Source organism: Pelecanus crispus, chromosome 7 (genome assembly GCF_030463565.1).
Source record: "Pelecanus crispus isolate bPelCri1 chromosome 7, bPelCri1.pri, whole genome shotgun sequence".
NCBI classification, from domain to species: domain Eukaryota; kingdom Metazoa; phylum Chordata; class Aves; order Pelecaniformes; family Pelecanidae; genus Pelecanus; species Pelecanus crispus.
In genome coordinates this window covers 28735083-28796091 of record NC_134649.1, presented here as the reverse complement: position 1 = coordinate 28796091, position 61009 = coordinate 28735083, and the positions used below count along the sequence as shown (strand labels likewise).

General features: G+C 35.5%; 1 protein-coding gene across 1 annotated transcript; it reads left to right on the top strand.

Annotated features, from left to right (window-relative positions):
• Nucleotides 1-27792: 27792 nt before the first annotated feature.
• PPARG (peroxisome proliferator activated receptor gamma) lies at nucleotides 27793-59494 on the top strand. The gene is made up of 7 exons (XM_075713748.1): nucleotides 27793-27811; nucleotides 36440-36667; nucleotides 38508-38677; nucleotides 40510-40648; nucleotides 47479-47678; nucleotides 51545-51995; nucleotides 59247-59494. The coding sequence occupies exons 1-7, from the start codon at nucleotides 27793-27795 to the stop codon at nucleotides 59492-59494; spliced, it is 1455 nt and encodes a 484-aa protein (XP_075569863.1).
• Nucleotides 59495-61009: the final 1515 nt, after the last annotated feature.

The window sequence follows — 61009 nt, the reverse complement described above, 5'->3', positions numbered from 1 at the left end:
TTAAACTAAATGGGTATTTTCTCCAGCAGCTTGCACAGAGAACAGCATTGTTTCTGTTCTCAGCAGAGCTAAATCTGAACTCTGTGGAGGTGTCCAGCTAAGATCCTTCTTCTTTTAACTTTCTATTGAAACTTTACCTGAGATATTGCTGTAAAATGGTTAGAAATATTAATAATGTAGGTATTTAAGCCTCTGTTATTGTTAGACTATTTTACCCACATTTGCCTGTTTATTCATCCATGGCATCTTGAGCTAATTCTAAGGTTTTGTTTTACTTGTTTTCAGCACCTGGCTCCTAATTCTGAGTCAGGGTATTACTGAATAGATATTGCTGCAATATGTTAAAAAAACCCCCATGTTAAAAAACCAGAAGAAAACAAAACAAAAAAAAAAACCACCTTACAAACAGAAGATTTCCACATTTCTAGGGCTAAAAGATTCAGATGGAGGGAAAAGCATGAATTGAAAAAAATTCCTTGATATGTCAAGGCAGAAGTAACACTTACTCAAGCCTACACAAATAGACAATTCTCATAAAAATTAACACAAGGCTTCAAGCCTCTACAGACAGAAAGATTGTTCTCATAAACAAAAAGCTGTAGGCGATGTTAGTATCTATAAGTAGACCAGGTATTTTGACGTGTTCAGCCCTAATCTATAAATTGCCTTCAGTATACAAATAATAAAGCAAATGTGGGCTCTCTTTCAAAATGCTTGATGACTAAGAACCATAATGAGGCAAATTTAGGATCCTCTGAATCTTCTAACGATGTCCAAGAGAGCAACAGTTTTTAAAGATAAACTGTTGTATCCTGGGGCATCTTGACTTACAAGATGACTCTCTGAAGTCTGTTGATCTTACGACTTTTTTTTCCACATCTACCTTCTTTTTAAAAGAATCAGAGGGTGAAATAGAAGGAGGTGACATGCTTGTTTGAACTTGCTCTCTCTAGACTTACCGAACATAGCCTATACCATTTCCCTCTGCATTCCTGGGAGGGGGGGGGGGGTATAGGGAGAGATAATCCGTAGCTAAAAAAAAGTGAGGGGAAAAAAGAAGTTCATTTACCTCTGTTACTGCTAAGAATCTTTTCAGAAAAAGCCTTTACTCCTGTCACAGTAGGACACAAACTGACGTGAGGTGACCAAACCAAACTACACGCAGCACAGAGAGGAGTTAGCTGGAGAACGGGAATACAAAAGAGAAAGCAGTTAGCAGCCGGAAAAACTGAATTTCCAGTTACAGGAGATTACAGAGAGCAGAGATCAAATTCCAGATCCACTCCAGGGCCCGCGGTCTGCCCTCAGGTACGCGCTTGTGACTTGGCTCAGCGGGCACGGACCCGGAGGGAACTGGCTCGGGTGACCGGCCGGGCTCTAAAGGGGAAGGGAAGGAGGCGCAGCGCCTCCTCCTCGCTGCCCCGTTCCCTCTCCGCGGCCAACTCTTCCCCCGTCCCTCTCGGTGCGCTACCCCGCGGCCGCCGCCGCCGCCCCCCGTACCTTGGGCCCGGGCCCGGGTCCGGCCGCTGCGCCCCCGCCCCGCCCCGCCCCCACCGCCCGCCAGCGGCCGCGGCGCGAGCCCCGCCGCGCGCGGCGCCCCCAGCCCCGCTGCCGCCGCCGGCGGCTCGCCCCTCAGCGCCCGGCCGTGTGGGCCGGCGGGGAGGCGGCGCCCGGCCGGGGGAGGCGGTGCCTGGCCGGTAGGACGGGCCGAGCGGGGGAGTTTATCCCACTAGAAGGGAACAGTTTCTCCCGCTGCGACTTGACAGCGGCAGGTCAGTGCGGGCTGCGGGGGACCTTCCCCCGAGGTGAGGGGGCCGGCGGAGGCGTGAGGAGAGCTGCGGGCGGAGGGGGGCGTGGGTGTGGGGCTCGTGAGGGACGCCTCAGTCGGCGGAGCGGCCAGCGAGGGCTCGGGGCGAGGAGGGGCTGGCGGGGGCGAGGGCAAGCGTAAGCGTGCGCGGCCGGGAGCTGCGCCCCGGGGTGGGCAGAGGGCTGAGCCCCGGGCCGGGGCGGGGGGAGGCCGTGGGGCCGGGGATGCTTGGGGTGGCGGGGAGGGAAGGTGGCTCGGCGGGAGCGGGGGGGTGGGGTTAGAGGGCTTTTCCTGGAGCGGAGGGGAGAAGCGGAGTGTGCCGGGCGCGCGAGGCACGGCCCTGAGGGGAGAAGGTCTGCCGGGACAGGCTGCCGGTGCCCGTGGCGGCTGAGTGGGCGGGGAGAGGGGATGAGGCTGCTCGGCGGCGGGCGGGGAGGAGAGGCGGGAGGGAGCGGGGTGGCGGGGAGGACCCCCTCGGTGAGGGCTCCAGGTGCGCGGCGCGCCCCGCGGCGCTGCCGGGCCGGCGGCAGGCGGAGAGCGTGGGCGCTGTGTCCATGGTGCTGTACTCGGGGCAGGGGTGGGGAGGAGGGCTGGGGAGCTGTGGCTCGCGGGGGGCTACCGGCAGCCCTTCCGAGGGGAGGTTGCTGAGGAGAGCGTAACGTGCGTGGAGGGACGACCTCCTCCCCTGCAGAGGCGGAGGTGATGGGGACGTGTAGCCCGTGGTTGCGAGGGGTAGACCGCACGGTGCCCGTTCGTTCTACGTTAGGGGAAAGGAGCGGACCGGGAAGTGTTAGTGCTCACCTGGCTGATTCACTTAATGAATGAACAGACTCTTTTTTTTTTTTTTTTTTCTTCCTTTCAAATTTCTCAACCGCAGAAAGTCAGGGAGCCTTTCTGAGCCTGCAACAACTGAGATGCTATGTTGAAATATATTATGTCTTGATGGCATGCCTCAGGTTTGCAGGAGCATTTTGTAATCTTCCCGGTGTCATTTCTCTCCAGGGTATTCTACAACTGGAGAGCGCAAGTTCCTGTGGTGTTGTAACTTTGTGGCACTGTGTACACACGACAATACAATGCTGACTTCACAGTGATGTATTTATTAATATCAGTGATGTAAGACTGGTATTTATTCTCATGAAAAGCTCAGGAAATTATCAATTCCTTCATGTACTGTGGAGTCTAGGTTCCTTTAAATCAGAAGGATCAATTGTACTTATCCTTGAAATAACTTGGGTTGTGGGCTAGCTTGTATTTGTGACTTGCTGCCCCATCTCTGAACAAGCTTTTGCTGTGGAACATGATTGTACTGTTCCGTTTAAAAATAAGTATTCAAAACAACAACAAAAACTACTTTTCTGGTGCCAATTAGTCCGTAATTTAATCAGTAATTTACCTTTTAAAAGGTTACTATGATTTGTTACTAGTTAACTAAAAATTCCCAGTGTACACCAAATAACTGACATATGATACCCAGTGCTCTCCTTTGAAAAGAAGTTTCATATGTTGTGCTCCCATTAATATCAGAATTTGATGCATGAAGTCATGTGTCTGACATCATTATTCTCTTTGCTGTCACAAAAAAATTGCTGCAAAAATTGCTTAGAGATTTAATTATGAGATTATAAGAAATCACTCTTAGCAGTGTGTTAAGGCATGTGGTACAATATAAGCATGGACTTGTCAAGTGGAGAGAGAGTTGAAAAAACCGTTGGCATAGACTTTGAATGATAACCAATCAGAAATATAGTTTAAAGGTATTTTTTACACAGGCAGCTTTTGAATTTGAATGTTCTTAGGCATCAGTTTTGTAAAATATCTCATTAACTGTTAGTGGTTCAGAGATTATATATCTGTAAACAGCCTTAAGACAGTATGTATTTCTTAGAAATGCCTCAGTGTCAAAGTCCTGGATAATACAATTTATTAGCATTCAGTGAAACTTCCATTATAATATAGAATATACAAATAATTCTTTTCCTGCTTTATATATTTCATGTAATAAATTATCACAAAAAATGGAGGTGGCAAAACATTAGAATTTAATTGAAGAATATTGAAGCTATGCACTTTAACCTTCATTATGATACTGATAAAAACACCCACTATTAACACTGCTTCTAAATCTGACTCTTCTGTGAACTTTTTTAAATAACCATAAGTCCATTTCTAAGTCAATAAAATAAACTTAGGCCCAGCTTCAATTACTGTCAGTATAATTTTCTACTTATAGCAATGGCTAATAAAATTAATTTTGCAAAAAGTTATATTGTAAAACCAAGGAAAACTATAAAAGTAGAACAAAATCTCTGTCTTGTACAAAGCTGGACTAAATAATGAAAAGTATAGGTAATGATTTTCTTCACCTTGATTGCTGAGGCCCTCTTTTGGTTTTGTTTGTTTGGGTTGTTTTTTTTTTTAACATATATTCAACACCATTCTGAACAGATTATATTTACTAGCCATTTTTTGTAGCCTAATTATGAATCGCTAGTTGTGCATATTTGATATTCAGATTTTGAGTTTCTTTTACTAGCTTTTGTCGCAAGGATTATTCCTGTATTCTCCTCTGGCACGCAGTAAAACAGTTTTCAGTGCAGTTACTCAAGAGAAATTAAAATACAATTATAAATTCTCCATGCTATGTTCTTTTGAAGTCATGGATACAATACTTTCCACTAGTTCTTGCTACTAGTTTCATTTTTTAATCACGGACAGAATTCTTGAATTTAGTATGATATTACATGATGAGTGGTAATTATTCCATGCTGTATTTCCACAATGCTGTATATTTTTTTTTAACAGCAGGAATCTATTTTTCAGGTACTTCATACCAAATGTTCTTTGTGTGTCAGTTAACTTTTTGTGAACTAACAAAAGAAAAAGTTAGAAATAATCCAACGCAAGAGAATACTGTTATACTCAAGTCCTACATATCCATGCCACAAACAGAAGTTGGGGTTTCCCATTAACAGATCAGTTCTTAAGGATTTCGTTTAACTATTACAAACTACTTGGAAAAAATCTCCCCCTCACTCCTCTTTTTTTTTGCCTGTGGAGGCCTTTCCAAGGCAGAATGAAAAATGAGAGCGCCATATGATTTGTCTTCAGATATTTAGATTCCCAGGAATATGAAATGTAAATTGATTCCTACATTAAATGATAAACCTCTTACATTTCTTTTGTCTGTGCCTGCCTCCCTCCTCCCCCCCAGCTTTTTTTATATGAAAGATAGCCTGTCTTTTTTCAGTTGTGCTTTCTTTCAGGTTCCAGTGACAAAGTATGTAGAAAATGCAGGTGCTAAGCAAATTGTCAGCCTAGTACTAGCACCTGTGGTGAGTGGGGCTTGGGATACTTTCAGATCTTGCAGGTATAAGGAGATACGAAGGAGAAAATACATGTGGCAACCATAGGAAAGACTAAGTTTCTACTTCAGCATCAGGTCTTCTACTGAAACATGGATGTCTCTTTTTGCCTGTTGCTGCAAAGATGTCAGCTCTTCTCACACCACAAGGCAAATATACAACTAAATCTGTTGTAGGCTTTTATTCTTTTAATTTAGGGAAGAAGGAAAAAAAAAAAGCAAGGCCTAGTTTGCAGTCTTCATATCTGAAAACTTTCACAGAACTTAAGTCAATTTGATGAGGTTCACATTTTGCTCCCACTCCACCCACACCTTCCATTATATCATTTGGCCTGTTTGTCCTCTCCTAAACCACTCTATAGAATTGAACTAAACAATTACGTCATTCTCCAATTAAAATTTATGATACGTGAACTATATAGATATTTTTAATCACCTGGGTTGCAGTAGTACCTAGCAGTCTAGTCAAGATTGGGGCCATCTTGGTACTCACTCAAATGCAAAGACTGTCCCTATCCTTAATACTATATGATCTATGACATGAGAATGCAAATAGTTACAAATTTACAATGGAGACATAATGTAGTAGTGAAGATTGATGCAAAAATTTTAATTTAAAATTTTAGTGTGTTGTTTTATGCTTACAATAGTAATAGATTCTTACAACAGTAATAGATTCTAATCTGCATCATGACAAATACAAAAAACTTAGGTATATGTGTGATAACAAATCCCCAGATTTACAGCAAAAAACCCCTCAACTTCTAAGTAGCACCCTGTTTTCTAAATACAGTTGGTTTTACTTTGCAGTTTTATCAGATTTCATTGCAAATAGAAAAAATACCCTGCTTAGAAAGGGGAAGATAAGTAACTACCTCAAAAGCCAGGTTGTGAATTTCTGGAATCAACTAGTAGATGATGCTTTGTGGACTTGCATAAGCCACCCCCTTCCTTCATGACTAAGCAGATCGCCTCCATGCCATGCAGTCTGCACATTCAGGACAAAGTCTATGAATTCAAGTCTATGAAACCCAAAGTCTACTCTGCTGGTTGATAATTAGCAATTTAAAAAACACAAAGCTTACGTAGCTCTGTGTATGTATATTCAGGCACAAGTACGCTTGATGATTGGTAAGATGAACATATATGTATAGTTACGCACGTGTGTGTAGGTAATGTATTAACCCTATGTTATAGAATGACTTCCTACTTGTCTCAGTAATGTTGAAAGGCTATATATAACATCTGATAACACAGTATAATGAATATTGGGTAATATCCTAACAGAGAAATTCCATGACATCAAAAAGAGATGATGTTTGGTTTTACTGGAAGGTAGAGTCTAGAAAAAAAACATCCCAACTTCATTCAGGTCAGTGGCAGTTATGCTGGTTCAGTAGGGTCAGGTTGGCAATCTACATGCAGTGTTAGAAATTTTGTCCTATATACAGCTTGCTTCCATGCAATTACTATTGAAGTCAGTCTGTGGTTTTAGTGTACTGAAAATATAGGGTCCAACTCTAAATTAATTGCTGTTTGCTCAGTGAGACTTAATGCCTGAAATTAAATAACCATGAATATATATTATAGCAAAAGTCCTACATATTTTTCCTTAAATTATTTAAGAAATGCCAGTGTAAGAGGAGTAGTATATTCATCTGCCTTTTGTTCTGGAATTTATGTGATCAGTTTCTTAACGTATTTTAACTCTAATTTAAATACTAACATTCTGACAGACGTTGCATTTGGTATTAGTTTATTCTGCAGTTGGTATTAGTTTATTCTAGACCTTCAAATTAGACATGAGTTCTAGTTTTGGTCTAGTAACAGCTATTATGGGAGGAAAATATTATACTTTGTGTCGTTTTATGGGTTATTGGAATTTCATGTGCTCCATGGGGGTCCCTCATGTCTTTACTCTTTATCACAGATCTGATTGTGGCATATTTTAGATTCCCTTTTGCCAGAATCCTATACTTTTCTTATAGGAGGCGTCCAGCTGTGATTCCTCTAACTTACCTGTATGTATGTATAAAATTCTAAGTATGTTATTTTCACACAAACAATTTTAGCTGTCATGGATTAGGCACATAGAATAAGTGAGAGTGATGGAAGCTTTCTTATAGTCTTGTGTTTTTCCGCTGAGTTTAAGCAAATTACTTTTCAGAGAATTTCATATTTGCACAAAGTAGCCCTGCCCAGAATTATGATCTTGTCTTAAACTTTTTACAGAGTATGTGATTACACTGCATTGCATAAAATAGGATTTTATGTTATAATATTGCATTATAAGTCCGTAGTACTTGTGTGTTTGTTTAGATTTATTGAACAGAGATGTTGTGTAACTGCTGTAACTATTCATGGTTGTGTAGCAGCAATTTTGAAGTTTGAGAGGCTTTGAACTTAGGTTGCTATCTATATACAAATAGAATTATGTATGTTTTCAATATTTATGCTAGGGGAATATTTTAATATTGTTCTGAAATAAGTTCTCAACCATGGTGAAACATATGTTAGACTACCAAAAGAGTTGCTCTTACACCAAAAAAAGGAACTATGAAAAGAAAAATGTTAATTACAGGCTCTAGCACTCACACCAAGATCTTCTAGTAGGGATGGTCAGAAAAACAGGTTTTACTACGTAGACCTGGTGCTTTGTGGTGCTATCTAATATGGGGGCTTGTGGAAAAATGCAGCCACTTATGTTTACTGCCTTTCATAATGTACATATTTCCTCATGATAGGTTTAGGTGCTGACTTTTTATGTCTACAGTAAATAAAACTGAAAAGTTTATTCTTTCATCTTGAATATGTTTTACTTGCAGTTACTGTTCACTGTTCCCTACAGTGGTATTTCAGCTACAAAATTTTATGCTGAACCTCAGTTTTTAAGCTTAGTAGAAGCATGTTATAATGTGGTATATTGCTAAATTGATTTTAATCCTACCCAAGAATGTAAAAAAAAAACATAAAGCCAAATTTTATCTTCAGTTACACCCAGAGAAATCTATAGATAAGCAAGAACAGAAGTACATGAGGGCAAAAGGTGGTTTTATTTACACAGAATTTTATCTGTATTCTCTAACCTTATTCTGGACTATATTTAATTGAATCATGAGAATTTTGAAGAGGCCACAGGCCTCTTCTCATTCCCTCCAGGACGATGAAAAATTATTTTATATGCTGTTTGCTTTCTAGCTTGTAGTATGTCTGAAACAAAGTTCTTGCACTGACCTAGTGATGTAGCTATTCCTCCAATTCTGCTAAAGTTAACAGCTGATAGTGGATGGATTTACTTTGTTGAGTACTGAAGTTCTTTGAGGTTTTTACTGTATTTCTTCTGTCATCACCCCTGGATGCCATCATGTGCACTTAAACTGTGTATCTGAGATGCCTTATTTGTACATCAAGGCATGTAAGTGTATTTGATTTTTAAAATTATTAGAAATATTAAGAAAAGCAGGCTAGTGTTTTATTTATTTTAAAAATCCCATAGTAATTGTCAACATCAGAAGAGTTTGACAAATGACTGTATATTGCAAGACACTCATATAAAGGTGTAGATTTTCTGAGTTTTGCCTAGAACATGATTAAAGAGTGTGGAAACAAAAGTTCTGCAAATATGCTTTCACTTTCAGAATTTCCAGCTGTTGCTAAAGATGGTTTAAGATGATAAACAAGATGAAACTTTAAGCTTTATTTAGAACAAAAGGATTTCACATTAAATCAGTTCTCTGAATTAAATAAGCACCATTAAAAAGGTTTATTTCCCTGTATTTTTTTTTACACTTACACTAGAACTATTGCCAGAATTGCTGAATTGGCCTGGAGTAGGTTATTTAGTAAAAATCTCAGCTAAGTATGAGTTGTTACAATTAACTACGGAATAAGTTTCAAAATCAGTCTTGCAAAAGTTTATTATGACAGGTCCTGAATTTAAAATAGGAAGAACTACTTTGAAAGGTTCAGGTTTTTAACAATGGTTTTAAAGTATTTTTCATTATCAAGGCAGTGCAAAATTGCAAATCAAGGCAAATCAAAAAATCCTATGGAAGCTTAATTAGTAGTTCCTAGCTGGCTCCCCACCTTCTTCCCCCCCCCCCCCCCCCCCCCCCCCCAGTTATTTGGATGTTAGCACTTAAATGCTATTGCAAGCAAGTTCCACACTTGCTTTCCATGATTAGCTTGCCAATTGATCTTGGTTCTGTTTTGCAATCTGCTTGGAATATTAGTTATGATGTGAGCTTGCCAGTTGTCCTGAACTGGTTAATTGTTTTTGTGATGCAGAGAAGAACATTATGGCATGATGAATAAGAGACCCAAGAGGGTTCCTTACACAGTTTCCTTTGGGCACTGCCCAAAGACTTGTTCTTTGGGTCTGCCTCATGTGATCAGGCTGGCTGACTTTACCCAGTTAAATTGGGTGCGGCGGATATTTATTATGTTCACAATATCTTGTTTAGTTTGGGTGTTTTTACAGTAATCCAATACCCCAATACCTTGTATAAAATATACACTTGAAATCATCACACTGGTTTTGGTTTTACTTGGGCTAGATAGGATAAAATATCAGGTTACGCAAGTTACTTTCTGACATAGGTAATGACATTTGAGGAATTATTTTCTTAGACCAGGATTATTAATTTATTAAGAAATAGTTATTACAGCACACTTGGCATAGGCAGGAATTCTTGACAGTGCTTGAAGAAGTAGTGGAAAACCCTTCAGTATCAAGAACCCATTTTTCCTCCAACAAAGATATTTTCTTGTAGACAAGTCGTCTTGAAAATTTTTGGCAATGAGAATCTTAATCCAAAAAAGAATATTAAAAATGTATTTTTCCCACAAACATACCTTCATGTTTTAATTTATACAAAAAAACCACTTTTCATGCTAATGTCATAGTTCACAGTAACTGATCCCGTTATGAAATGAGTCTGTCTCTAACGGTCTATCATTGTGTTTGTTGTTCTATGCATTGGATATAGTATCTGTCAAATTTTTAATGAGTCACAGTTTTGTTAAGAAAGGCATTTTTTTATGCAAGAAAAGAGTTACGTACTGCGGCCCTCTGAGTTGTACATAATATGCTGGTTCATTCTTCATGATGTAATACTGAGGATGTGGAAGTCATGTGCATTTCTTTCAATTCTTTTTTGGGTCACCAGGGTGACAATTTTGAGTAGGTGAAAGATCAAAACAAAACTGCTTTCTGTATATTTTATCAATTCTGGTTTTAAAAGATAAAAATGTTATCAACAGTGTTCTGCTTCTTTACAAATGAAAATATCCGTAAAACAAAATTTGTGCAGCATAGGTGGAGTAATGTGCATCATTAAGATAGGCTCTGGCTTTAAAATATTGTGAAATAGCTAGAATTTCTTTAATCTTAATAGAGGCTACTGGTGTTCAATATGATTAAATTAATCGCAGTGGTGGATTAAGACAGGGATCTAAGGCCAATGTGGGACTTCGGAGGCCCAACAGAGAAGAGAGGTAGGAAAAAGTGAAAAAGCTATCCATAATGAGTATCAGGAAAGGAAAATAATTAATTAATTAACTGAAGGAAGGCAGTGGGAAGGTTGGCTAAGACTCTGTTGTTCTTTATTTAGCCCTTTTTATGTTTGCCAAAGAAGATATTAAAAAGCAGGGAAATTCTTTAAAAATACAGATGTTTGAATTTCTTTCTCAAAGTTTATTGTTGGAACCTTCTTGATTTTGAATTCTTCTCCCTGGTCTCTTATGAGATTTTCAGCTTTTCTTGGTTTAAGATATGCTGACAATGCCATAATGTGGTCTTTCACTGTATTTTGGCATTCCTACTCATTGTTCTTTTTCTGCCCAAGTTTGTTCTGTTTTTTAAATCTAGCCTTATTTATTACTCCTTTGAGAACAGGAACTGTCTGATATGCTAACAACAAGTGACAGCTTTCCTGTCACTAAGGACAGGAGAACAGGCAGTGAATATTGCTGAAGTCTGAGGTAAGTTCAGAATAACAATAACTTGTACATACACTAAATTTGATATACTGTAGAGTGACTACATTCTCTGACGCAGGCTGTGCAACAGATTTGTGTCTCCTCCCCCATCCACTAACAGGAAGGTGCAGCGCAATGTTATACAGCATGTGGCAATTTTAAATTTCTGCTGAAACTTGACCTTAGACAGGAGGGTAACTCTTTTGCTGTCCCTGATGAAATAACTGTACCATGAATCTCCTTATAATGTCAGAATGAATGGATTTAAATTAAAAAACAAAACCAAACAAAACCGCAACAAATTGGTAGGCATGAAAACAGTGAGAGACAGTAGGACTCTCTCTCCCTTTCCTCCCCAAATCTGCGTTTTGAAGGGAAGAATAAAGGGTGGAAAAGTTTTGAGGTGAATAAGGTGAGAGACCCAGTGTAAGGGGGAGAGACAAAGTAGAGAGATTCTCTAATTGTCCTGGAAAGAAAGTAGGAAGAAAGCAAGGAGGAAGAAGAAACTGATGCAGGTCTGGTTGTCATTTTCCTGAAAATTACTCCAGGACAGGCTAATGAATGTAGTAATTATACCTGGCAGTTACTCTGTGGGAGAAAGGAATTCTTTGGAGTGCAAAACGGTAAGAGTGATAGAGTGCTCATTTAGCTATGAATATGAAAATTAAATAAAGACAATGTAAGCTAAATACTAAAAGCACTGTTTTCCGATTCCAGTATGTCATATAAACTGTTGTGTAGCTCCTCAAAGAAAGCATCTTCTGAATAAGAATTTCTGAAATTAAATGGGAGAAAAAAATTGGAAAATCTACTGCAGAGATGAATGTTCCGTTGGGAAGAGATACTGACAGACCACATAGGGTTTCCTTCCTTCATCTTCTATGAGCCATTATTTATAGCTGGTTCCCTTATGCCCACTGATGCTGTACAGTCCATCTGAAGAATAGTCAGTTTCCTTCTACAACCATAGGGCATGTGGGTTATTTTAGCTCATAGAAGCTAGGGGTGATTTTGAGGTGCCTATTGTATCCAGTATGTTGTTAGCTATTCTTAGAGCAGGAGATGAGATAAATGTAAGCAGTTTACAGTTTGCTATGGTATTGTGGATTTTTTTACTGTGGACTTTTGAAGCAGCAAAATATTTCTTCTGTTTTCATGTGACACAAAGATAGATAGGTAAATGCTTCTGTTAGATGTCAGTTACAGGAATTTAATAATTTTACTTGCTTTGTCTGTCTGAGTATCAAGAATGTAACTTGTATCTTAGTGTTTTCCATCTCTGCAGTTTCTTTTTGCACAGATATAATATTTCACTTAAATAAAGGGTGAGTTTGGGAAAAATAGGTCAGCATGTTTTATGTTAGTGCTTAGTAAAACAGTGTACAAAGGAAATGCATGTTCGGTGAGATTTATCAGAGTGCTAGAGTCTTATTCACATTCACACTGCTGCTGAATGTCTTCAGAGTTGCATGCTTCCCCTTCCTGAAAACTAAGAGTACCTACTACATGTATTGCCAGCTTGCAGGCAGAAAATGGGACCACATTTAGGGAAAAAAGCTGATACAAAATTAAATAACTCTTGTGAACTTGAGGAAAAACAAAACAAAAACCCAATGTAATTATATTCCCTAGTTTCAGAGAAGTTTAATTGAACTCAAAGGCTAGATCCATACTAGTAAATTAAAAAGTGCTGTAACCTGGGCACAGGCTCAGGAGCTGGATTGTTAAATGGTTAAATTCTTAGAATTGTCCCTGATCCAGTTTTAGCTCAGGCAACTAACAACCATTCAAACAATTTCTAGAAATACTTTGGGAGTTAGCATGGGCCATGGGCCATTTGCAACAGGCCATTTAGGTATTGCCACCCAGTTTTGACCACTAAGAGAGTTTGATAATGTGAGTAGAACAAATATGGCCAGAGTAAGAAGCCCGGTACTCTATAATTTATTAGTATAGCTGAAACTGAATTAGTTTAAATGTCTCTCAGATTTGTTATAATTTCCTTTTAAGTTTCTTCCTGCCTACGGACCAAGATGAGCTGTGCTTAATGTTCCATTCATAGATTTTTAGTTCAAAAAATTTAATAATTTATAACTTGGAGATCTTTGTAAATTTGAAAGCTTATGGCACACAAGAAAGAAATGGAAGTTGTATGTCTGGCAAAGTAGAGGCTGTAGATGGTTAGCATTTTATGAAAAGAAAAATCTATAGTCATTTTAGTCTATGTTGTCTGTCCATTTGGCTATCATATAAAGTAATAAAAGGACATACAACATAAAGCCCCAAATCTTTAAAAATACTCCTAAAATTTTTTTCTAACCCCTGGTGAAGGATTTATTGGAGCTTCTGTTGCGTGATGGCAAAATTCTCTCTCTATTATACATCTGTCCTGAGGAGATGTTAGTAACATACTTGTATACGACATAGTCAGTACTCTGAAAAAATATGAAAAATATTTTGACCTTTTTATTCTCCTACTGCCTGTTCCAAGAACTATAGATAACTAACATTGTAACTCACCTTTAAAGAATACATTACAACTTGTTTGCTCTGAAAATTCCTTTTGGCTCAAGTGAAAGTACACAGTGCAAACACAGTTATGAAATGTGTACACAAGGTGTGAGGGTAGATGGTTATACTTGCGTGTAACTTTATTGTTCTGATGCTTCAGGGTAGTCAATGCAATCTGACCCTTATGCTGACCATCTCATTGATCTGAATGGGATTACAGAATATTAGAGCTGAATCAGACTGATTTTCCCCAACTAATGTCAACAAATAAGTCATGGATTTTTTTTTTAATGAAATAGCACAGAAATGTAAAATATAAACAGATGAACATGTATTTTAAGACTTGAAGATTTGAGAGCTAAAATATTTGAAAACGTGGCCACTATTTTAAACCTAATTTCCGTTGTAAAACTGATAAATATTTTGACTGTTAAAATCCTTTCAGCTGTGTCACTATCAATTCAATTAAAGGAGCAGAAAATACCATGTTTTGTTAAGACTTAACACAGATATGGCAATGTACTATAGGTAATTAAACTGTTGAAGCATTCAAGAAGAAATAATAGAGTAAGTTACAACATTTTTCAGGAGGCACTAACTAATAAAAATAGGACAAATCTGAGACAAAAAGCACAATGTGAGATGAAAACTTTAATACTTTAACTTCAAATAACTGACTGGCAATCTCAGAAACAGCATGTAGAGAAGGAAGTTCTGCTTACCTTTGGAAGAAGGACGTTGTCTTGAATATGGGAAACTAGGGATGGGAGAAAGCACTGCATAAAAATTATTTATACAGGAAAAATACCCCAGGGTTCCTCAATCTTTTGTGTTATTCTTAATTAAAGAGTAATTTTTAAAGTATTTTTTTAAAAACAAACCAGTGTCATTTTTAACCCATGTCAAACTGGATTAAGGTCACCCCCTTGTTACATGCGGTGTACGCAGCAACATGACCACAGTCAATCTAAACTGGATCAGGAAGAGTAATCCAGAAATGAAAAGTTCCGTAAGATCATTTCCTGTTTTCTGAATCTTGAAGGCATATTTTTTTCAAATTGCTCCACCTTGGAAAATCAGTAGATATCTGGTCTGTTTATGTCAAATAAAATTTTTCAAACTTAAATGATTTATGATAAAGGTAAGAGTAGGACAGAAGGACAAATAAAGGAAATAGTGTGTATTATTCTGGCTGTTAAAAAGTATTATTCTGTCCTTATACAAATTGCTCTTTGAACAGTGGAACCAATTAAGTTAGTTTCCTGTGGATATATCTTTTAAGAATTTTTCATTTGGATTTTCTGGTATTTATTACAAGGTGAGCTCAAACTCTTGCTCTTTCAGTGGTGACACTAACAACAGTTTAGTCATATTTTTGTTAAAACTCCTCTACATTGTAGTCAGTTCTGGCTAAAACAAGCCAATATTTTCCAAAGGTATTGGGAGCGAAGAGAAAGAGACCAACAAAGACACACAATTAGAAACAGCAAATGTTATAAGCCTTGGTACTTTAGGATTACATTTATCAAATGAAAAATTAGTCTTTTAATGGTCATTATTTGAATCAATCTGTTAAATATTAATGTTTTTTATAATATGGCTCAAATTGTACTTGAGTCTAAATTTTAAAGTATTCTGCATACCTCTGGGATGTGCTGGCCATCTTCAGGAGCCACTGAAATATGGAACTTCTTAGAAAGACCTTTCAGAATGAGGCTGTATCTTAGTTAATATTACTACAAGGAAACGGAAGCACCAGAATTCCCACAGGCAAATATGTTCCCCTTTGGTAAATTAAACATGGCTTCCAGAGCAGAAGGCACAGAAAAGCATCTAAACATTTTCAGTTCATTCTTAATTACTTTGTCAATCTTCTGAAATTTCCTTTCTTCTGTGTTGGAACTACCAACTGTTTTTCAAAATTGTTCCAAATCCTAAATTCATATAGCTTGAAACTTTTTCAAGAGAATAAAAAAGCAGTTTGTGGCCTCTGGAAGAGTAAATTCCAGGGTTAATTTATAACTAAAGCAAATGTATCTATAAAAAGAAGAAAAGCTCCATAAGAAGTATGTTAACAAATGACAAGAAAAAAGAAGCTTGATAAAAGATATCAGAACTTGTTTGGCATCAGTGATTTTATGACTGAGGAATTCAATTATAGGTGTGTTGGGAGTACCAAATCACAATTCTTTAAATTACTAATGGGAGACAAAGCTCTTTATCATGATCTGAATGTGTTCACATGAAATGTTCAGTCCTGCCCTCTGTAAATAAACTTTTAGTGCTCACACTATACATCTGGATTGAGAGTCTGTGTCACCAGAGTAGAAAAAGAGACACAATTTCTGTTGAATCACTTTTCAAACATGCCTGCTGATACATTCTTCTATTAGAAATTATGTTAGCCAACAGATTTCTTCCTGTAAGTTTGTAGTATTCAGCTTGTAATTTTTTCCTTCTATATTACTAGCATTTTTCTAGAATCTTGGTAATTTGTTTGCAGAAAAGTTAAGTATATATGACATCAGTGTGCTCTACTGCAGTATTCAGTAAATCCATATCAGTTTGGATTTGTTTACTCCCTTGTTAGATACATAAGTTTCATAGAGGTCTTTAACTGGTGATGTAGATAATGACTTAGTACTTACCCAAGAGAGACAGATTAGCCTCAGATCAATTGCAAATTAACTCCTGCAGTCTGCATATAATCTAAATTGGTTTTAAGGCTGTCTGCTACTTGCTTGTTAGAGTAGTAAACCCATATCTCTTGTCAGTCATTGAAAGAGGAAGGGCTGTTTCTGGAAATGCAAATTTAACTAATGGAGACATCCCCCTGTTAACAGCTGTTGCAGGAAAATTTAAAGGACAACATTTTGTTTGCATGGCCAAATTACAGCAGACAATGTGCATCACTACTATGAGAAGAACTGCAGACCAATGAAACTTGTAAAGTTGGCTGAAGTTGTTTTAGGAATTATTTGAATCTTTGTATTGTTTTGTTGGATGTGTTATTGCTATGACATTCAAATACGATTGTGATTAATTTATGTTATACTGCATTACTTTGTATTATAATGTGGCATCATTATAAGTGCATTATATCCACAACACCTACCCAAAGTACTAAGTCAACAGACTGCTTATATGAGAAGTTTAAAAAAAAAAAAAAAAGGCAATTTATTTTATTTCATCATCAGTTTCTTTTCTTCTTTTGGTATCTGTAATTGAGTAAAAATGTTGTTTGTATAGCAAAGGCTTAATGCGTAAAACTTTTACCCTGAATATCCAAAAAGCAAAATATTTAATTCTTTTTAGCCATCTCTTTATTGACCCACTGATTTTACTTTCAGTGAGAAAATTATTCTCTCCTGAACAAAAACGTATTAACAGTTGTTAGTTTTTGCCATCTTGACCATTTGAAAATATAAGAGGCATCATTCAGCTTCTAATTGTTTAATTATCTCTGTGGGCTTCATCAACACAGAGAGATAAGGGCTGAGAAATGTTGAATATACCTGTCTTAAACTATTAAAAAATATTTACTATATGTGAGTATTTAAACAATGTTATTGGTAGTTGGTAATTGGCCCATATCACAAAGAGAGAGATCCCTCTACAGAATAATTTAGAGCAAGAGACTACTATAGCTGTTCTGAATCAGCCTCTAGAGGAACCTCTCTCAATGACCACCAAGGAACTTGACATATTATTCTTGTTGGCCATTTTGAATACCTGCCACATAGGAAAATTTTGAGAACTGATTTTTCAGCCTCCTGCTTTTAGATCAGCTTCACAAGATCCCAGGAAAAGTTATGGTGATATAATAAGCATGGAAATGCTGAAGTGTGTGAATTTGTGAGACAAGATCTGTATCATGAAGAAAAAAAGAGTGCTGTAGAGGTAGTAATTGCTCACCCAAAGGAATATGAATGTGTTCCAGAAACAAGCCGTTATCTCACAGCCAGTGCTACCCTGATCCTCTGAATGCAAGGAGTCCATAGGCCTTAAAATTCCTCAAAGCTTAATCTCAAATGACATTTAAAAAAAAAAAAGAAAATGGGTGAAAGATTCAGGGAAATACCTTTGTTATGTTCCTGGGTTTTTTTTTTTAGTTAACGTACTGCATGACTTTCCTCTCAACCTCTAGGAATGCATTGGATGTCTGTCAAGACCACAAAGTTGTCTGTACTGTAGAAATGTATGAAAGTTGTCTCTATACGGAGTTGCCATTGCTCTTTTCCTTATCTGTGAAGGAAACACAGCAACTCCCACTGGGGAAATTTCATGTTAACTTGATCTTAAAATAAAAAAAATCAAGGGAAAGGTCATATCCTAATAAGCTGTGCAAATCTAAATTCCCAGGGAGCTTCAAAATGACATTGTATGACTAGAGCATTAACAATTTTCCAACAATGTATTTTTGGACTGCTTCCAATAGTGTTTTTAACATCCGAGAACAAATAGTAAAATAAAGATACAACTGGCAAGATACAAGATCCAATTGAGCTCTGAGATTCACAGTACTTAGCCCACTGATAATCTGGGGGCTTTGTGTCCGACAAACATAATGGAATTGGCAACTTCTGCTTTCATTGCGACGTAAATCTTGTGAGGAAACTATTATTGATCAGTTTATGCATTATTGTGATCTCAGTATCAATAGTTTCTACTCTTTTCCCTAACCTAAGATTATAGACCAATGATTTCCTCAGAAAGTCTGAGGAAGGAGGAGGTTCACGTTTAGAGCCTGCTTAGTATATAGTATGTATGTTTGTGTTAGCAGGGATTTTTGAATATGTTATGTTCAGATATTGACCAAAAGGTGCAGAATTGCTGTTCAAAAACACGTCATCATCCCACAAAAGGTAAATTAAGTAAACTGATAGAAATTTTACAGCCAGTTTTAAAGGAGCCAGTATTTGACCCCAAATTATCGTCTGACTGGGTGAGCATATTATGTAGAGTTGTACAAAATATTCCATAGTTCCAAACAATGAACCAAGTCCAGTACCAGTTTACATCTGAAATGGTTTAGGAATTCTCAAAATACAGGGGAGACCGTGGTCTAATTGTGTTACTTTTACGTGGTATGTCACCCACATTTTACAAGCCCATCCTTTGCATTGGAAAGGTGTGCCTGTATAAAGCTATGAGGTGAATGCTGTCTTCTTGTAACTCAATGAAAAACAGTTGCTTGCAAATACTTTGGTGTTTAATCTATTTTGTGATGATATAGTGATAGTAGAAAGTGAAGGTGAGAGATCAAAACTGATTCTAAATTCCCAAGCTCTCCCAGTTTAGATGGGTGTAGTGGAATTAGATTATAGTTGTCCTTATTTTCATCCTTGTCATATCTCTCTAAACCAAGTATACCACTGTTGGTGAAGGGTTACCTAAGCTGCTGCAAAATAATTTCTTATTTTGTACAGTGTAGAGTAATAAGGTTTAAAACAGATGTTTACACCTTGTTACACAAAGGACAGAAAGTGTAGGGTGTGGGAAGCAGTCTGCTATTGAAGACCCCTTCTGATCTTTTGGATTAGAGATGGTTCAAAAACTTTCAGTGGGAGTTTTGCATGCACCATGAATGCAAGAAGTGTCTTATCCTGATGTTCATTTCTATGTTACAGTACATTGCACTGGATGTAATCGAGATGTCCCTTAAGAATTTATTTTTTGTAATAATCTCAATAGTATTTTAATATGATTCCTTTTAAATACAACTGAATCTTTGAAGAGATTGACCATCTGTCTTGTGATCATGCTTCAAATTCAGCATATAGAAATTTGCAAACTATTGGTTTCTGTTTAGCAATTTAAAAAAAAAAATTAGAACAGGAAAAAGTCACAGTAACTTATCCTCAGTATATATCAGAGCCACATGATATTTAGTTGTTCACAAGCCTGCTTGAGGGGTTACAAAAAGTCACAGTAATAACTTTTAGTTCCTCACACTAAACTTGCTTGCCTAGAAAATTAATCTCCTTAAAGAATGATGGGCTATGACAATATAATTTATTGCAAGGTTAACTATTGGTATGCTGTCCAAATTAAAGATGAATAGCTGATTTAAAAGTAAAACAATTAAGTTATCAAGTATCCCAGAGTATATGGGCAAAATTCCAGTGTATAATTTGTGGTTTGTATGTGAAAATGACATGCATATTTAGATTAAAGAAATACAGTTGCATGTAATTATTCAAAATAACACTTTCCAGAAAGTTAATTAATATGATTTTTTTCAGTATACTAACTTACCCGATCTCAATAAATGTTCTAGAAAAATATGCAAGAAGTTAGCTATAAATATAATTATTTAAGTAAACATTTTTGTCTTGAATTGTGGTGTATACATCTATTTATCATGACGTGAAACTGAAAGATTTGCTGTTAGCTGTCCTCTTAGATTACTTGCAGAAGAAATTCTTAAAGTATTTTAAATATAGAAAAAACAAGATGATGGCAAGAACACATGACAGAGAAGGGAACTGAAATTTTCTCAATCTCTTTCTTCCCCTCTTTTTAATGCTATTAAAATTTAACATAGCTGCTTTGCCTGTACCACTATTGTTACTGTTGCATAACCCTATAATTATTAATCTTACTGCCACAGAGTTAGAACTTGATTATGCACTTTTCTCCTCAGTTGAAACGAGCAAATGCTGTCAAAGATAGAAATGGAATGGCAGTTCATCTTTTTAAAGAAAGCAGGCAGGTTTACATGAACTGGGATCTCTACAGTCAGTCTTATATACAGAGCTTCATAGAGCCTGAAATCCATGTGAACGTAGATGACTGGGGCACACAGAGATTTTCTAGCTTAGCGCTAATAGACACCTCATGCTCTCCACAATATTTATGTGTAAAATACAAAGTGCAATCAGAGTATTTACTGATTCAGTCAAGCATTGGTAGATTCTTTATAGCTGAAAACAAAGAAATTCACAAAAAAATCACTGTTTAGCATTAGTTGTTAAAGCATTTGTTTAGCATTAGTTGTTAAAAATAACAAAATTCTGGAAGTATACATTAATAACTTTTTCCTAACAGTAAATTGTTCTTAGCTGTGGATACTTTACTTTCTGTTTGGTGTCCTAAAATGATGTCATTTTAACTCTTGAAAATTTCTTGTCAAAAATAGCAACACCCATTTCCATCTTCCTTTAATAGAATGATTTGTACAGTTATACAGTCACTATGCAGATCAAAACTCTTCTGATTTTGAGTGTCGAAGTGTGTGACAAGAGTGAGACTTGCTATGTGTGGACACTGTGGGTAAAAGATCACCAATATCAATAACTGAAGAATAACCTCAAACACAGTTTTTAAAAATGTTAGTTTATTGCAGAAGCAAAGAACAGTAGCAAAAGCCATGGAACTGCTAAACGAGTGCTGTTTATTGCCAGGCATATGTGTTTGCTTAAAAATTGATATAAATATACCCTGCTTTCTGGATGAATGACACTTCCAGGAAATGCAGGAGTGACATACCGTTCACATGAAGGAAAAAGTGAGTTATGTGAAATAGTTTTCCATACCTTGGCAGGTAAAAATATTTATTCCTTCATGGGGAAAGCAAGGCAATTTCAATGGACAAATCAGAAAAAAACCGTCTTCAAAACAGAAAGGTTGACAAAAGTAGGGCGAAGTCATAGTAGACATATTCTTAGGATATTAATAACATAGAGGAAGAATAACCCAACAGAAAATAAGATCAAAGAAATTATTTCCTTTTAGTTTTCATGCACACTGTAAAATCCAAACCTTGCCCAATATCTTATTAGAAAATACAGTAAGTTTATGCATTAGTAACAAAGTCAGGACTTCGTGGAATTTTGCATTAATGTATCATTATCCAGGTTATATTTAAGTTCTTTTCGAAGTGCATTAATGATTTTGAAATTAAATGAAAGATAAAATCGTGTTCTTTCCCCACAAATATTTTGTCTACTTTTTCTTATCAAAGGGCTGCAGGGAGAGTATTAATCTTTTCATTAAGGTTCAAACAGCACTTACTGTGCTTTTAATAAGTTACTTCTATATCCTTACGAGAAAGGCATCTTGGTTTGGGGTTTTTTTTTTTTTTTTTCCCCTTGAAGAGTACATTTGGAAAAGAGTTAAATATCTCTGTCAAATTCTGTGCCACTCCCAAAGACTCATGTCAAATTCTCACAAAAATTTGTGACAGGGGGGCCTTTCTCAGAAAACTACTGAGGGATGGGTGACAGAAGGCTTAACTAACCTTGTATAACAACTGAGCACGTACCCTTTTTTGAATTATCATATAACGTTGCCCTGATAATCCATTACTTGAATGCATGTATTGTGATTTTCTTTTTGAGTGGTAAAGGGAGTTTTGTTTATTAGTATTAGATGGTAGGAACAAAAATGACATAATTGAAAATAGTTTGATTTGTCCGATGTATAGACTGACATCCGGAACTACTTAAAGTTTGCTAGGGAAATTGTTCACCCATAAACTTATAATTTTAACCCATTTTATTTAGTTTAGAACTCAAGATAATACAGTTCTCTTCTAGCGCTTCTCGGTATCATCTGTTTCACAATAACTCTGATCCTGGGCTCTGTTTGTTTGGGTTGTGGTTTGTTTTTTTTTTTCTTTCTCTGTTCAGTAGTTACTATAGTTTTTAAATTCCAGTCTGCAAGAAATCTTTCTGGAGTATATCAAACAGAAAATTCCTAACGAAATTCCTGTAATTTCTGTTGAAAGTAAGAAATACAATAACATGAAAAGAGGTAAGTTGATGATAACTTAATGCTGAATTTTTATAGTTGATACTTTAGTATTAGTATTTTTCTCAGATTGCTATTACCTAGTCATAGGCAGGCTTTAAAATTAGTATTTTATATCTAGCTTTTATGACAGTCTGTTTCCAGTGCTGACTGAAATTTCCTTCAGAAAGTTTCCACCTATTTTTCTTCGGGAATAAAATAGAGTACAATGTTCTATTATGTTGTACTTTATCCTGACCCCCAAAAAAACAAGAATGGGGAAGATTCTTTTGATGCTCTTGTCCTGTAGTCCAATAAAAGATTCAGAAACATTCAAGGTAACTTAAATTTAGAATACAATTCATAATTAATTTACTGGTGTTCATTAAATACTTCTCACAGTGTTGCACAATGTTGCAATTTCAGTTACAAAAGCAAGCTTACCTTACTTATGACCTGATTCTACACCCCTTGTGTAGGCAGCCTGAAGTCACCTTGATGGGACAGTTTTAAAGCTATCTGGAAAAATTAATATTTAGAAAGATGGAGTACCTGAGATGCAAAGAACATTGATCTAAATACGTGATAAGTATCCTACACTATTGAGAACAATAATTATTGAATCACATGTAAAAACATGTCAACATATTTTAGTTGGGAATATTTTTGAGGGTCAAAAGTACAGTAGTCAGATGACAAGAGATTGCTCTATTGCTGAAAAGTGGCTGAGCAGGTTATATGCTCCTTAGTTCGTACCGTTGAGAAGGTTACTTTTTTTTTTTGCTAATTTAAAAGACGAAAGAGATACATTTGTGCAACAGATCATAGGTGTACAAAAGTTCATGTGTCTTTATTATTAAATTATTTTAGTTCAGTACTCTTACTGTAGGCTGCTACAAAGCCTGCTGTTATATATAATCAAAGTGGGGTACCCATTTTTCTCTTGCTTGGTGTTTATCTTGTCAGAGTAATGGCAACAGTTACGATGGAGTAAAGAGTTGGGTCCTTCAGCTCTGTGTTGGGCAATGTTGCACTTTGAAGTGGTATGTGTATCACTGGTAGTACCCTTCCAAGTTTAGAAATGTCCGATAGAAGAGTTACAGCAGCTAATGCAAATACAATTCAATAACATTGTGTAAGTGACTGTATTCCACACAAAATCTGAACGTATTTTTGTGCTAGATTAATTTGGGGGGCGTCTAGAAGAGGAGAATGCTGAATGTTAAGCCCTCTTTGGTACTATTTATGTACTTTCTCAAGCTTTGATGTGCTTGAATTAGCTTGACACACAGAGTTTAGTGTCTGTACACACACATGTACAGAGAATATTATCTTATACTTGGCATGTATCAGAAACTATGTATAGGAAAGTGTGTTCCCTGTCATGCTGAGATATTTTCTGTATTTAATGCACAAGTAGTGCTAAGCATGTTTACATTAATGAATGAGTTTTGCAACATGGTGCTTTTCAGCTTTTAGGACTTAGTGATTGTCCAAGAGGTTAAAATATTTTAGATGTTACTAAATAAAAAATAGTGCTTGATCAAATTATATGGGCCCTACCTATAGTCTTACCATATTAAAATATGTTTTACATTTTTAGTATTTTAGAAGATGACAGCTTTGTGATGAAAACAGCTCATCCTGATATGAGAGAAGCATTTTTATGGATAATTTGCAATGTATTTGACTGCCAGGAAAAACTTTAAAAGTGGGATTTAATTCAAGGAATGAGTTTAAACTCATGTTGCATTTGTTCCTCCTCCTCCTCTTCCTGTGGGAGTATTCGGTACTCTGCCATGGCAGGGAACTGCATTTAGGATATTAATGAGTATATTTTACCCTATTACAGTTGTATGCCTTATTAGCTCATCTCTTGGAAACAATACTTAAGTTTACTGTCTTGTGAACATTAAAAAGCACTGACATGACAGAGTCTGAGGACAGAAAAAGATCCCAGGCTTCTTACCAACAGTATTGTGCATCCGTAAAAAGATCTCAATAAATTCTCCACTACTACTAAGTGGATGGAGAAAGCTTTATGTGGTTATTTAGGTATTAATATTATAAAACTTCTTCAGTGTTAGTATAAAATTTATTGCACCTAAGATGTCTTAGAGGAAAAAAATTAACTGGATATTGTGCACATAATATACAACAGTTACTATGAAAGTTATTAACATATGAAAAATACAAACTTTGTATTCAGATTTGTATCCCATAATGGGGGTACATCTATTCTAAAATTTCTCGCTAAATTGGTACCTTAGTTGCTAATTATTGACTAAGCACCATTTTAAAAGAGTCCATGATTAGTTTATTGAAATACATTAAAAGACACAGTCATAATGACCTAAAGAAATCAAATAAACAATGGATCATAAGATTGTCTTGTAAATATCTGCAGTGCTTACACATCTCTTCTTGTATATTTTGCCATACGACATGCTTCAATCTTTGATAATCTCACAAAGGCTTATGAATACACAGAGGAATTTGCAAATTTTCATATAATGAATCATGTGTGAGCACAGTATAAATTTACTAGATAGCATTTCTACTATACTTGAATATTTTGGAACAGTGCTGTTTCCTATTTAAACAGACAGTAGGCATCTGGCTAAACATTGCAACTAGTGTTTCATGGTAGCTGTGAGTTTATTTTATTAACTCTGCCCAGTGTGTTGTCACTGTGGTTAGTGAGAAACAGTAATTTTATGTAGAAAATATGGCATTTTGAGAACCTAATTTCTTATGGATCTGTATTACAACATACACTGATTTATTTGTATGTATACATGTGTATGATATTTAATTTAATAATATACTCTAGCTAAAAAAGTCCTTTCTTAGCCAGAAACTGAGTTTTAAAAGTGCTTAACTTTTAAGTTAAGCAGGTGTTTAAATACCATTAGCAATAATACAGTAGTCAAAATAAAACATTAGTATTCTACTTAACTGTGGCCTAAACACTGAATTTCTATTGAAGCTATAAAACTTTCTATTGACTTCAAAACAAGTTTGACATCTGAAAGCACAATCACAGGTTATGCATAAGTCTGCATGTGAAACTTCTGAATGCGGAATTTTCTCTTAAAATGCTTTTAATGGCATGCACTGAACTTATGAATCTGACTGAATCCTTAGAGAATTAAAAGGTTTCTTAACTCCTTGGTAATTTCTTTTTTTGTTACTCAATAAAAGAGCTTATATCCATTATATGATATGACATTTTATTTTTAAATTAAGTAAAAATTATATTATCTTATTGTACATCTTTGGGATATATGGAAAGATTTCTGGAACACTGTCTTAGTCACCTTATTTAGCACAGGCAGAATCCAGTTTCAAAGAATCTGGAAGCAGATTGCTCTCTCATACCGGCTCAGTGGCGAGAAAAAAAAAAAAAAATTAAGTGTAGGTTAAGCTGCACAAATATGAAGTTTTTGAATTATATTGATTTCCTGTAGTTAATAAAACTGTCACGAGACCTGAGTAATATGAAGTCTGCCCAGTATAAATAAATGCCAGTTATAAAAGGTGCATTGAGTCTCTGAGCCAAGTACAATTCTGAGAATATTAACGTTCTTGTTAATTGAATTGTGTTGTGACTTTCTAGTTGATAAAGCTTTGCTATCTTGTATACAACACAGCATGTTTTTGTATATTTTAAAATCAATTACTTCCTTCAGTATTATGAGGCCACTTACATGACAAGAGAAGGCCTACTCCTTAGTAGCTTGGCACATTTAGTTATTATGCTTTGCCAAAGAGGGCAAAGGTCTCTCTTAAGAAGCCAGCTTTTTCTGATTACAAAATTGAATGTGATTCATTGCCTATCTATCAGTATCCTTTTTTAAATCACAATGATTCATAGAGAGTAACGCCTACATTTTATGTCATGGGATAGTTTTACAATATTGCCAGTGCAAGTTAGAGACATGTTGTTTGTTTCTGGTTTCCTCAAATCCCTCAAAACCAAAATGATCCAGATTTGAGCTCTACTAATGCAAGTAGGCATATTGTAAATACTGATATATGATCTTTGCCCATTAGAATTCTGTAGATGTTTATTCTGATTTTTATATTAGCAACATGAAGATATCTTATTTTTCAGATTTTTATGTTTCTGTTTTTTTTTTTTGTTCAACGGAACGAAATAACAATCATTTCTATTTTGAAGAGTGGGAGGTATTTTTAAGACAATTTTGAACAAAAAGCATTGGAAGATAAGTCTTTCATCAGGATTAATTTTACTTTCAATACATGGCACCTCACAAAGCACAGATTACAGCTGCCTGTAACTAGAAAACTGCACTTTTTTCTGCTCAAATATTTCTAAGAACAATTTGAGGGTCCTTTTCCACAAACTTTGAATCTGTGTTAACAGGGCAGAAATTATCTCTACAGCTCAGTGTTCTGTCAGTCTTATGACAGTAGTAGAACACTTTCATTTCTATGGTAGTCAGTCTTTTACCACCAAGAGCCCAACACCGTGTCATTTCCAGAATTTTGTAGTTATGTTCTCCATTATTTTGAAGTGCTGTTTCTGTTAAATCTGAGCTGTCTACAAATATTTTTCAGATATATAAATCAGTATTTCTTATACAGCTATCTTCCATTGTCCAATATTCTCAATTTCTATTTAAGCTGTTATTTGAGCACAACCTTGCAATCGATTTCTTTTATATCCTGAAATAATTTAAAGTTTCATTGATATCTATCCAGTATCAGGATGCAACAAACCCTACATGAAATAATTAAAACAGGGTGGTAGAATTTGTAGCGTGTCCGAGTAGCCTGTGGCATTTTTGAGCTTGTTTCTCATTTGGATTTATATTTACAATGGTTTATGTTGCTGCAAGGGTATAAAGTGTTGCGATTTCAAACAAGAACCCAAGCCATTTACCTTCTTGTGTGAATTCCATACGCACAGAATAGAAAATATATTTTAAACTAAACAGCTCTGTCATTGCCTGAATGGGCTCTTTTTTTTTTTTTTTTTTTTTTTTCTCTGTATTAGCAGCTACCTCCTAACCATTGTAGTAAATTTTATGGACTGTGCTTTTAGTGATCGCAGCTTGTAGTTATAATTCAGTTGTAGGAATAAAATACATTTCCTACTGATTTATGAGTTGCTTGCTTTTGGCCTTTTCAAGTGTTTGGATTTACACCATTTCTCAAGTTTCTTCTGATGTTTTACTGTGCAGCCTTGCTGAGAGGATGAATGGGTTGACTTTTTATTTGGCTTTTTGAAGGATCTCCGTGTCACTGTTCTCTGCAGCCCTTGCACAGTGCATCACTTGGATTTCTCAGCTTGGTTCTTAAGTCTTCAACACTCCATGGTTTGCATTGTGGAGATGTGACACAAACTTGCATCTGGTGGCAGTGTTTCAAGATGTTCCTGGGAGTATCTGGTTTGTTGTCACACCCTTAACATTCCACTCGACCACAGCTTACTTTTTTTTTTTTTTTGTTGGGGGGGAAGGCGGGGGTTGTGCTATCAGAATTTTGGTCCTGTGCTGGTTCTGCAGGTTAGTACAGCAGACTGTAAAAGGAGACTTTCATAAGCTCATACCCCTCCCACTCAATGATTAACCCTTGAGGTGTGCTTGTTGGCTGCACCTTGCCACGGTGGTGATATATTCCTCCTCCTCTGCTTAAAGATGTAACAAACCCATTTTGTCTAGAACCACTAGGTTTGTTTTTATATGGAATGTTTATTCCCTTTCTTTCAAAAGTATATTGTCTAGTTGCATCTTTTTGGTATTGTCAGGTATCTTTCCTAATGGTCATGCTCATTTTTGGGCCATGTTTAGATGGCTTGAGTGTTGGATCTGAGGGTCAGAGAAGAAAATGTCATCCATTGTCTTGATATTGTGCTTGGAGTCAGGGCTGACATGAAAAGCAGTGCACCAAATTATCTATGAACTTAATTCTTCACTAAGTCGCTTGTTATTATGGAGCTGATTTTGACACTCAACATTTGCTAGAGGACACTAGGTATTTCTTTGTTTTTACAGGTAAATTAAGGGGGAGAGGGAGCTTTAATTTAGAGTTCTCTAACTGAAAGAAATCCATAAACGTTTTGTTCTTTTATTCTGCAGTGAGCTCAATTTTCATTCTTGTCAGTATTTTTGATACATTCATACTTGAAAAGAAAAATAGCAGGTCTGCTGAGACAGTGGTACAAGCAGGAGTGTGCTTGACTCCAAGGTGCATGCCGAAGTACTTTTGTGCTTGCTGCAGTACATAGTTCTGGGGTAGGAATGCTGAAAGGCAATACTGAGTTTTCAAAAAATGTTTGAATTTACAATACAAAAATTTGTCAATACTGATTCTATCAGTTGCCTAAGTAAGCCTGGGTTCTTTTCCCACAATCATAGTGGTTTCTAATGTGTAATTTGCTTGGAAAAAGACTGCTTTGGATAACTATTTTAAGTCCTACCAATATATTGCTGTTCAATGCATGCGTCATCACATCAATGAAACAATTTCTGCCCTGAATTGTACCAGTGTTTTGAATATGTGCATGGATAAAAAGAAACAATCCTTTTTATCTCTGCTTCTTGGTAATGCAAACATAACTTCACAAAATTCTGCAATGGAATTTTAAAAGCAAGTCTTTATAGCTTTTTGCTGTTACTTTGTTTTTCTTGATGCGGTTTGAAGCTTACTGATTCTGTCAAACACTGAATTGGGGGTATCAGCCAGCAAGGCTCTTTTTATGTACTTTTTTGCTTGTTTATTTGTGTAAGAGCATCACTGATTGTGTCAGCAGAGTTCTTGGAAAGAGGTCTTTTTTAGTTATGTTGTGCTCCCTCTGCTGACTCTGCAGCAACAGAACACAAAGTAGTACAGGCCCTACATTATGAGTGGTTGTTAGATTTAAGAACCTGCAGACCATACAGTAGTTGTTTTAATGCATTAAACAGACTATGTCCAAGAGCTTTGAGTCATTGTTTGAAATACAGAAAAAATTCACATACCTTGGTTTATCCAAAACCAAATTACCTTTATTTTATGCAAATGTTGTCTATTAGTCTAAAGTCTGTTATAATGACAGATACTATGAATGAAAAATACATCCTTTTCATGATTGAATAAGGTATCTCCTAAAGGCTTAAACTAAGCTTAAAGCTTCATTGTACTCAGACATAATCAGGAATACTAAAAATTTGTAGAGTAATACCATCCCTGCTGAAGGAGGTTGCTGTTTTAATAACACAGAGAAGGGGAGGGGGGAAAGATAATATTCTTTCACTGGAGAAGTGGAGAACTGAGACAAAAGTCTAAATAGTAGCATCTTTCTTCTTTTTTCTTTTTTTGTTTTTCTACAGGAAAAAGTAAATGTAGTAAGATGAGGTAATTTTGTCTAAATAACCAGAAGAACAATGCATAGGACAAAGTGATACCATTTTTCCAAGTCTTACTAGAATTCATGACCAACTCCACCTTCCAGAGACATCAGTTAATCACTTTCTGAACACAGCGTATCACCATACCCTATGCCTCACATTTAGGACCTGAAAACAGCACCGATGAAAATGTTGGCTTGAACTACTTGTCCATTGCCACATAGAATTTCTGTGTCAGAGGCAATGAAAGAACTGAGTTATTGAAAGGGGAATGCAAGTTTTTTATCACAAGACTGTCCTTTCTCTTCTTGCAGTCCTTTTGCAGCATTCTCTTCTAAAAGATCAATGAAGGTCTTTAATTCAGTGGATATGGTGCCATCATTTAGGATAGATGTGTTTTTGCAAGGCACACATAAAACATTTCATTGTTCCTCTTAAGTAGATAAATACATTAAATGGGGATATCAAGCTGACCCTTTACCACCTCTAAATTTTTCTTAAAAGCTAGGAATGGTTGTGTGATCTTAATCAACTTACATATGACATTATTTCAGAGATGGTCTGAGCCTGCTTTAATTAAATTAATTGGCAAAAGTCCCACTAAGTTCTGCAGCACTTGCATATGAGTTTACTTGACGAACTGTGACACATTTATACATGAGGTCAAATTCAAACTATTCCATGAAATATGTTTTAACTTAAACAAAAAACAAACAAACAAAACCCCCAGTATTTATATCATGTATATATTTGTCCATATTTATACCTGTCCATGTAGTATAATTATACCATTGCCTTGATTTTAGTAATGTTTCAAAGCTGAGAGGCTTTAACTTTTGTTTTTTCTTTTTTTTTTTTTTCTTCCCCTTCTGATTTTTTGTAACTCATATGAGGTTAGGATGTTCTGGTTGCTTCATTAAATACCTCTAGGGTCATATTTTGGTAGTTTTGTCTGGAAAGAGCGTGTCTAGAATGTAGTGCAACAGGCCTTTCAGGTTAACTGAGCACAGGTAGTGTTTATGGTAAAAAGTAGCTTGTGATCCAAGATGTTTTTCATACCATGGTAATCTCTTATGTTATTTTATGTTTTCCTAATATAAAAAATGCACTGAATAACTTTCTTAGGAAATGGAAATCGATTCAATTTGCAAGTAGCAATTACTGAATGAACTAGCTTAATGGTACGATAGTTCTCACAATCAGCACCAGATTAACTAACTCTAAGCTGTCACTATGGCTGATAGTCAATACAGATGTGTATGAGATGAGTTCATGTGCCTTCTTTTACTTCCTTGTAGATAATAGTTAGCAGTTGGCTACGTGAGATTAAATGCAAGTAAAGGGAGTTATAACAACTAGTTTCATATCTCAGTGTTTAATGTTATCTCAACAGCATTCTCGCTTTCACTTCTGGTCTTTTTGATGATTAAATGTTAAAGCGTATTCATCTGACTTTATGTTAATAACATCTCTGCTACTATTCTGCGTATTCTTTTGCTGCCTAGAATGATTTTTGCACATGAAAATCTTTTTAACCAATGTTAGTTATGTTTTTATTAACTGGATCTCACATGAGCATGTGTGAGTTTTATAGAATTCTGGAGTAGTCTGTTGATTGGACTTATGCTTTGGATGTTTTGGTGGATTTGTTTTTTGTTGGTTTTTTTTTTTTTTTTAAAGCCATGAGAAGATTACTTTTTTTTTTTTGGTGCAGAGGGAAATGTTGGCATTCATCTTTTATGGCGAGGGAAAAAGACAAAATACACAGCAGAAATCAAGTAAAGTTACATGCAAAATAGAAATATTTGTAAACTAACTATTAAACATGGGAACAGTTTTCACATTTTAGTTTTCAGTAATGCAAGAATAGCACATAAAAGGTTTCCTTCATTCTAGTATTTATAATATAAATTAGTCTGAACAGTAAAATTAATTTTGTTTCCAGTGAAATAGAAAACTTTATTAAATTGAACAGGATATCCGTAATTTGACTAAGACTTAGCAGTCATATGTGAAGATTTGAACTTTAAAACTGTAAGGAAATGCTTTGATTTTTTTATATCCAAAACCTGACCAAACCTGGAAATTCTGATAATTCAGAAATGTTTATGAATAATATTAATCTGGGATCATTGACGACTAGCTGATTTGTTGTATACAGAAATGCTATAATATGCATCTTGTTATCCAGACACAGAGAAATAAGCATAAAATAGCTGTCTTGTGATTAGTTTGACCTTAGATATTCTTACAGTACAGAATCTATTGCACTGACATCTTCAAGATTCCTTTAGCGACTTCGAATTTACTGGCATCTTTGAAAAATAGTTATTGATAGGTATATCTGCATACCAGGTCATATTGATGCCTTTTTTTTTTTTTTTTTAACCAAACAAATCAGAAATAGGTGCATAATGAGAGCAAGTCAAATATTTTACTCCTTTTGTTGTCATGAAATATAGTAAGAAAATAATCTTTACCACCTCTTTGCACAGACGTCATAGAAGGTAGTAGAAATATAGTCCCTACAGCTGGGAAAGCATAGAATTTGTTTTATTTTATACAGCAACAGGGAAAGCCCAAGTTTACGTAGAAGCCACACGTTCTCCATTTCTCCCCACATAGACACACACACATACAAACACGTATCTTGTCCTGTCTCGTGGTGCTGTTGGAGAATGTTCATCCCTCAGAAGAGATGTACTTTCCTTAACTGTGAGGCCTGAGAGGCGACATGTTTCTCAGCTGTGGTTACATTAAAAGTTCTATGTTCATGAGCCCTCCTAGGTTCATGCTAGACTGGGAGTGGAAATTAAATTAATGTAAATTGTACAGAGCTAAGGCCTTGTCAATTTAGATTTACAATATAGCCAAAGTTAACTGCTTTCAATGGAAGGAAAGCAGTTAAAAATGCACATGGAAATCTTTTTTGAGTAAATCCTACCTGCTTAAGGCATTTTACTGTGTCAGAACCTTCTACTTTAACAGACGACTTGAGATATACGCCGTTATCTGTATGTGTATATGTATAGTATCATTGCTAGGTACTTTTGTGGACATCTTAGATGAAATTATAATATAGACAACATAATGATTTTTCAAAACTAAAAGTAGACATTTTTTGTAGCGGAATGATTTAGCAAAACCTTTTTAGTTGCCTGAAGATCAGAAGAACTGATATTACTAGTCATGGGATGTTAACCTCTGGAAGGGGTGAAGTTTATAGGCTTTTGCTCAAAGAATTGTAAATGGCTGCTGATTCCAGATTTTATTACCTTAAGGCAGAAATATGAGTCGCATAAAATGGAATTACTTTGTGACCTGTAGTAGCTGACAGGTGCACCCACAATTCCCTGTTATTCTCTTCAGTGTAATCTCGGCATTTTTATCTCCTCTATTCCCAGCATACAGAACATGTGTGTGATGTGAACAGATGCACAGAAAAAAAAAAAAATTAATAAGGAAAAAACAGCATGCATGAAACACAGTCCCTCATATTAAGTGATTGTTAAAATAACAGATTACTTTTTATTTATTTGTTTTCATTTTGCTTCTTCTAAATCTTAATAAAAATCTAAAACATCACAGTTCTAGGCTAGAAATATTTTTACCATTAAACTGCTCTGGCATTATTGGTAGACTTTGCTGAAACAAGTTAGCTGTGCTGACTGTGAAAACAGAAAATTCCTGCTAAGGAATACCCCCTTAGCTTTTGGAGTTTGTGCCTAGCAAGCCAGACCTCTAAACTTACATGATTACCCGAGTCTTTCTAAGCCATAGTAGATCTGTACATAGTGAATTTCACGCACACGCTGTGTTATAATGATTCAGGAGTTTCATAGAATTAATGACTTTATACATAATGAAATTCTCCAAAACATCACAGTCATTCACTGTGTTATAAAGGGAAATACAGACCAGCTTTAACTTCCTGTTTAGCTCACAGTGGTTTGCAAACTGAAGCCTTTTAAATTGGAAATACAAAGTGATAACACCTCAAGACTGTGAGAATATTTTTATAGGGCTTTTATGGATGATACAGGAAAACTGTTTGATTTTAACATCTGCTTTGTGTGTAATACAAAAATTGAGATCAGTGGCAAGTGATTAAGTATATCTCTATTCAGTGAGTGATTTAAGCTTGCACTTGCCTTTAAGCATGTACTCAAGCCTCTTCAGCTGCTTCTTTAGTGCAGGGGAGGTGTCTGTGCAAGGGCAGCTGTCAGTATGAGTCCTCCTGCCTTCTGATGACATGGTTGCTTGCAATCGTTTCTTGGCCACACAGTGACCTCATGGGTGCACGTGCGCATATTGAATCCTCTGGACTCCACAGGAGGAACTTGGGCTATAACCAGGACCATGCCTATAGGCATCCTTCCTCTTCACCCTTGAGGCAGCCCTCCAGATACAAAGTGGACTTAACTCTCAATGTCACTTGCTTAAAGGAATATAAGCCAATGTTTAAATTTTAGATGTCTGTTGGTTTTATTTTTATTTTTTTTTAAAGATGTGTCTGGTTAATTACAAAAATGGACTCTTAAGAAGGAGTCTATTCTATTTTATTGCTTTATTTGGAAATCTGTTTAAGGAAGACAGTTCCCAGTGTTGATGGCCGGGGATTTGCACTTCATGCTTACAGAGAAATTGACTATTTCAAAGATACTATTTAACACCAAGGTACTCTGACAACCTATAATGTACTTTCACCAAATAATTTTCACTTGTGGCAGTTAGAAATTCTGTTGTTTACTAGTAGGCAGGTCTTACTTTCATTAAGGATAACATGAGACTCTATATCCCATCCAATGGCTGAAGCCTTTGGGAAGGTAGACTGCTAGCTGAGCGTCAGGCTAACCTTGCCAACAGTTCACCCTAAACACTGTTTGCTTTACAGTACTCTCCTTTATCAATCATGTAGTAGTAGGAGTGGCAGTACGAAGGAGCTACAGGTTTCTCTTTTGCTCTACTAGGGGCAACATGTATGTTGTGCAGCATGGGATACAGTAGCATCTCTTTTGTTCCCACTGCAGTGAGAATTTCTTATCTGAAATTTAAGAATAAGAAAGATATCTTACAACCTTTGTTGTCGATGTTCAAGGTAGAAGAACTAAAGGGTTGTGCTGCAAGTCCTAAAGGGCAAAAGAATCATGGTGACTTTCCTGAGGAAAGATTAAGAGAACTGTAACCATTTCTATCCATCACTACCTTAGCACTTCAGCATAGTTGATGGGGAGGACGGTTGCTGTTTTACTTACCTGGAGGCCTGTCAAGACAAAGGACAATCTCAAAATTATAGAGCCGGTGTGTTCCATTGTGTTCATTTTGCAACAACAGTTTTGGCAGTGTGAGAGAGTAGTTTTGATTCACAGTAGATCAAATCAAAGTTCTTTTTATCTAGAGGTTAAAGACTACTTACTTGATTGGGTCTGAAGTCCAAATTAAACAGCCAGAGTGACCAAGTTATTTTAGTTCCATAACATCTGTCCTATTTTTAGATTAGAATGTTCTTGTTACAAATCATGGAAAATTAAAGCCAGACCCTAGTTATAAAACAGTACGTGTTTTACACTTTCTGTTACTTACAAACTTTTTCATAGTTGAAATATGTCTAAATCAAGGATTTTGGTTCAGCTAACTGTCAGAAGAGGACTTGGAAAAATATTTTATATCTCAATGTAAATTCACGTGATTTGCTGAAGGTTTTTGCAGATTGAAGCTTTTTAATTGTTTACTACTTTCAAGATCTGCATAAATACATATGGAATTTGGAAAGTGATAAATTTCCTTGAGCCTTGGTTTTAAGACTCTGGGATAAAACTTTTGACATACTTGAATGACTAAAGATTTCAGATATTTCTGGTTATTTGGAGGAAAATGACTATTTAATACCAACTACTTTTTTTTTTTCTTAATATAAAAAACCTTAAGATTTTCAGGCACTTGATAATTAGACTTTGCAAAACTGAAAAATTAATTGTGGAAGACTTCTGATTCTATTCATACGCATGCTATTGAGAGCTGCAATTGAAGTTAGTGTTATCTGTCTGTTTAAAAAAATAAAGTGAATTTTTTTTCCAGTTACGCTGCTTTACTTTCACATTATTGCGTGGTTTTTTTCTTCAATGACTTGTATGCTTACTAAAGCACATAAATGTTCTATAAAACATACTATTAAAATGCATTTGTATTTCATTTGGCCATTCCTAATTATTTAGATGGCTATTCTTCCCAGATATATTTTTGTCAATTATTCATTTAACTGAACCATTGTTCTGTGAGCCCACTAGTTCTCTGTTGCCTTTTGAAGTACAGATCAGATGAGTTCAGTTCAGTAGCATACGTAAGACAGCCATTCTGGTCTAAGGTTAGCCTGAGCCCTGGATGCCAGCAAATCTCATTTGCTTTTATGACCTGAGATGTTCGAGCCTTCCTAAGAACAACCTCAAAGCTGGGTTAACTGCGCAGTGTTATCCATGCAGTGTTACTCTACAGCCTAATGCATTATATGGTGACAAACTCAAGCCAAATGATAGATGGGGCCTAAACATTCCCCTAAAACCTACACTGCATTGTGAGTTTGCACCTCAACCCTTTGGACATGAGGCAACTGGACCTCAGCTCGGGCCTGAACTCATCACAGAGATAACTAGCTTCTTTTAAAGTATCTGTTTCTTTTTCTGTTTTCAGGGATTACAATGGTTGACACAGAAATGCCGTTTTGGCCCATTAATTTTGGAATTAGTCCAGTGGATCTGTCTGCGATGGATGATCATGCACATTCCTTTGACATAAAGCCATTTACCACTGTTGATTTTTCAAGCATTTCTTCACCACATTATGAAGATATTCCTCTTGCAAGAACTGATCAGACAAGCATTGATTATAAATATGATATCAAGCTCCAGGATTGCCAAAGTATGTTTTTAATTGTTTTAGTATTTCCTTCATGTTCACATTTGCTTCATTCTCTGAAAAGTCTACTATCAGCAAAAGGATTTAGAAGTATTCAGATGCCTAAATGCTGGTATCCTGTATCATCAGAGATGTCCACAAGATATTCCTGCAGGGCAGATAGAAAAGGTAGAACACATATAGCAGACCTTCACCCTTCCAGAGCAGCAGTTAGAGATTAGGCAAGGCATCATAAAGTTTCTAAAATGACATTAAACACTTATTACACACATGAACCCCGCCATTTGTTGCTGAAACTTTCAGTCTCCTATTCCTGTATCTTGTGTGTAAATTGTCCTTTGAAGCTCTGTGCACACAATGCAGAATAAATATCCTGGATTTTAAAAAATGCCCCAGCATACATACCGTATTGATTATTAATATGTGTAGCTTTTACATTCCAAAAGACCTAAGAAACTGATGGAGTACAAATATTGGCTATCTCTGAGTCACAAAGTTGGTATAACTTTTATCAGTGTTCCTAACACAGGTGTAACCTTGGAGCTTCGTGAGCTAGTATTATTTATATACTATGAAAAACACCCCTCTTCCACCAGTTACAGTAGAAAAAAAAAAAATACACAGAACTCTCCTTTTAAGAAAGGAAGTGACCTATTCTTAAATAAGTTGTTACTGCATTCCTGCTCAAAGTAGGAATGTCAGGTTGCTGTGTCTGGAACTTTTTTAAAGATCCACTTAGCCTACTTAGATCTAACATAACTTTTGTTTGTAGTAATCTGTACAGGAATTCTTTCAGGGAATTCTTGCTAGGAAAATTGTGGTATTTAATTGTGGTTGTACAGAGAAGCAGGTGCTGTGTACCTCGGGGTTACTTACAAAATGAATTAAAAGACATTTTTCCAGCTAATAATTTATTTTTCTTTTGTTTAATTAGAAATGTCCATAACACTTTAAAAAGAAGCTAGAGAGTACAGTAGAATTTAGGTAGGATAAATCCTCTTTGTCTTTATTTAGATAATTTTCCACTTTTCTTTTTTCTTCCTAGTTTATATAGGAAAGAAAACTTTCTAGTTTGTATAGTGTAGTCAGTCTGGAAAAGAAAAACATTCACCCTATTGTAATACTGCGTCTGTTACATCACTCCTGAGACATGATCTGATGTAATGTTATAGTGTCAAATGTCTCAGCTTTCTTCTATGACCAGTAATGACTGATTTAAAGACATCACATTTAGTTGGTTGAGCTTGTTCAGTATTACAAATTGCTCTCTTAATTAGAAACTTTCAGAAGAGAAAATGATTCTCTAAACTGCATTCAAAGTTGAACAGTGTTCCCCAGGAGATCGCTATATTTCTTTAAATATCCAATATATTATCCAATAATATGTATCCAATGTATAGGTCTACTAGATACTTAAATATTTTTTTAGACTAGATTAGAAACTCCAGTCCATCTGCCTGCGGTAGTTCTGAACACCTTAAAATAATACAACAAATTAGATACTGAGAAAAGGAAGGCCTTTCAAGTACGAGGTCTCCATATGTAAATTTTTAATATCCCTATCTTCAAATCATTCCACAGTACAAAGCTGAAAACAGAATCTGTAATACACTTTCTACATCAGACTGCCTCTTCAACGTTTTCCAGCCTATATGCTGCCAGTGAAATAGCTGCTTATAGCTTATATCCCTTTACATCTTTTGTTTACTACTCGTTTTGTATTATGAAACAGACCTATGAATCTGTCTATGTTTACTGTGATTGCTTGTGATTATTCCTTGCTGCTTCTTCTAGATATTTAATTATACTTTGGGTTTATCATTTAAATCTTCTCTATACACAGGTGCAATCAAAATGGAGCCTCCTTCCCCACCCTATTTTTCAGAAAAAGTTCAGTTGTACAATAAACCTCATGAGGAGTCTTCCAACTCCCTTATGGCTATTGAATGCCGTGTGTGTGGGGACAAGGCCTCTGGATTTCATTATGGTGTGCATGCATGTGAGGGCTGTAAGGTAAGTCGTGAAAAATGTATTTTTTCTCACATAAGATTTGATACTATTTTCATCTGAACAATCACTTGGTAAAATCAGAGATCTATGCTTTTTTAAAAAAAAGTTTTAGGTCTTTCAGTAAATTGTTCCACATATACTGCATATACCTTATGATTTAATAAGTGGGAGGTTTTTTAAATATAAATTGCTTTTTTATTATTTATGTTACTGATCTATTAGAATTTTTTGTGCATTTCTTCTACTTTTGTCAATTATGCAATTATATTTCATTCCTGCTATCTTGGAGGTCACTTGCAGAATGTGAATTTATAGAATGCAGCAAAAGCAGACTCATGCCCAACTCCAAAGCTCAATACTCTGAGCAACTTAAAATTCAGACTCTGTTATTCTGGTTGATAAGAGGTTGTTTACACAATTTACACATCTTTAGGTGACTACAGAAAAGTCTAATGGTATTAAAGGATGTGGCTTTCTGATTTAAAACTCCACTGGCTTTTTTTTTTTTTAATGTCAGTGATAGTGTTTATAACACGTAAATGAAAAACTAATGGTGTAAAAATTGACCATCCTCAAGGATTGAGAAAAGAAATGCAAGAGAAAGAAGTTAATAATAATTCATTGAGTTCAAAGAAAAATATTACAGAGTTTAATGTGAAATTCCCATTTTCTCTATTTTCAATATCTTGAGGAAAATAACTAATAGGAAAGACCTGATGCAGAGCTTAAATAAAATTTGTAGCTCTGAATTAGGAACATACATAAAACAACAAGTAAGCTGTTGGTTACTTAAATTACAGTGAATTATATAAATAAGAGTTGGCATTATGCTTTTATTTTTATTATTCACTGTGAGAGAAAAAATTAATTATTACAAGGAACAAATGGTGATAAATTTGGATAAACTTTATTAATTGTTTACGAGTGATCTGAGAAAGCATCTTTAAACTATAAAAAGACAGCATTGTGAATTTCCGTAATGATTTCTCTCTTTATAAGACTTCATAAGACTTCTGTGCAATAATTTCCAAGAGTTTGGGACCAAGTTTTGGGATTTTTAATGTGCCGGTGTACTTTGCAAACTTGTAATATCCAAACAATAGAGATAAACTAGAAAGTAAAACAACCTAGAAAATAGAACCCAGAAATAAATATTGCAAAATTAATTCAGCACTTTGCAAAAACAAAGAAATAGAATAGATGAAAAAATATAAATTATTTTTAAGTACTCAGGCTCAAAAAGGAAAAGAAATATTTGAAATAGAATAAAAAAATACTTACATGGGAAAGAAAATTTAAACAAACAGATAACCCATAATTTTTTTTTACTTGAGATTAAACTGCTGTTTGCAGCTGCCAACTTCTGTTGGCAGAATTTTGGGTTTGTTGTGTTTTATAAAAAATTTTCTACATTGGTAGTGAACTTTACAGTTTGCAAATTTCATGTTCACTTTATAACAAATTGTCCCATGAGCAAGGGAACAAATGCAGCTTCGCTTCCTTTGGCATAGTGTTCCTTATGCTCAGCACGTCGGTAGAGCTCTCAACCTACGTCCCAATGTCCTTTAAACCCCATTGATTTCCATAAGCTTCCCCAGCTATTTGAGATTTTTACCCCTCTGTCGAACTAGGTTGAAAGTGGCTAATAACATCAGAACAGGAGCACACTGAGAAGCAGACAGTATGATCACATGAGCCTTGCTTCTTTTGGAAACCTGTCTAAAACAAAGTTAGGTTCAGCATGTATAGAGAAAGTACTTTGTATGTATAGAGAAGTGAGATGATGACACTGGCAGTTTCTTGCAGCCTTTTACATGTTTTTATGTTTACTCCAGGGCTTTTTTCGAAGAACAATCAGATTAAAGCTAATTTATGACAGGTGTGATCTTAATTGCCGCATCCATAAGAAAAGCAGAAATAAATGTCAATACTGCAGATTTCAGAAATGCCTTGCCGTTGGAATGTCACATAACGGTAAGTGCACATAGCAGATTTTAAAACAATAATGTTTCATCTGAAAAATAACATGAAACATTAATATGGTTACTGAATGTGCTGCTTTAACATCTAGAGTCTTCTGTTTCTTTACATTAGGCAGTTTAGAAATACATATCAGAGAGATTGCCTCTGAGTTTAGGAGACTGCATATGATTGGAGATTACTTTCAATATAAAAATCAGATAGTTAGAGATCTGCACTTATTGATATCATACATAATATAATGTATGAGTTGGGTTTACTCTCCATCATTCTTGCTCATTACACCATTGGTTGTTCTTCCTGAACATATTCCTAGTGTAATTGTTATTTTTCATTTCACTGTCTTATTTTCTGACAAGACTCTTTTGCATACTGTAGATCAATATCCCTTTCCTGTAAGAAGAAAACTTAATTTAGTTATGAAAAATGGACTAGAGAATTTAGCAAAACTTTGTGAATAACAACAACTTGAATTCGATGCATAGGACACTTACTGAGGACTGTTAGCATCACTAAGTTAACACTTCCTCATACTGGAACACAACATACTTCAAATTAATGGGCCAGACCCTGTTCTGTTTTTAAAAAAAAAAAACCAAACTGTCCTCCTCCTTCCTAGGATACCCACATCTGGGCATAGATTCCAATGTGTGGTAAGTAGGAGCGTAGTGTTTCTTAACATGCCTGTTCAGCTGTTGGCCTCTCATTGTGTAGTGTGTATAGCTGTGATTCCTGTGTAATATGCACTGTCTGACCTCTCCACCATCCAGAGGTGAATATCCCTTCCCATCTGTGAACTGTAAGCAGCATTTCCATTTTGAATATGTTGTAGTCTTAGATTGCAAAGGTGATTGCAATTGCGTATGGTTCTGTGATTGCCGCCTTTATAGTAGGTAGGCAGATAGCATTAAGCATATCATGATACTGCTCTCTTGCATAGAATTTAGAAGATAGTCCCACTGAGCTTTAAAATTAACATATCAATTCATGTGGAAATACTTACTTATGAATGTTTGGACAGAAAGACATAATGAAGATTCTTCGCTGCCTTGCTTTGGCAAAGTTGAGTAAAAACAGGAATTAAATGTCATAACATAGAGACTTATGTAATTCTGAGGGTAAAGAATTGCAAACATGACTGGGAAAATAATTTCTCTGTGGTTTTTTTAGAACTTTCATTATTTTCAATATAAAAAATGAGTGTACTGTCCCCAAGAGGAAAGTTTTACTGTGGTTTGCAAAGTTAATACATGCAGTGAATGTAAATTGGTATGGGAAATGTTTTGCTAATAGAAAATATGGTTTTCAAGTTCCTGGGATGCAACAGTAATGCTTAAAAATAAATCTCATTTTGAAATGCTACTGTGGGTATTTTTATAGTAATTCAGGAGGTTTTATTATTATTACTATTTTCAAGGTGCATGCCAAATTCTCTTATAACCTAGCAACACGGCTTCCATTTATGTCAATGGGAACCATGTGCAGCTCTATCAAGAAGAGGAAGGCCAAGACCATTCTCTCTGGCTTAGTAACATAAAGGGCTCAAGAAATATTTCTAAAATTAACATTTTACCCGCCATTTTTTCCTGTTCAGCCACTGCCAAGGCAGAAGCTGTGGCACCAGCAGGAGCCATGGTTATGGGAGTCAGGGGGAGGCATAGAGAAGAGGGGGGAAAGGGCAAAGCCATTTGTCCCAGGGCTTGAAGAAATGCTTTCATTTGCTCTCACCATGAGTTCACCTGACAGGGAGTTAGTGTTTATATTCAAGTATTGGCTTCTACATTTGCCTTTTTCTCCCACTCTGGTTACATTACATTTCATGAAACAACACCCTCATTCTTCCATCATTTATAAACAAACAAATTTACAAAAAAGAACTAAATTTCGCCTTTGAAGATGCAGGCCTATATAAAGAAGCATGCAGAAATGCAACACTAGATGTTGTCAATGACACTGAGACACATTTTTATGTTACATCTACAGATTAAAGTTCATCCATTTGGGTAATGAAACTATCTGAACTTTAAATGCTTGGAATCAGGATGTGGATTATTTGTGCCTGAGGGCTCCAATCTATGGCTGTCTTTGCATAGATATATTATTGCAAAATGAATAGGGCACTTACAAAAATGGGGAATGCAAGGAGACACTTAGCAGCTACAGCCACATTTTTTCACGTATGAATGGTACATACCACTTGGCTGAAGGTTAAAAGAGACAGTAGTGTTCTCATGCTTTGAATATTGTTTTCCTTTCCTTCTCTAGCCACAGTGCTGCCCTGTGTTTAACCCTTAACTGCTCAGATTATATTCTGAAGTACCACTAAACAGAAGCTTGGTTCTTTTATTTTAGAAATTTCATTAATTTTTTCTCTTCTACTAAAAGTACTATTTATATAAAACCAACTACTGTAATGGGAAAAAGAGCACATATGGCAATATGTCTTTGTTATCAGTTCTGGGAGCAGTGAACTGCTCAATCTGTGCACATGCCTCCAGCAGACTCAGACAGGTATCTGCCCTGGCTCTCTATTGTGTTTTCTAGTGTAAGAAATTGTGTTTATAGTCTATCTGGGGAGTCATTTATGCTCAAAAATAATCTAGACAATCAGAAGAGTGATGTACAGAACAGTCTATAAGTCTATAGACTATAACAGTCTATAAGTGAATTCTCCAAACCATAAAATGTAGTGTAAGGATAAATTTTCTACCTTTTCTATAGAAAAGGAAATAATATAATGTAGCGTCTTACTACATTCACTATTGGTTTTATATCACTGACATTTGGAGAATACCAAGTTAAAGAAATAACTGCCAAAGGAAAGAGAGAGATCATACATTCCAGCTGCAGGCACATGCCCAAACTTACACAATCTTCTATTAATGTGAAAGAAATTGCCATCTGAACCCCTTGACCCTTACAGCATGAGCAGCGAGCCATATTTCCAGATCTCTTATACCAGCTTGCTGGCTTGTCCCTGCCCTTCCCATCCCTACAGATCCTGCCTTGATCCACTTCCCAGGCTCCCAGGAGGTAAGGAAGCTGGGCCTGCTGTGAGGGTAGATGGAGGAGAGAGAAGATAGAGTGGCAAGGAGGATAAGCAGTCCAGGGAAATAGAAGATGAGGTCAGGGTCCTAGGAGGGAGATGGAGAAAGAAGCAGAAAAGGGAGAAGATCATGCCACCCATCCTTGAAATTTTCCTCAACCACCAGAAATGCAGTGAACACTTATCTACCCTGTGAACTCTCCTTTTTCCACCCTAACCTCTGTAAGTATCATCCCTCCTGCTTCTCCTCTTGCCCAAAATCCCGCTTTCCAAATTCCTTCTGTAAACCTCCTGGTGCCTGACCTCTCCCTGACTTTTGTCTGTCCCCTGAAAGTGACAATGACTTCTCCAAAAGGAAACTACTAGGCTAGTACCACAAAATTGAATTTTGCCCCAAGTTTTGCCTAAAATGCTAATAAATGTTGAACAGAATCTGCTGCAACTAATATAATATTTATAAAATATATTCTTAAACATTCAAAAAATATTTTAAAACTGTCCCTTTGCCTATCAAATTATAGGACAGGAATGTTTGAATTGCAACTCTCTAACTTTATGTTGTTAATGAATTGCTATATTTAAAATATACTTTTGGGTCCTGATCACCTTTTGTTTAGGAAACTTTATTCTCATAATTCATGAATTACATCAGAAAGCTTCCAAGACACACATTTTTATGAAATAGGGACAGTGTTTGAAAGTGGATCATGAAAGATCCGCTGCTATTAATCTGTCCTACAAACATACATTTAGAAAGAAACAAACACATGTGGAAATAATACATTGCTAATAAACATACAGTCCATACAAAAGTAAAGATGCACAACAAACTTTACCTCAAGCACAGTTTTCACACACTAAACATGAAAAAATATTGTGAGATTCCTGAGGGATTTCATTATGGCCAAATTATTTTATGTAGAAGTTTAATATTATGATGGCAGGCAACAAGATACACCCTGAGGATTTATATAGTACAGAAAACAGTAAGATCTCATTTCCATTCTTAGTGAAGTCAATTCATGTGTTTAGAAGTCTTGGTCCTATCTGCTAAATGCAAACTCTGCTAATATTAATGGTCGTTTTGCTGAACTGATAGACATGTGATCTGATAGCTGGCAATCCCACTCAAGTGGGTTGTTAAACCAAGGATGGGTGGTTTAGGCCAGTAAGAGATAATCCCCTACTATACTGCTTTGATTAGCTAATCAGCTAGCACATTGATAACAACAGGTAGTTTGGACTGATTTGATATAGATGTAATAGCTTTCTGTGCTATGGGTAAACCTTGTTTTGTTATATCCAACTTAATTCTGAATGCAGCATGCAAGCATTCAAGAACAGAAGTTAATGCTTATGACCTAGTTTACCATATAACAACATACAGGCTAATTTTCTCTCAAAATTATCTCCTCGGCATTTTAACAGACTTGCTATACAATTCAATGTTATCCTACGCAGTAGTACTTATTTCTTTTGTTGTTTGTGGGGCTTTTTTTCCTTTTTCATTTACAAAAAAGGAATTTAAAATAATCTTTTTTTTTTAAAAGAAACCAGAAATCTGATCTTCGTAGAAGAGTTAGCATCATGAGGCCCCATGCCAAACCTGTGCCAAATATTCCTTAAAAATATATAACAAATTTCTATGCAGCTTTAATCATGTAACATTTGATATAGTCTTCCTCCACATCTTTGGGCTTTAACTCCAAAACAGATTATACATGAAGGTGCTTGCATTCATAAAATTTAGCACAGTGAAGACAATGCTCTGATTTAACATTAACATTCACAGGGGTTTTTGACTGTATATAAAAATTACACAAATTCTTAAACACATGGAAATAAAAAATTAGATATGATTGCAACAAGGAAGACTACTGAAACAAATAGCAAAGTAATAAATAGTATTTGATTTTTATAGCACTTTTAATGCAGAGATCTCAAAACACTTTTCAGGAAAATAAGTATCACCATCACAAACAAAATAAAAATAAATGAGTTAAAGAAGGCACCTAACTCTAGAACCATTTACAGTAAATGAAATATTAAAAGTATTAACCCAATCAGAAGCATCAATATTTCACAAGATTTTTTTCTGTTGATTAAGCTATTGCAAAATGCACATTTGAAAAGTGGACGAATTAATCATAAAACATAATCCTATGAATGTCACAAATTTAATATTAAATTAATATTCAATCTGAAACCAGGTTTAGTGAAGAACATAATAGCTTCTAATGAAAATATTAATTTAACAAATGTCTAGCCGCACTGATCAACACGGACTTTTAATTAACCTTTAACACTTTTATTAGCTATATTATTATTTTAACACCTTCTTGATCCCACATTTTAGTTATACTTGCTGTGCCTGTAACAACTTCTTACAATAGGTATGTAATAATATATATTAGCGTTATTAAATTGATGACAGTTTGATTCTTTTTATTGAATCAGTCCTTAAGTGTCACCAAAAAAAAAAAAAAAATCTGTAAATACTATAAAATATTCTCAGTGAGTTTTCATTATATTTACTTCATTAAATACTTCATTTTACATCTTCAAGAATGTCTGAAATGCAGATATTAGTATCATGGGTTTAATATTATCAACATGCATGCATGTTTTTTTAAAAAAACTCAAAGGATTTGTGTTAACTACAAATAAGAATTTTTAATAGTGAGAGAATCTATTTTAACTGCAGAATGAAAATACCAAAATGGTCTTGATTCACAGTGTTCATAGAAGCATATGTAGCTGAATTAGTTCCTTTGTAGTTATGCTGAAGTTTTCCATGGTTTTACTTAGGTTACACTAAGTACAAATATGAACTCTCTTTTTTGTTTTATATCATTTTTTATACATTTTATGCAATCCTTTATTTTTTCTTCTATTTTTTGTTTTGATGCTCTTTTGTTCTGTTTTGTTTTCGTAAAATAAAATAAATTCTGTTTTTTGAAATACCATATGATAAATCAATCTTGACCTTGATGGCTCATTTGAAATATTTTCCAAGTCAGTCCCCATATGAATAAATAGTGTCTTGGATAGTAAGTACATAGGTGTAAAAGTAGGAGGTTTACAGCCTGCCTTACGTTGGTATTGAGCAATTGTGAGATCATATGACTAGGTAGAACCGTTTCCTGTTCTTTCAATACTGCATGTACATAGAGTTACCATGAAGAACTCAGCCTTTTCTGGCTTTTTTGTTCCCTGCACAACCTTCTTTCTCATTCCTTAATTCTGTTGGTAACATTTTATAGCAATTGCTACATTTAGTTCTGTTGAACTATTTAGAAATTTATTCCTGCAAGGCATGTGAGTGTTTTGTTTCTAAACAAATAAAGAATCTGAGATCCATATAGTGATTTGCCCAAAACAACACAAGGCTGAATGGTGGTTCCTACCCTAAGCCAACAGAATTTTAATATCTTAAAGATTCTTTATATTTTATTTAGATTGGAGGTAGAATCAGTGGTTTTCAACAACTCTGTCAGGTGAGCTAACAATAGTTTTGCATTTCCAAGCAAGATATTGTAATCTCACTGTTTGGGCACATAAATTATTTCCTCTTTGAGATTTGTTTGTTTACATTTATTTAAAGCACTTCAGCTGTTTTGCCTAGATTACTGGAGAAAATCATCTTTCTCTTACTTGCCTAAATACTGTTTTAATAAAAATTTGAAGAGCTCATAACAAAAGGTGACATAAAAAGTTATTCAAATATGCTTTTTTAGGTGCAACTATAGCTATAGTAATTGCTTGTCATCTTCTTCAGCCATCAGGTTTGGTCGAATGCCACAAGCGGAGAAGGAGAAGCTCTTGGCAGAGATTTCCAGCGACATCGACCAGTTAAACCCTGAATCTGCTGATCTACGAGCACTTGCCAAGCATTTGTATGACTCATACATAAAGTCTTTCCCTCTGACCAAAGCCAAGGCGAGGGCGATCTTGACAGGAAAGACGACAGACAAATCAGTTAGTTTCCTCTGTTGTTTTTTTTTTTTCTTTCTTTTGAGTAAATGATTTACCACATTGACAACACATCTTTTTTTTAAAAAAACAAAACAAAACAAAACAAAAACCAAAAACTTTGCTGTTGGCAGTTACATATTTCAAGCTGTGTCTGAAACACAGGAAATGTTTTTAGATAGGATAAGTAAACATTATTTGAAAAAACTCCAAGTTCACCTAATAAAATACTTGAAACCAGTACAAGAATTTGAAGGTCATCTTAACCTTTTTGTATTCTCTGATCCACTGTTCCCGTTTTCCTCCTCCTTTACCAAAGGTTATCTTCCACACTATCTGTTTAAGGTGGCTATCTAGCTGTGAGGAATCAGTTGCTATACTATTCAAGCATCCATATCATAGCAGATTATCATAGCATATTACAGTACCAGCTGAACCCAAAGGAGTATTCTTTTTCATGTGTCAAATGATTCCCAATACCAACACCATTGCTAACCTTAACTATGATGCTTATGATGCTCTGATGACTTCCTGCATTTAACTGGGTTATCTTGGATCAGATCAGTATCCTGTGTTGGTACAATTTGAGTTTTAGGAGAAAGTACAAGACAATCTTCTAAAAGTAAGGAACAGAGATATGTGTATTTGTGGGTTGCTTTGGAAACTTCACTGGCAATACATAACAACCTTCTGTATCAGTGAGAAGGAGGATAAATAAGATCTGATAATTATGGTAGGTTTTAAATTTTGTCACTATTTTAATACCTAAAGAGCGGAACAGTTTTCCAAAACTAATAACTCTTAATTTGATATATTTTCTAGAATGATTGGCAGAAATTTTATTGTCAGTTTTACAACAGAGACTGTATTTTATTTTCTTTAATAATTTCAAGGACAGGAAAGAATTTTGAGGCTTTCTTTCTTTCAAGGCAGTTAAAATCATAATTTAAATATTGTCCCTAATTTGGTTGCACCCCTCACATAAAAACTTCAGATATTGTGGACACTTAAAATTTGAGTAACTTTTCATCGTGGAGTGTATAAAGTTTGAACTGGCACAGTGTATTTGTTCTGCAGAAAGCTGATACGCTAAGTCCACTTGAGGGTCATTGCTTTTTCCAAGTCTTTTCGCAGTTCCCTCTCTTATCAGAAACATAGGTTACTGGGAAAGAATTAATACAGCAATTTAGTTTTTTGTGTGTTCTTAATAACTATGTACCCGCACTGGGAAACAGAATAGAACTGGGGTGTGTAATTATATATCTTTTTTACTCCTCCTCTTATTAAAAATGTCACGAGGAGGCCTGCTCCTTTTTTCTGCAGCTGCCCACTGTGCATGCTCTGGAACGTAACAGAAATTTGGGCAGGGTTACCTACAGTGCTGTCATCTTCTGTTTTTCCGGACGTGTGTTTAGAAATCTGGGAAGTTTGTTTCTGAGGTCCCAAGTGCATCCACAAATCCTACTTTTGTTCTGTAAGGTTCTATGAAGTTATCATAGAAATCAACTGGTGTGTGGTTTGCTGCTCTGCTGTGCTGGGTACTTAACAAATGCCTGGGCTTACGTAACTTGGTCACATCTGAAAGTTATGCTAATGCAATACTCGTGCAGTAAATATATAGTATGCTATCAATGACGTTCTACCTTTTTATTGAAAGTTTTAAAATTTTGCCAGATTAGAATATAGAAATAAAACAAGACATAGAATTCAGTTTTTCATTGCTGCAAATTTTCAAGTCTTTTTAAAAAAATAACGCTGAAAGAGTGACACTAGTATTTCATGGTTACAACTTTTATGTTATTTGAACTGTAATGTACTTGGTTCTCTGGAATATCAAACTGCTTACTATGGGCATAGTTTAAATTTATGTTATTTTTTAATTGCTATATCATCTGCATTAACTGAAAATTATTGGATATGCTAAGTAAGTGTGTCAAAACTAAAATGGCTAACTCATCTTCTTCTGGGATATACAGTGCTCATTTGACATAAGAGTCTACTCACAAAGTTCATCTGAATCTTTATTTTAAAAATGTCTTTAGCTATTTTGAACTGTTTCTTGATTTTCATCTTCTAATGTCAGTAGGTTGGTGGCATTGTGTAGTCTTTCTAAAGCATATGTACATGCACAGAATAGATGACTTTTTATTGTACTTTGTGCTCCCACTTAAGATTTTCGAGAAAGAAAAGGAAGGAATGACCTACTAGTACTAAACCATGCATTTTAAAAGCCTCCTCTACAGTCTTGTTATTCCACTGTTTTGCATATGCGTGCATATGTACAGATACGTATAAAATGTTTTTTCTGCTGCCAAAATAGCATTACTTCTTGAAAAATAACTTATCCTCCTGGCTTTTCTAAGTGCAGTGTCTTTATTTTTTCAGTTTCACACTGAAATCCTGGTGCAAGTGGACAAATAGTGTCATACCTCACACTCAAACTAAATCTTATGGTCTGGAGCTACGTTTACCTGTGGTTACTGTGAAAGTGACAGCACTAGTTTCATTGGTCTTGTAAGCAGCAGAATATTGATTTAACTAAACCATTTTGAAAGCTGAAATCCTCAAATAGAAATAGAATTTTAGGAGCTTCCAGAAGCTGATTCTGTGGGAGAGGACCGCTGGCTATGTATAGGAAGGCTTGGGTTATTTTTGAGTCTGTTCTGCAGCTTATAATGAATATAAAACTATGAGAATGAGCACCCTTATGATTAAGGCATTAGAATCTGTAATCATAAAGGATCTTAAATTAAAAAATGCATTTCTGTAGTCCAGTTGTTGGTGTATAATTCCTTGTAAGTTAATTAATTAATCAAATATGTTAACAAACCTATTAATATCAGTAGATATTTGTTCAGTGCAGCAATGAACTATTTAGTCATTTGTTCTCTAAGGAAAAAATTCTTCAGATAAATTCAAGAAATCCTCACTTAACCACTTCTTTAAAACCAGGAGCTGCTTCTGCTATTCTGAAACAGATTGTTTCCAGATCCTAACAAAGTTTTCCTGGCACTACTTTTTCTAATCTGCTTTCAAAATTGATTTATTCCAGTTGAGTTTATTTGACAGTCAGACTCATTCTTGTGTTCTGAACTGTGCTGCTGTAGTTTGTGTCATGTTATTTGTGTTTTCTTTCCCATTGACAAGTTGTTTAAGTTTAAACATATCCTAACTTTGTTATTTTTTAAGGAATTAACAGCAAAAGGTTACACTTATCAGGTAATCAATACCATAAAGTTGGTATTACTTGCAGCACTTTCTAGAAGGATAGAACTTGAAAAGAACATGACAGTATGTGAAGTAATCAAAATGTGAATATACTCTGTCTTTCTACAAAAAAGAAGTTATGTTATCAGAAGTGCAAACATGTCACTGTACACTTACTGGATTCTGTTTTATAGAAGCCAGTAAAATTCAGGTAAAAGGAGTAACATTTTAACCTTTTGTTATTAAGCATTCCAAACTTTGAATTCTGGTATTACAGAACTTCTGTAACACAAAAAAGCAAAAAAAAAAAAGAACAAAAGAAAAGGCAAAAATCATGGGTATTTTAAAATAGTGTTCCTTACTCCCCTCCCCTAATTATTAAAAAAAAGTATCAAAGTCCTATTTTTAGAATGTGGTTTCACGGAACATGTGAGAAGTCCTTAGGAACTACTTGTCCTTTCTGTAAATCATTTTAACATTGTGAGGATAGTTGCTTTAATAGGTTTATGAAGATTTAACCCTTTGGGGTCAACTACCCTTGATATATTCCTCATAGAAGTGTTTTCTGATGAGTTACACCTCTGTATGCTACTTCAGTTTCTCAGGAGCCAAATGTTCACAGAAAGGACATTTGAAAGTAAATTGTCTTTTCCTTTTATTTTTAGCCATTTGTTATTTATGACATGAACTCTTTAATGATGGGAGAAGATCAGATCAAGTGTAAGCATGTGTCACCGCTGCAGGAGGAGAACAAAGAGGTAGCAATTCGCATTTTCCAGCGATGTCAGTTTCGCTCTGTGGAGGCAGTGCAGGAGATTACAGAATTTGCCAAGAACATTCCAGGTTTTGTGAATCTTGACCTGAATGATCAAGTAACTCTCCTGAAATATGGGGTCCATGAGATCATATATACTCTCCTGGCATCTCTGATGAATAAAGATGGAGTTCTTATATCTGATGGACAAGGATTCATGACACGGGAGTTTCTGAAGAGCCTGAGAAAACCTTTTTGTGACTTTATGGAGCCCAAGTTTGAGTTTGCTGTGAAGTTCAATGCACTGGAATTAGATGACAGTGACCTGGCAATATTTATAGCTGTCATTATACTAAGTGGAGGTAAGTGCTGTCTTATTTAATATTATATTTTATATAATAGAATTGACACTTTCACTTCCTGTCCAACCAGGAAAGTACTCAGCACTACGGGATGGGAGTGAGTTTATTTACACACAGTTTTTTATTAGTTTTCAGCTTTCTTGACATTGTTTGCCTTTTTTTCAGTTTCAGGCAGAAAGTGAAAATGTAAATGACCTGATATTAATGATGGAGCTGGAATGCCTGCTGAATCAGCAGTTCATTTAGTTAGAAAACAAAATCAGGACTCTTTCTGAAAACAGGAAGAGTGGAATTTCACTGGCAAGAGCTTCTAAAAGTTAAAATTCTGCATGAGGATTTTTTAAACCTGCAATTAGATTGTGTGGCTTGCTAATTGTACACAAATAGCTTTGACTCCATAACAATTTCAAAATATATGTGGCATTTGGCTTACAGGATTTTATGGTGGGGGTTTTTTATTGTTGGTTTTTCATTCATGCAACGCTTTCTTTGCCTTTAAAAGGGGGGTAAAAAAGAATGCCTTTCTCAGGAAAATGATGGTCTCCTAATGCCTGAAAAAAGACAGGCATTGAAGACTGCCAGTATGTTCTATCTGATTCTGAGGTGATGTAGCTATTACATTTTGTGAATTTGCGACTGCTACCCAGATTTAGTTCACTTAGAAACTTTTCCACCGAGAATCTGAGATAGCAGATATATATTTCAGGTCAGATTGAAGGTCATTTACTTTGGCCAATACTATCAAGTTAGTGATGTCGCACAAAGAAAATTTTACCCAACTGATTTGTGTGTACTTTGGCTTAGAATGGTACTGCAGATATCAATGGGAGGAATGTGCTGAATGTTCTGAATTCAGATTCTCCACAGAGCAATGCCGAGTATTTTGTTATTAAATTATGTTTAAGCAATCAAACACAACAACCACATGCTATTGTTCTAAAAATGAACATTCTGTTGAGAATGCATTGTTACATATAGCTTCATTTAAAATCATGTACAATTACTTTGGGCATTGTGTTTCGTTCAGTAAAAATGTGGTATCACAATATGGTTTATTAGACTAACTAAATCCATTTCAAACAAGTACAGTTCCCAAAAGACATTTTCTTGTGCAAATATTTTAACACAATGATCCCTGGGGACTCTGAATTGATTTAGGAAGGGAAAATATGTTACTGGTATATTTTTGGTTGGTTTTGATGGGGGAGGAGAAATTATACAAGCCTTATGAGGGCACTATACAAAACATGCTGATATTTTGCATTTTCTAATATAATGAATTTTGACAGATGAGAAACAGGCCTCTCAAAATCCACTCCTAATTTGAAAAAGGGAACTTGCAATCTGCAAAGCTAGGTCTGCTATACTTCAGTGATGTTTGGTTTACATTAGAGGAAATAGGTATGATGTAACTAATCTCACATTTTAGATCTCAGGAGGACAATGATCTACAGCAAAAAATTTGACTATGCTGAACCAGATTTATCAACAAGTCTTTTTTTAAGAATAATTTGTAAACAGAGATCCACAAAGAACTACCTGAATTTTAATAGTTAGTTCTTAAGTAACTCTGAAGCAAATCCATATATAAATCGATATAAATATAAATCAGTCCTTTCTAGAAAAATCCTTTAATTTCTTTATAACAAAGATCTCTCACCATCTTTATTCAGATTTTTTTTTTTTCAAAAAAGCATGATAGTTATTTGTAAAAACTGAGTTTATATTTTGAGAACAATTAAGCTTTGCTGCCAGTTAAGAGAGTGGTTTTTATCATGGAATTTATAGTCAGATATGATTGTATTGAACTGTATGCATTCTGTGGCACCATAATATCTTATGTGGTATGGAACTGAAATCCTATTTCTCAGATGTCTCAGACGCTCTTGTTTCTCCAAGAGCTATGTTCTTACAGAACTTAATTTTTATAATAACTATATGAATATCGAACCAGCATGATTTCATTGCAAATAGGATTTCAAAACCAGCTCGTATTACCTCAAGGACTTTACTAGCTGCAGGAATACTGTAATGTTTAAGTCACTTCAAGAAATCCTGTGTACAAATATCTTAAAAGAAAATCAGTTTGTGAAACAAAAAAAGATCCCAGCCAAACACTCTAATTCTAAGTGAATCTGTCATTGCCTAGCGAAATTATGTGAGCTCTGCTGGCTCCATGGGTGCTATGTCTTATGCAGCTCTAAAAAGAAGAAGAGAGAAGGGAGAGAGAAAGATAATTCCAGCTGGAACATTACATGTAGAAAGCTTTTCATTGTGAAGTGTTTGGAATTTGCCACAAATCCTATGAAACAGTTCAGCCTTTTGATATCGAAACAGTTGCTTTTGCGTTATATGTAAAAAGGCAAAATGCCTATATAACAGTAATAAGAAGCTGACAAATTAACTATAATAGCAACAAAATGAAAGCACTCCCACTTCCACAGTCAGTCATTTTATTCTTTCTGAGCTGCTCAGTGCAGCCTCACTGTGTCTCAATGATTCCAAATGTTACTCTGAACTCATTATTACAAAGCTGAAGAGTTGTTCTTAATGTTAGTATGTTGCACTTTAAAGTAATACTGTAAGTGGCAAACTAATTTTAGTATTCTGAATATAATGCTGATGAGACAGAGAGACTGTGTGAGCGAGCAGTAGGATATTACCTTGTTTTTACAGAAGAAATGCTCTATGCCATTAACAGCAATGCCAAACTCTCGTTACAACATTCTTTTACTTATGGTAACTTTGAAAAACGTGCTTTGGTAAAATGAGATTTGGAAAACTTTTTTCAAGGAGGTATTCTTCCTCCCTATTGTATTCCTCCATGCCATTGAGGCATATGCTCAGCTAGTAGTGAGTGCCATGGTATACATGTTAAAGAACTTAAAACATCTTTAAAAATATTATATATGCCTGAGCTGAAAATTAAGTTTATCATAAGAAGAAGGTTTAAGGAGAACAAGCTGGATGTCTGTGTTTAGGCAAGAAAGATTATAGTCCAAGCCTTATTGGGATAATGTACATTTGGAAACAGCAAACTCACTCAAGCAGGTTGTTGTCAAATAAAGAAAAAGCTCAAAAGGTAATTTTGTAGTGTGTTTACGTATCATGGATGGACTTGAACTTTTGTATATCTTCTGCAGTGTTCAGGATATAGTGGTGTTTGGAAATTGTAGTAGGGTATACTTGTAAAGACCAGACACTGTTAGTCAACACGTAGTCAAACTCTTACTTAAATTCAGAAATGTTGCTACATTCACTTCTTCTGTTTTCTGAGTGTGTTCTTTACAGTAAATTTTGAGTTGTGAATCACTGCTGCTTGTTTAAACACTATATTCAATAATTTTGCTACACTCTGAGATCAGCAAAATTTGAAGTTTTATCACTGAATAGTGCCAAGAAATAGTTCATATTTGACAGCTACAGAACTCCTGCTCTAGCAAACCTGTTAGAGCAAAGAAATGCTTCCTAATCAGACCAAGAACTGCAGATAATCACTGTGGGCTTTGAACCAAAATCCTGGTGACTACAATACATGTGACAGTCTCAGAAGAAAAACCTCAAACTGCTGAGTCATATTTGCCTCAACAAAAGAAGTAGCATAGTTGTTCAGTCAGCCATATCTTTGTTTTATCACTTTAAGATTTTAGAATGTGTATTTAAATGCAAAATGCATTTAATCAAAGATATGAAAATATAAAGGTATGAGTAAAGGCATGCAGATGGCAATTTCATATGTGATGAACAGAAAAAAAATGCAATTATTGTTAGGAACATGAAAGAAGCACCCAAATCCGTAAGTAAATAAACAAACAAAATATTTTTCCCTGAGACAGTATAGAACATCAATTTACACAAAGTCATACTGTTGGCGCTCAAAACTAAGGGGCTATTAGCCTTTCCCAGTCACCGTGAACATTTTCTTACTTAGAACTGTTTCCTGCAGAATTTTCAAAACAAGTGAAACAGCTGTATGACAATGAATGAAAACCTAAACAAAAACTGAATAAAGTAATAACAAAAAGAGAAATGTGGTGCTCTCTTGGCTTAGTCTGAATGGATAAAAGGCAGGTTGCAAATAGCACATAACAAAAAATCTAAATTTCAGTAAATAATCTTCTGTGGCAGAGAGGTTTAAAAGTGGTGTCCAATTCACTTTTAGTTATCTCTCACCTTAGTCATTTCAACTCTTTCCTTTGGCCTTCTGTAACCTAATTTCATTGTATCACAAGAATGTCCTGCTACAACTCATTCGTTTTTGTCTTTCACTTCCCTCATCAGTTCCCTTTGCTGTTTTCTCTGTGAGCTTTCAAACAGCATTCTGACTTGCTTAGCCTCTTCAAAGGCCTCCACCACAGTATCACATCTAGTTTACTCCCATTTCTGTTTCTCGCTATTCTCTATCCAAATTTTTCTCAAGGCCTACTGTTAATCATTTCCGTTGTATTTTTTTCCTACAAGCCACATCTATCTGGAGCTCCTTACTGCTCAAAATACACCTTTTGCTACAAAAACCCGATGAGTCTGGAGCGTATATATTTAAGAGCATCTTAACAACTTGAAATTTACCATAATACCTGTATGTTAAAGCTTTTGCCTTCTGTTTCCTTTCTTTTTTTTTTTTTTTTTTTTATTTAGATATGTTTCTTGGAACAGAAACAGCATTTTCCTCTGTAAGAAGTTTTTACTGAGAAAGTATAGCAAACTGTCAACACCCGAAAACTAATGTCCATATCCTGAAGTTCTCATTCATGAAAAATCTCTCTTGCCTTCAATGGGAATTTTCCTTCCTCTTAAATTGGCTTATTTAAAAATAACATCTGATGATCTCCTAGGCTTTTGTCATAGTCATCTTTTCTGACTTTAGTTCCACTGGGTCATTATAAAACCATTAGACTGCGTTTTTCAAGGAGCTTAAGGATTTTAGGTGCTTAAGTCTCACTGAACTTCAGCTGACCTCGGGCACCCAAATTCGGGGGGCTCCTTGGTAAGTTCCAGTCTCAGTACTGATCTCCTGGGTTTGGCTCCTGGACTCCTCCTCCCCAGTTGCGCTGGGGAGCATAATGTTTCAACTGGGTTTCACTTCTGAAAATCTCACACCCTAAAAATTCCCACCATAAAAGACGCAGGGGGCAAATGGAGATTAATCTCAAAGGAAATCAAGGCCACAGTCTTTGTGCTTTTTGATTTTTTTTTTATATCACTGTACACTGAGTCATACCCAGCTAGTTCAGAGTTCATCTGCAACACAGAAGTAAAATTTAAAGCTATCGCAACCCAAAGCCAAAATTATTAACAGTTTTGAAGTACTGAAAGTTGGGAAGTTTCTGAAAGATATAAAGAAGGCAACAAGATTTTGCAGCACATGCAATGCATTTAGGTAATCTAAAAATAAGTATCTAAAATTTATAAAATATTCTCTAAGTATCTTTAAAAGAAGACTTGATAATATTGCCAAAGGAAATTAATAAAAAGGACCCATTTGTTTGGAGACAATTTTCTGCTTGCAGATACTTACTTACAGACTTTCTGAACCATATTTTATGGTATTATCAGTTGAATGGTATCAATAAGTGATGTCTGCAAGACAAGCACAGCTTATTAGCATGAAATACCAAATGGAAACAGTGGCCAAATGGGTCACTAAGTCCAGTCACCTACAACCGAAAGCTGTTCCTTCATAAACCCACTGTCAAACAAATACCAAGCTCCATATTCAAATTTACTGTTATTACTATTTCTGAAAAACTACCCACAAACCTCACCTCTTTGAGAGTTAACTACCCTTTCCTAATCAGTGACCTACATGTATTCACGGCTTGTGTATACTCGTTTGTTTTCATGCCAACTTTCCCTTTTAGTTTACACTGGAATTTTTTCTCTGTGAAGTAAAACTCCAATGTATTTATAAAGAGCTTTGTTTTCTCTCAGCCTTTTTTCTAGTATACAACACAAGCCAAGCTGAGTTAGTAGAACTGGATGCACAGAAAGGTTAATAAGAACATAGGAAATAACAGCCTATTTTTAAAATTTTTAATATAGATCAACCTCTTGTCCTTTCTGAAATGGAAATACTGCCTTAGGGAAGTAATTTAAGGCTAGCTATAAGGACTGCTTTTTATTGATCAACCTATGAAATTAATTTCATAGCTACACAGCAAATGTTATATAAATTATTGACTGTTTTTTCATGGAGTATGCTGATAATCAGGAGGTGTTACCCCGTATAAAGTAGTTTAGCAGTAACAATTCACTGGTGGTCATTGTCATATGTGAAGATTCAATAATATTAAGCAACTTTATTAACTTTCATGGCTGTAGAATCAAATAATTTATTACCTCAAATTAGAAAACAAATGTTACAAATTATGTTAAATAATGATTGCAACCACTTAAGAAGGTATTTGGGGACAGACAGAAGTTGAACAGCTATTATTATGAAAGATAATAATGTTTAAAAAAGAAAGATTTTGCTTCTGGCCAAAGAATAAGATATGCCAAAGATAATCCTGGACTTTCACAGCTGTGACAGTGCAAGTAGCTGACTTTAGTTGTAAACATCCATCCCAGATTCCTCCATATGGAGGAGAACTCTCTGTTGGCATGAGCCCAGAAAAGGCATTTTCTGTACAAGCCACATCTATCAGTCCTCCACTGCCATAAGCATGTGTGGCTAAGCTAATGAGCTATGCTAAAAGCTATCGTGAGACTTCTTAATAGCAACTGGAACTTGGGTGTGGAGAAGAGCTGAAGCTGTGATTTTTAAATCTTCCAGGTTAGTGAGACTGCAGAAGTTGAATTTATGCCTTTTTTTTATTTTGATAGGTTAGCATCCATCTTAGCAGGAAACATTTTTAATGGTAGGAACTACATGCAAATCTATCCGAGTATATGTTGATTTTCCAAAAGTGAATTACCTGATACAGACTGTTTATCCCCCAACTATATCTCACTCTTCCTTTCCATAAGCACTCCCAGTTTACTGTGGAAAAGGCATTGTAGTGTTGTATAAACATGTGTCTCTATCTGCACCGCACAAATGCTTGAACTGTTTCTAAGACTAGTTCTAAAACTTCTTTGAGCAAATTCTAGTAAGATCTTACAATAAATACATTAAGAAATTGTCAAATAGTTCTCAGGAAGTGCCATATGTAAATGCTTAATATACTAAGAAATCTTAAAGAAATCAATACATGAAATCGATGTTTCCATATTCTTCATAAACTTACAACTCCCTATTTTTTTCCCTAGATCGCCCAGGTCTGTTAAATGTGAAGCCCATTGAAGATATACAAGACAATCTGTTGCAAGCTTTGGAGCTCCAGCTAAAGCTGAATCATCCAGAATCATCACAGCTGTTTGCAAAGTTGCTTCAGAAAATGACGGACCTCAGACAGATTGTAACGGAACATGTGCAGCTGTTGCAAATAATAAAGAAAACGGAGACAGATATGAGTCTTCATCCACTCCTACAAGAAATCTATAAAGACTTATATTAATGACCATAGTAGTTCTAATCCGCTGACATAATGTATGTTCTTCAGATTGCACTATTTCTTTGAGGGAAAACTTTGCATACCTAAGAAATTACTGTGAAACAGCATTTAAAAAGAGAGAGCTTAGTATAGTAGATCTATTTTATGCATATTGTTTATAAAGACACATTTACAATTTACTTTTAATATTAAAAATATCTATATCGTGAAATTGTCGGCAGTATTTTCAGAATTAATTTTTTAAACTATCTTATTTCTTAAAATTGCTTGTCCAGTATGATTGATGCTTCACTGAAGTTGGTTAAGCATGCAGTTAAATTTTCAACTTAAAAATAAAAATCTTTCTCCTTAAACATTTCTAGGGAAATGTTTTAAGTATTATGTTTGATTTTGTGCTCCCAAGGCAGCAGCAAAATAACAATAAAATTGAATCACAGATTAGTGTAACATCCTATAAGAGCTTAAAAGGTGAAAGTTAGAAGTGTCAGGTCTGACAATATTAGTGCCTACCGTAATATAATTTTACACTGATAGAGCTCTGTAAAGAGCTCTTAGTGTAAGTAAGAATTAGGCCCATCATTTGTGGGCAAACCCAAAAACTAGATGCCATTTCAAGAATTAATTAATTAAAGAATATGCACTGCTTATCACTCTAGGGAAGCAGAGTCTTTTCAATTACTCTGCTCATGTAAGTCCAGGGCAGGTGAAGCAGCAGCCTGGGTGGAGGTGCCATGCAGCTGCCCCCCCATGGCCTCCAAGGCACATGCCACAGCACATAGTGCTAATGCAGCTTTCAGTCACTCTGTTGAGTCTGTAGTTGGAATGGGTTTGTACAAACCGCTTAGCTTGAGACCTTCCCAAACTATTTGATGAACTGTCATTGAACAATGTATTCAGTCAAAAATGTCATGGAAAATTGGAATAGTGTGACTCCTCCTGAACAAAAGCAAGGTTTGAATTAATTCTTTAAAACATAAACCTGTAATGGAAACCCTACTATGTTAGTTTGGCTTGAGCTATCATTGTTTATCACTGCGAACAAGAATGCTGTGACATGTTCGCTGCTGTTAAGATTGTTAATTTTCTTCTATACGTTGCCCTATAATGTCACTTAAGATTTCCACTGGCAGCAAAGCATTGGAGAGTGAATAAATTTAACAGAAGGTAAATTTACTTCACTAGCTTATTTTGGTATTCTCAGTACTGGTGTGAGATTCCCTTAGATTCACATTTAGCCTGCCCACATTTACTGTTTGTCAATGTGACCCCTGACAAAGTCAAGCAGGTGTGATCCACACTGGTGGACCCAAAGAGGGAATGTTGGAAAAAAAAGCCACTAATTCTAACATATATATTGAAGTAAGGAGCGGTCCTCAATTGAATATCCTTAGTTTGCTCACCATTTTATTTATGTAGCAAAAAGTGTGCCTTAAACTTAGGGAGGCAAGTTCAGTGGTGATATTTAAGTGGACCAAGTGGTAATGTAAGTGTATATGTGAGCAGACTGGATTTTTGGGG

Excerpts from the sequence above, each read along its gene's own strand:
- PPARG (XM_075713748.1), top strand. Across the intron at positions 38,678-40,509 it reads ATGCATGTGAGGGCTGTAAG|GGCTTTTTTCGAAGAACAAT; the intron begins GTAAGTCGTGAA and ends TGTTTACTCCAG. Across the intron at positions 51,996-59,246 it reads TGTCATTATACTAAGTGGAG|ATCGCCCAGGTCTGTTAAAT; the intron begins GTAAGTGCTGTC and ends TTTTTTCCCTAG.